Raw genomic sequence first — 68,671 nt, 5'->3', positions numbered from 1 at the left:
TTTAATGCTGCAGGCAGGCAACAAATAGCCAAACTTCAGGTTTTTCATTTCTATATGATAATTCTGCATCATTAAGTGATAAGAACAAGTAATCTGATGTGCCTGTGATCATATGACGACTTATAATTTGAGATAAATAAAAGAGAGTAAAAAATACGTTTTTGTTCAGAGTATCGTATCAGATCAGTATCGTCGATACCGCCCTGAGTTTTTCTTTGTATCGGATCAGAAGGAAAAGAAATTCAGTGTGAAAGCAAATCCTGCTTCTACCGGTGTCCAGTTCATTCACTCTGACCCTCCAGATAAGAGTTGCCAGTTCTCACTGTGCTGTAGATCACATTTTCTTGTGTTTGGGGTTATAACGGTTACTTTTGAGGTCCTGTGTTAATAAAGCAAGTTCATCCTGAATTTAACTGAGAAGACAAATTCCCACTGCGTGGTGTAGTGCACAGCCAGGCATTCTTTACATTAGTTCGTTTTGACAAAACCAAAAAGCCGAAAGTATTTACTTGGAGTTTGGTTTGATGGAATAAGTGCCAGAATCAGTGAATACAAATGATTCCAATGACATGAAAACTGGTGGAAGGACAAATCCCTCAAGAAAAGCACGACTAGCACATTAAGTTTGTTTGTAATCATCATCATCTCTAACACCATGCGCACAACAGTGATTTTGTTACAGAACACTAAGATAGTAAAATCTGGGAAATGATGATATTTCTTTCCAAAACTTCCTGTCTGGAAGACATTAAAGCTGCTGTGCCACCTGCAGCTTCTTTCAATCTATGTTATGTGAATATATCTTTTTTTTTTGGGTTTGAACATCCATTCAAACTCACTCTCTGCCTAGCAAGTCTCATTCCCTCATTTCCTTGGGGTCCAGCTTCACATACGTGGCACTGAGCCTTTTCCTTTGTCACCTCTTCCTGCTACATGCCTCGCCTCCCAGTTTCTTGGTCTATTTTCTTCATTTCGCTAACTACACTTCTTTTTCTTTGTAAATCTCTTCCTTCAAATACTTTCAAAATCACTTTTCTTTTTTCCCTTTCTTCTGTGCAGAGAAGACGTCAAACCCCTTCTTGGCAGTTTATCTCAATAAAGCTGTACTATCCCAGCATCTGGTAAGTCTTCCCTACTACCCAGAGCCTGTTTATACTCCTGCATGTCTCTGCCTTCACTCACTTCCTCTTCTTGATGTCCAAACTCATCCTTCAAACTACCATTTGATGCTGCATAGCTGCATTCTCCCTGACACCTCCTTGTCTCCTGTCTTTTTGATTTCACCTTCTGCATAATATTTAGTTGCCCTGTGTGCAGCTTCCTCCACTTTCATATATTTCTACAACTTCCTCCCTGTTCTTGAAGTATGTGTGCACCACGGCCATTTCCACTTGGAAAATCTGCCCCACATCTGTCTTTCTAGATTTCTCTCCTAAACACCACACCTACCCAACACCTCATAACCTCTGTTCCCTTCACCTAAATGTCCATTGAAGTCTGTGTCAATCACCACTGTAGTATGTGGTCTCTTACACAAAATGTGTCTACCCTCCACCTCCATAATATGAGTCCGCCAGCCCTCCCATTGCCAGTCAGAGTCCATAACAAGTCAAAAACATAAACAGCTCGAACGTATTATTTATTTAAAAGAAAGAGAGAGAGAGAGAGAGAGAGAGAGAGAGAGAGAGAGAGAGCTCAGTTGTCCTTGCTCTAGCATCAAGAGTCAGTGGCTGGCTGTTCACTGCAGGCTCAGCAGTCCAATGGCCGATCAGCAACAAAACAAATAAAAAAATAAGACACGTTCTTGATTATGACAACAAACCACATCCAAGAAAATATGACAGCAACACTTTTTTTCTTTTTTTTTTTGCCTGTCGCATTTGGCTCTTTTGCCATCAGAATTATTGTCTAAAGGCAAACAAAGATACCCAACGGATTTACTTTACCAAACTGACCATCCCAGCCTTGCCGTAATGGTCTATTTGATTCACCTTTTATTGTTTATTTTATTTTCACTTACTGAATACGGGACAGACTTGACTGGGGGAAAGAAGGGGAGAAAGAAAGAGGGAAAGAGAAACAGCTGAGAAGAGGGACAGGGGAGAAGGGCAAAAAAACAAAAACCAACAGAACGGGCAGAGAAAAAAAAGGCATATATCAATCACCTGGATCACCTGCTGAGAAAGAAAAAAGAAAACAAGCAGAAGAGAACAAGAGTAATAGAATAAACAACATCACAATGATATATGGGAATATGACAGTAAATACTAAATGTTAAACATTATTGTGCAGCACATAAGATCAACAGAACACAGTGTGCTTTGAGGTAGGAGCCAAAAAGGGTGTAGTTTGTGGGTGTGATCACCCATGTGTACACCTGTGAGCATGGACGCGCTTGTTTTTTGTTTTTTAAAAGGTTCCTTCATGTAATAATCTGCTAGAGGGTGTGGGGGGGCCACAGCCCCGTCCTCCAGGGTGTGAAGCAGGTGTGGAGGAGATCAAAGCTCCAGACATCCAGAGGCCCCCAGAACACAAGAGACCAAGGAAGACCAACAGAGGGGCAGCTGCGCCACTGTCCCAGAAAGAGCTGAGGAGAGTCCCAGATGAGGGCTCACTCAGCAGCCGCGGAGCAGAAGCCAGGGGGAGTTGCAGTGACGCGCCCGTGAGCTCCGCCGGCAGCCAGCTGTGCCTGAGTGACCGAGCCCCAGGCCGAGAGCCCGGGGGCACCCCACCTCCGAAGTGGCCCGAGCGAGCCCCAGGCTCCAGGCCCCGATAAGCGGCCGCCAAGGAGTGAGCCGGTGTGTACCTGGACGCCCATCCCCGGACACAAAGAACCACCAACGCACCGATGTCTGAGGGAGTCCGCCACTGGCAGGGGAAGTGGTGGTGGGTGGAGATAGGCCTCCAAACCTTGGAGGGCCTGAGATGTCCCCAGAGAGGTGGCGCCTGACACCCAACCTGACATATAGACACAGACATACAGGCACACACAGATACAAACATCCATTCCCACCCTCATGCTCTCATATGCACTTACTCCACACTCAACCAACGTGGAGACAGACATAAAGAGACGTTGTACACACGATCAGACTCCCCAAGCGTACTCTACAAACCGGGTCTAGGTGCCCCCGCCCCTGGAGGGGGGAACTGCACCCAGACCCAGGTGGTGTTTCCCTTTTCCCTGCGGTGGGGGGAGGCAGACCGCCCCGACTCCGCAGCAGCAGGAAGGCTCCACACTCCAGACCGCAGTCGGACGGCCAACTCCTCCTCCTAGTCCTAGCCCCCCTGCTCCAGCAGGTCGCAGAGAACGGGGGTGAGAGAAGACTCCAACACTTTAAGTTTTGTGTGCATTCATCATGTGCAACTCTGCAGAAAGTCTCATGTCAAGGATGTGTGGACGGGGGGGCTATTAAAAAGTTCCAGTATACAGAATAGAAAACCATCAAATGAATGAAATAAACTCTGTTGTCACAGTGGTTTTTGAAGGAACAATTACTTCACAGATGGACAGCCTCATTATATTTTAGTTAAACCTGATGATACACACTTCACGTCACCCTAGTTACATGTTTTTCTTTGCCATGTGTATGTTATCCAAGGGAGGAAAAAAAGAAAAAGAAAACTTTTGATGTGTCCAGACATTTCTTCACATCAGCTGCCAGCAACCAGTTTCAGCATGTACACCTGTTGCAGTAAGTGTGCTCATGCAGACCAACTATGCTGGTCCACTGTTCTTAATGGTGCATGTTGAGAAAGAAGTGAAACAAATGTTTTGTTTAACAAGTCCACTAGTGTTAGAATAACTTGGCATTTCCAATCTGTTTCTGCTGTAGTTCAATGAAAGGTTTCAGTTACTTAAGTTTGAGAAAAACCCAAAAAACGGTTGGTCAGCTTCCCTCAGGGTCACTCCACGCTTGATGACACGGTCCACTATTGTAGCTCTGATGTCATCAGCAATTCTATTTCTTACTCTTCTTACCCGTCCTCTCCCCCCTCCTCGTCCTCCTCTTGCTCCTCCTTGTCCTTGTCGTCCTCTTCATCCTACTTCTTCACCTCCACGTCCTCTTCCTCGGCCTCCTCTCACTCTTCCTGCTCCCTCCATTGTACTCCACACACAGAGCTTACCTGTATCATAGTGCTTAGGCTGATTGCAAAGTGAACTAATTATCTAAAAAAGCTTTCACATGTGGCAGTGTGCCAGACAGTTGACAAAATAGTGTAAATAATGGCCATAAATGTGTATAGTTTTGCTAGGAGTGCGTTGATCATTTGGAAATTGAGTGCAAAGCAGTGAGTTGTGTTTACAGTTCTGCAAAAAGAGTGCTGTGCAGTGGATTGTAGCTACAGGTTTGCAAAGTGTGTGTTACAAAATGGCAAACTGAGTGCAAAGCAGTGTTTGTGCTTTTAGTTTTGCACACTCAGTGAGTGGTTTTGCTATAAGTATCAATAGTTTTAGGAATTGTGCTGTAAGAATCACAGTTAGGGTTTAAGCATTCAGAAAAACCTGTAATAAACGCACACGCATGCGTCTTCAGCATTACTGGGTTTCTGCAGCTCCTGGTTTCCTGTTTAATACATTCACACAAGCAATCAAACGCTATGAATCGTTCCACAATGTTTGCAGTCACTTTTCTTATCCCTCCTGACTCAAGAGCATAAAGCGATCTACGTTAGCTCGGGGAATTCTGACGGTCGTTCAGTAAATCTTTGTTTAATCTCTTTATTTGCTTTTTGGAGAAGTGAAGGTACAAAAACCTCGTCAATCTAATTTGCTTCGGTGGACAGAAAACAGCCGTTGTAGACTGTTTGGGGTTACCTTTTATAAGTATTGAATTTTCAAAAGTGAAGTCAGTTCTTCTGACCAGGTTCAGACCAGGATGAACACAAGTATGATACTGGACCCACTAGAGAACTGGTCCCAGCTGTGGGTTCACCTCCTCCTGCTGAACTCATAGGACAGACTCTAATGTAGCATCACGTTCATCGGTCACTCCTGACCTCCTGTGAAGCATGACGGATGTGTAATTAATGACTTCATTATTTGGGGCATTATTGCTCTAAAAATCATATTAATAGTATTATTATTATTGTGCTTTAGGCTGCACTGATAACGCAGAGGTCTCTTCTTCCTCTGGGCTGTTTTAAAGGGCCAGTTTGTCCAAAGCTGTGTATATACCAGCTGCTGTCAGGCTTCAGATGTCTGCATTAGTCCACAGTCCACTGTTTGTAAGCCATTGCTTTACTGCAAAAGTTCCCATCTACTGTAAAGAAATGGAGATAAGCAGGCACATAATATGAAAAGGCATGCTGTAGCTGACTTTGTCTTTTCTGATCCATCGGTTTGTGTGGCTCTTTCCACAGGAGGGACCTAACCCACACTTTATTTACTTATATGATAAGTTTAGTGGAGTGTAGTGCAAAATACACAGTGTTTACTTTTAATTTAACAACATGAAGCTGCATCAAGTTTCCATGGTGACTGCTCAAGAAATTCTGCATTCATAAATAAACATCAGACTGTCAAAAGAGCTCATCTGTGCGAGACCACCGAGCTGAGAGCATTTTCAGGTCCAGATCCCCCGTACGCCATCGTTGGAGAGCAGTTGACGTTTTTCTTCCTGACTTTGATTTGAACACGTTTAAATGGAAAAGAGTCAAGGAATCTATAAGCCTATCAGGGTATGTGACGCTTTTGCTTTTACTGCATTTCAGTAATTTGAAGAATTTGATGTCGTTTTAAAAGTTGACAAACTGAGAATCATTTTAAGTAACAATGACTAAATTGCTATTTCTTTGACAGGTGTTGTTCAACACATCAATTTATGAAACAGCTCTAAAGATCTGCTGGCATCTTCCGGGCTACAGGACTCAGGTTAGACCCAGATTCATGCAAACCAAAGCTGACAGAAAATATCAGGTCATTTCTGAGGACCTGAGAGTGGTGGTGATTAAATGTCTCCTTTACTTTTAGGTTGCGATAATGACGGAGTTTCTCAGACTTCAGCAGGAAGAGCTAATTCCACCGAACCTCACTGCTGAAGATCTGAGAGATCTTTTGGTGGAGAAGAGCAGGGAGACGCTCAGAGAGCAGTGAGTTACTGTCACGCCTGAAAGTCTGTTTGTGATGACGTGTAAGTGCTGAGAGAAAACCTCTGCTTTGCTTTCTTTTGAAGGCTGTGGGAGTTTGAGTTAGAGGATTTTGACGAAGAGGAAGCCAAACCTCTTCTAAGGCTGGTAAGACGAGAAAACCCACAAGACTTTTTTTTCATTACGTGCACATAACCTTTACACATAAGCGCACTGTAAATGTGTTTTCTGTTTCAGGTGTGGGCGGTGAACGTCAGCAATAAAATGAGGGACGTTGAATTTGAAGCCAGGTTGCTTCTTCAGTTCCCAGAGGCCGTACCTCCTAAATTTCAGTGAGTCACATGTAACATACAGTTATTAACCCTGTAAGACCCAACCCATCAAAAAACAGCCAGAAAATTCAGATTCTTTGGAACTGAGATGTTTATTAACCCTTTAAACAAAAGCCACACATGAGTTCTTTGCTATGTCATGTTGTGTATGATTTACTTTTATTGTGTATTTATTTTTTGTATCACATTTGATACACTGGGTGTTTTTGGCAACTTTTTGTTAACGACAATGTTAACTTTAGACTAAAAAAGAGTTTTGTCCACAACATTTAGAAATTATAGCAAGTATTGATCATGTTGATGAGATGGAGGTCTCAGAAACTCATGTATGATACAAAGGTGGTTACAGGGTTAACAGTCCAGCTACAGTGTTTCAATATTTAAATGATGCTTTGAATATGTTAACAGATAACTCTTATCATGTTTTCTACAGAGCACCTAAACTCCTCAGCGCGGTGAAGGATTACGTTGAAATCCTGAAAAAGTAGCAGCAGGAACAGCCTAACAGCAAACTGCTCACCGCGCAGGAGGTAGTGGTCGAGGTAGTTCCCCGCGTTCTCCAGGGCTTCTGGGAGCTTCCTCCTCGTCCCCTCCTAAACATGGCCTCCCAGAGTCTAAGTATCCTCTCCACCAGTGTCACCAAGGCCACTTTAGATCGTGTCTCCAAGAGCCTCACGGCGATGGAAACACAGGCCGTCTTCACCCGCTCTATCCGAGACGTTCTGGTTGACAGCATCCTGACGGAGATTAGACAGAAATTTCCTGAAGAAATTCTGTCTATCCAAGTTGCAAACTTTGCACCCCTGTTGCTGAAGACCATTGCTGATGTAGCAAGGATCCGGATATGTGAAATCTTTGAGCCCCCTTCAAGTCCTGATGTGAAGAGCACAAATGGTGAGCGCTCCTCTGACGGCCTTTCAGTGGCAAATGTTCCACCAGCCGAAGAAGCTCTGTCAGAAAGTGTTGCAGAGCCCGACATTCCCTGTGAGAAACTTCTTTCTGAAAGGGCATCCAGTCTGAGTACTCGAGACCTTACGATCGAAGGAGCTCTGTCAGAAAGTGTTGCAGAGCCCGACGTTCCCTGTGAGGAACTTCTTTCTGAAAGGGCATCCAGTCTGAGTACTCGAGACCTTACGATCGAAGGAGCTCTGTCAGAAAGTGTTGCAGAGGTCAACGTTCCCTGTGAGGAACTTCTTTCTGAAAGGGCATCCAGTCTGAGTACTCGAGACCTTACGATCGAAGGAGCTCTGTCAGAAAGTGTTGCAGAGCCCGACGCTCCCTGTGAGGAACTTCTTTCTGAAAGGGCATCCAGTCTGAGTACTCGAGACCTTACGATCGAAGGAGCTCTGTCAGAAAGTGTTGCAGAGGTCAACGTTCCCTGTGAGGAACTTCTTTCTGAAAGGGCATCCAGTCTGAGTACTCGAGACCTTACGATCGAAGGAGCTCTGTCAGAAAGTGTTGCAGAGCCCGACGCTCCCTGTGAGGAACTTCTTTCTGAAAGGGCATCCAGTCTGAGTACTCGAGACCTTACGATCGAAGGAGCTCTGTCAGAAAGTGTTGCAGAGGTCGACGCTCCCTGTGAGGAACTTCTTTCTGAAAGGGCATCCAGTCTGAGTACTCGAGACCTTACGATCGAAGGAGCTCTTTCAGAAAGTGTTGCAGAGCCCGACGCTCCCTGTGAGGAACCCTATGGCGAGTCCAAATCCTGTGTTGAAGGTGAAGATCATATGATCAACGGATCCTGTTCTGAAATTGAGCCGGTTCCTGATGTTCCCTTTGAGGAACCTTTTCCAGAACCTGAAGCCAGCATGAAGTCCGAAGACCGTCAGATCAAGAAGAAGAAAAAGGGCTTCTTCAAAAGACTGAGAAGTCTGTTCTGCTGCTGTTGCAGACCAAAAGTCACCGACTGACACTGAAGCTGTGACCCAGTGTTGGTGTTGCAGTAACTCTAAATATGTAAATATGTTCCTTAATGATTGTTCTTCATGTTTTTGGGGGTTTCTTTAGTTTTCAGTGGGCTGGGTGTTTTTTCTCCTCTGTGTTCTTTACTTGATTCTTGTTCATAGTTCCTGATTTGTTTTCCTAGTTCTTGTTTCTTAGTTTGTAGTTTCTTGAGTCCACCTGAGTTTCCAGCAATAAAAGCTGCCGATTCAAGTTTCATTCCACGTAAGAGTCCTGTGTTTGGGTCCTACTACCTGCCTGTCACAGCACACCATGACAGAAACTTTATAAACTCATTCATATTTCTACACGAGTCTCCAGCTATGTTAAAGATTTTTTTTCTTTCAAACATTTGTAAGAATCTCTTATGGTTCTCAAAATACTTCCACAAGTCCAGTAAGTGTAGTGCAGTAACATATTGATGGTATTATTTTTAATAATTATTTATTATTTTTCATGCACTTTGAACTGAAACTGGTATATAAAATGTACTTCCTGTAGAAAATGCAGTGTGAATGCTAATAGCTGAATAGCTTGAGTTGAATTTTTATAATTGCTGAAATCTTTGGTGAAAAACATGTTACAGTTTTTGCCCGTTGCTTGAACACATTTTGCAAAACGTCGCTCATTGTGCCAAAACTCTAAACACAAGTAAACATGACACATCAAAATATACCATTCACATCTGTGCCAAACTGAAACTCTGCTGTCAAAACCTAACATTCCTCTGTCAAGATGTAACTCTGTTGACAAAATGACACATACTTGCATCACATGCAGATCAGATCAGGGGGACACACTAGTCTACTTCATATAAAACACTGCAGTCTTTCATTGTCATTGTTTATTCTGAAGGCACATTTTCAGGAGACACAAACAACCAAAAAAAGCAAATAGGCCTACTCAATATTGTCCACTGCAGCACCATCAATTCAGATAAAGCAAAACACAAACATAATACAGTAATAGAAAAACACTATACTGTACACACAAAAAATCATGACAATTGTGCATACGTGGGCTCATGGATCCCGCCGTCTGTTGGGGTCTGGCCACAGGACCTCATCGACATCGCAAGCAGTGTCTTCTCCCGCTGGGCACCGGGGAAAATATCCTCTTGCATGTCGAAACCATCCATGGATTGCTGTCACCTGGATGTAAATAGAAATATATGTGGTGGCCCCTAGAGACAAAACACGTACAAACTCCAAAGCACATTTCTAGCTTGAACTGAACTTCCAAAACAGAGCTACCTAGAACAGCGGTCCCCAACCCCCGGGCCTCGGACTGGTACCGGTCCGTGAGTCGTTTGGTACCGGGCCGCGAGAGTTGAGGCTCAGGTGTGAAATGTCTGGTTTTCAGGGTTTTTATCGCTTTTCAGCGTTATTTTGTTATCGTTTTTATCGTTAACTCGGTTTTCCTGGGTCTTTTCACGTGTGTTATGAATAAATCTTCTTTTTTCGGTACTAGTTTTATTTTGTTGTATTTATCCGCGACACCTTAAAGGCCGGTCCGTGAAAATATTGTCGGGCATAAACCGGTCGGTGGTGCAAAAAAGGTTGGAGACCGCTGACCTAGATCACGTAAATTACACAATTGAAAGCATGAAAGCATATGTGTATTGTTTGTGTATTTATGCACAAGCATTCATATATATTCAAATCATTAAAAAAAAAAGTTCATTTGCCTGTTACTACCACACACCAAATCTGGTCGTGGTACTTGCTGAACTGAGAGACACAACAGCAGAGGTCACTATTAATGCTATAAAAGAGGCCTTTGCAAGACATGCAGTTGCCGAGACTGTGGTATCGGACAACAAGCCGCAAGTTTCATCAGAACAGTTCAAGCACTTTGCTAAAGAGTACCAGTTCACACATGAAACGAGCAGCCCCAGGTACCCCCAAGCCAACGGGGAGGCAGAACGCGCTGATCGTACCATTAAAGACTTGAGAGGACTGTGACTACAGCAGAGCACTGCTAGCGTGCAGGGCCACCCCACTGGAACATGGGCTCTCACCGGCACAGTTGCTCATGGGGAGACACCTGCGTACCTCTCTGCCACAAGCTGCTGCGAAGCTGGTGCCAAAGTGGCCCGACCTACAGGCTTTTCGCGAGAAGGATGAGGAGGGGAGGCGTGAGCAGGCAAAACACTACAACCGCAGACATAGAGTCAGGACAGAAGGTGTGGATTACTACTGAAGGAACCACTGGAGCAGTAGTTGGACCTGCCAGTGCTCCCAGATCTTATGTGGTAGAGACAGACAGGTTTTCTAAGGAGAAATAGGAGCCACCTCACACCAACAGGGACTGTTACCAGATCTGGTCGAGCGGTGAGACCTCGTGTAAGATTGGATGTGTAATTCTCTGAAGTTATCCATTCAGGCCCTATTCAAAGCTGGCTTAGGCTGTTAGAGATGTTTACAATTATGTGTTTCGTTTAAATGTAAGTGAACAAGTGAGAGATGTGTATCATTTTAACGTTTGATAATGCTCTGCATTCCTGTTCTTGTGAGCTGAGTGAGTCATTGTGAAGTATGTCTTTAGCTAAAAGGAGGTGTAGCGGGAGACTACTGTACCCATAAGGCTGTGTGTGTGTGTGTGTGTGTGGTAAAATTTCCCCAAATCGAATCGAATCATGGATTGAATCGATTCGGGCAAGGGTGTCGATTTGGCATGGACGGAGGGGACATGTCCCCACCAATATCCAGCGATTATTGAATTGTCCTCACCAATAATTTGATCTCTTCGAGTAAAGAAAAGCAAACCTGATAGAAAGAAGAAAAAAAAATCTGTCAACGTCTCATTCACCCAGCGGTGCCGAAAGAGTTAAATTACGTCCTGTACTGGAGTCCTACCTCATGTGACAAATATGGCCAATGTGATTGGCTGAACCTTTCAGGGAGCTCTGTTGAGTTTTAGCAGCGGCAAGCCTGCGCTCCCAGGAGGAGAGGAGGACGGCAGCAAAGAGGAAGAACCTGGATATAAGAAAGTATTTTTCAGAGAAACCTGTAAGTCACTTAAAGCCAAGTTCACTCATAATGTCACGGTCTGGCTGGCAGACCGTGGGGGTGCAGGGAAGGAGGACACAGGCGCGGTGCTCTATGTACAAGCAGTGCGTTTATTTACAGCGATGGACAGACATGACAATAAATCCCGTGCTCTCCCGACTCCCGTGACGTGTCCTCTTCCCAGTGCTAGTGCTCCTGTCTCCGCTTCTCCGTGATGAGCACCCCGTGCTCGCCGTCCTCTCGTCTCCCCGTAACTCCTGGGGACATAAGAGAGAGGAAGCCGTCAGACACACAATAATGCAGCAGACTCAAACTAGGAACTGGTCGAGAGACTGACGTGAAGCCACGCAATGATCCAGCGTCGGAGAGAGCTCCACCACACTCTCAAATAGCTCCTCCGACAGGCCTGATCAGCTGCAGGTGTGGCCAATCACCTGCCAGGGCCACACACACACACACACACACACACACACGTCTACAAGCAGGGAGAACGAGGGACAGCAATACAAAATACATACATTATAATATTAGTCCATAACTGCTCAGGGTCCTGGGTCTGACACATAAAATGTGTCCGTCACAATAACGTTGCAGGCTATGCTAGGCTTTGGCCCACATCAGTCTAAAACTGTATGTAACCATGAATAACGTGTTTTGGAAACTAACAGCACAACATGCAGCACTGTTAGTTCTCTCAGTCTCAGAGCAGCGTTTCTAATTCTAATCTAAGTGAAGCTGTCAGAGAAAACAGCAGCCTCGAGCAGCCAGGATATTAGTTTACAGAGGCTGTTAGAATTATATGCCTAACGTTAAAATGTTGGTGACACAAGAATTTCATCTTAATGGCACTGACGTATTCATAGGTCATAGTTATGATTTTGCAAATATTCCACCTTGTAGTGCAGTTTGCACAACTTGTTTTAAAAATGCACTCAGCCTACAAACATTACTGATGAGTCAAGATCTGCACAAAGTGACAGGCACACTGAAGCAGCTCCACATTTTATTCTTATTGTCATGTATGTCCTATTTGTCAGGTGACAGAAGAAGCAACACAAAGCTCAGAGAGCAATGGTGACACAAGATCACAGGTGGAATTGGATGATGACGCAGAATGAGAAGAGCGAAAGTGGATCGCTAAATGAAACGGATGAACCAGAACTGGTTTGTAAAAATGCTGCAGCTTCAGTGGTGTGGAACTGGTTTAGCTTTCGTCCGTCAGATACACAACAAAGCACTATTTTTGGTAGAGCATGCTAGCGGGCCGTCATTATTACCGTGTTGTTTGGAAAATACGGCGCACTTAAAATCAATCCTTTGATTTTTCTGAAAGTCGACAGAGCCCCTTATAACCCAGTGTGCCTTATGTATGAACTCTGGTTGTGTTTACTGACTTCGAAACGATTTTATGTGCACGGCGCTCGAAAATCTGTCAGATGTTTCAGTACGACTTTGCTAAGCTACCACCGCTTGATGGATTGTCGGAGCGTTACGGCTGTCGTAGGCAGGAGCCTCGCGGAGGGAGCCATGTCTCCGTGACGACCAGGACACAGCAGTCACGGACGATTGGCTGTGCGGCGAGAAGTAGGTTCAGTTCGTCTATTTTGTTGACGACCGACCGTGCGCTGGTCAGAAAGATGCTCGGGAGCGGTGGTTTGAAAGGCTGCTTCTTTAGCCTGGCCAGCAGGCCCGACAGGCATCCCCGCTTTTGTTTGCGTTCCTTCCGCCGCCTGCGTTTCTTGGCAGAGCCGATAACAATCCACGGAGCACCCGACGTTCTCGCTATCTCCGGGGGGATGTTGTGCACCCTCTGATAATCACTGGTAATGGGGATCTGGCTGTTATATCCGATCTTGCATAATTCCAGATGGTTGTAGGAAAATTTGGCTTCACAATAAGGAAAACAAAAGAAGAAGAAAAAGTGGAGAAACAAAAAAGAAAGGCACCCAAGTGGAGAGCATAGAGCCGCTGCGTCTGTGCGCGCCGCCATCTAGTATACTTCTTCTAGTACACAGCCTGGAGGTGTGTTTGGGGTCATTGTCCTGTTGAAAACTGGTCCCTAAATGCAATTTCTCAACGAGAAGTTTGGGCTCGGGTGAGCCTGAGTGCTGAAGATATCTACCTATTTGGAACCATGGTAACAGGGTTCTGGCTGATCGGAGCTGGCTTGAGAAAGCGGAACCGGCTGTTCAAACCCCCACAAGGCTGCCCGCTGGGATTGGAACGATGGGAGAGGCGTGAGTTTCTCAAAATGGGCTCATTAAGTCAGCACGGATAAGATCTTGGAGAGGCTACGGCTGCTGTGAATACTCAGAATAAGATCTCTGACTGCAGACTGGATACATCTCGGAAAGGCTCGCTCGGAATAACATCTCTGGGCACAAATTGGATGACATCTCGTGGAGGCACACTGCCGTGAGTTCTCAGAATCGGCTCCTTGAGCACAAGAATGACAACATCACAGAACGCAAGTATGGCGAAGCTTGCGGCTCTCCAACGGGAGATTGAGAGACCAGTGTTGGACTGTAGAACTGCTTTGAAATTCATATGAGCTGTTCGCACTAAAGTAAAAAGCACCATCACTTATGCGGATACCCCTTCAGCCCCAGACGTGGGCTCAGAGCCGGAGCTGAACAACACCCTGATAACGACTGTGTTGAGTCTGTTCCTTCCCATTCCATGCAAGGCCACCTGGGTTGGCTGGAAGACTGTTTACTTAGCCTGGCAGGGCGAAGGACACTGTCTCAGCTGAACCCTGGACACGCACACACATACAGGGAGTGCAGAATTATTAGGCAAATGAGAAGGGGTGTGGTCTAATGACATCAACACCCTATATCAGGTGTGCATAATTATTAGGCAACGTCCTTTCCTTTGGCAAAATGGGTCAAAAGAAGGACTTGACAGGCTCAGAAAAGTCAAAAATAGTGAGATATCTTGCAGAGGGATGCAGCAGTCTCAAAATTGCAAAGCTTCTGAAGCGTGATCATAGAACAATCAAGCGTTTCATTCAAAATAGTCAACAGGGTCACAAGAAGCGTGTGGAAAAACCAAGGTGCCAAATAACTGCCCATGAACTGAGAAAAGTCAAGCGTGCAGCTGCCAAGATGCCACTTGCCACCAGTTTGGCCATATTTCAGAGCTGCAACATCACTGGAGTGCCCAAAAGCACAAGGTGTGCAATACTCAGAGACATGGCCAAGGTAAGAAAGGCTGAAAGACGACCACCACTGAACAAGACACACAAGCTGAAACGTCAAGACTGGGCCAAGAAATATCTCAAGACTGGTTTTTCTAAGGTTTTATGGACTGATGAAATGAGAGTGAGTCTTGATGGGCCAGATGGATGGGCCCGTGGCTGGATTGGTAAAGGGCAGAGAGCTCCAGTCCCACTCAGACGCCAGCAAGGTGGAGGTGGAGTACTGGTTTGGGCTGGTATCATCAAAGATGAGCTTGTGGGGCCTTTTCGGGTTGAGGATGGAGTCAAGCTCAACTCCCAGTCCTACTGCCAGTTTCTGGAAGACACCTTCTTCAAGCAGTGGTACAGGAAGAAGTCTGCATCCTTCAAGAAAAACATGATTTTCATGCAGGACAATGCTCCATCACACGCGTCCAAGTACTCCACAGCGTGGCTGCAAGAAAGGGTATAAAAGAAGAAAAACTAATGACATGGCCTCCTTGTTCACCTGATCTGAACCCCATTGAGAACCTGTGGTCCATCATCAAATGTGAGATTTACAAGGAGGGAAAACAGTACACCTCTCTGAACAGTGTCTGGGAGGCTGTGGTTGCTGCTGCACGCAATGTTGATGGTGAACAGATCAAAACACTGACAGAATCCATGGATGGCAGGCTTTTGAGTGTCCTTGCAAAGAAAGGTGGCTATATTGGTCGCTGATTTGTTTTTGAATGTCAGAAATGTATATTTGTGAATGTGGAGATGTTATATTGGTTTCACTGGTAAAAATCAATAATTGAAATGGGTATATATTTGTTTTTTGTTAAGTTGCCTAATAATTCTGCACAGTAATAGTCACCTGCACACACAGATATCCCCCTAAAATAGCTAAAACTAAAAACAAACTAGAAACTACTTCCAAAAACATTCAGCTTTGATATTAACGAGTTTTTTGGGTTCATTGAGAACATGGTTGTTGTTCAATAATAACATTATTCCTCAAAAATACAACTTGCCTAATAATTCTGCACTCCCTGTATTTGCTTTCGTAGCTGGTGGAGACGGATGGCATTGTCTGCCCTCACTACGTCCACAACGGCAAGTTCCTGCTGTTGTGTGAACAGGCGTTGGCGTCCTGCCCCAGAAGGTCTTCGAGTCATTCTAGAGAATTCTCATAGTCAGGCCGTGGTTGATGACATGGTCCACCAAAGTTGCTCTTATATCATCAGAAATATGGGTCTGTGCGTGGCCTCTTCGACGACCTCCTCCTCTTGCTCTCCCTCCATCCATGCTTGCAAAGTTCTTTAATTGGCTAAACTGAGGGCTTTTTGTAGTTGGCTAATTGGTGTTCAGTTTTTCAAGTACGTGCCTTCAGGTGTGTATTGAGTGGTTGCAATTACCCGATGTGTTTTGTATTTTGGATGTTTTCCAGGGTGGCACCCTGAAATTTCATTTTGTGAACGAAGTGTCTTATGTGTGAAATAGAGTGTAGTATGCAGGACCATGTGTGTTGCATAATTGCAACTAGGGTGCAAAGCAGTGCTTTTGTTTAAGGTATGGGTACATGTGTTTGAGGTATGGTAACAAAAGCTTCAAGTTCAAGAGCAGACTGCAGCGGACTGTACGGGCAGCAGATAGGATCATCGGCACCCCCCTGCCCTCCATGGAGGGCAGGGGGGTGCTCAAGAACCAGGAAACGGGCAGGGAAAATCATCACAGACCCCTCACACCCTGCACACAGACTTTTTGATCTGCTGCCCTCTGGCAGACGGTACAGAAGCCTGCAGACCAGGACCACCCGACACAGGAACAGTTTCTTTGCCCTCGCCATCTCCCTTCTTAACAGTTGACCTGTCACACTGCTCCCACTGCCAGACTGCAGCTGCACCTTATGTACATTTGTAGTATTCATTCCACCTCATTCATTTCTGTATTTTATGTATATACGTTTAGATTCGTTATTTATAGTTGCTGTTGTGGATAAGGCGTAGCTTTGGGTCACGTGGTGTCGGTAATAGTGATTGCTATATCATCTGTTCACGTCCTGAGGGAATTTTTGTGAATGAGTGGGTGATGGGGGAAGTCGACTTTTGCTGACCGCTCAAGCTTGGAACGTTTTGATCACTGTTTTTCTACGGATTTTAAGGATTTGATAACAAATAAAGGAGTTTTAACCTGGAACTTTGACTTACGTTTTAAACAGCGGGCGCGTCAACATTATTCGCCTATTCAGCTGCTCGGCGAATCAAAGGCTTGACAGTCGCCAATAGTTGCTTTACACAGCTTTGTGTATGTATGTGTAATGTGTGTATATAGACACGTGTGTGTGTGTGTGTGTGTGTGTGTGTGTGTGTGTGTGTGTGTGTGTGTGTGTGTGTGTGTGTGTGTGTGGTGTGCCCTCACAGAAGGAAGGTCACAGCAGGAGCTTTTCATACAACGGTATAAATGTATTCTTTGTGATACTTTATAAATATGAAACTCTAAAGATTTTGAGTTCGTGCACATTGTGAAACAAGAATCTAAATATTTGTGTCACAATGATTTCTATAAAAGCATTTTGTTTATGGGGATAATGTGACAAATCTTTTGTGACCCTATTAATGATCAATGGTAATTGAAGAGGAACCCTGGCTCGGGACATTTTCATGACAAGTGTCAGCGCAGACATCTACTAACGAGAGAACATGTTTTATCATCATAAACACGGTGATGTGAAGCATCGTTAAAGTGTCACTTCAGTAATGTTGACTCATGTTTTTAATAATGACTTTAAAACTCTAATTTCTGTGGTTTATTTTAAGTTTACAGAATATAACATGTGGTAAGACGACGAGTTTTACTTCTCACTGTCCGTGTCATGTGTATCTATTTATCATGTGTGCTACTTTGCCGAAAATGTTTCATTGTGTTCATGAAATAAACCAGACTTTCACCGTCTGCATCTTTTACTGTTTTCTGCTTTTGTTCACTCCAAGTTCGACAAACCTACAGATATCCAGAGTTAACTCACTAACAATGTGGAGCAGTCTCAGTGTATTTAGCTGCTTTTTCCCTGAACACAACCAACTGAGAGAAACGCCTGTAGGCCTCACTTTGGTCATTTTGAACGCTGAAGGAGATTTGTTCCATAGACACCTTATACTAGTGATTCCTGCACTACTATGTTCTATTTAAATCCAGATTCCTTTTATAGTTTGCAGTGAAATTTGTTAAACCGTTGCTTAATGGGACAGAAGTACAAGTCACTCTTTACTAACACATTTATAGATGAGTTTATTGCTGAACGACACAGCTAGCAGTCTCACACACTCTTTAGGTTTTTCAAGTTTTGTGTGTAATCGTTTAGTCTATCAAACCTCACCCTTTTCTCCCCAGTATCACAACAGTATGACTCCCAAAGTACAGATCAGTAAACAACCGATGATTCTAAAGCCAGAACAGAAAGATACAGTTGGAAGATGAATGACTGCGTTTTTATGATGTGTAGTAAAACTACCCCCTCTTCTTGTCAAATCCACAACACCCAACAGATGGTTTGTTACACGCGGGTGTGTCATTTTACGGCTTTAATGTTTCCAGCTGATGAGGAGAATGAGTGCATTTCAAATGTGCGTCCAAAGGCTTTAAACATCCGCTTTGTCTGTAACGACAGTATCAAACTACAGAGAATTGTTTTTACTAAAATGAAACATTTTCAGATGAAAACGTTTCATTTTATTTCACTGTAACACCCCCTCAATGCCATTTTTAGGATATTCTTGGTGATCCCATGTTTTCATATTTATGCTTTTGGCACTGAGGGTATCTGATACGCACGTTGTCGCTGTGTTTTGTGCTACCAGCTGTGAGCTCTGCTTTTGCTTTGAGCAGTCTGTTTTTATTTTGTCTCGCGAGTGTGTGTTTTTCAAACCAGATCCTCCTCAGTTTGATTTTGTTACCACAAACTTTGTGTGAAGTTCACAACAGAGGTAAAGAGATTTAAACACACCAGTTTAAGGACGCAGCGATTGGACCAGCTGCACAGGGCTGGTGAAGCAGAGAGTGTCGGGGAGATGTGCAACGAGAAGGGTCTGGCTGCAGCCACTGTGGAGCTCCACAGTAGCCGGATACACGCATGGATACCGTGGAAGTCTTGCAAGTTGATCGCAAAGGTTGGTTAAGTCTTTCTTATATAAATTTGCCGTTAGTGATTTCATAATTCTAGGAATCGTCTAGTTTTCTTACAATGATCATGTTGCCACTTTTTTGCGTTACAACAACATTCCTCCTTATTTTAATGTTTTTTCATCGTGCTCCATGGCAGAGAAACACACAGATATGCTTTTTCCTGGGCCTGGTTTCAGTAAGAGAGCTGGATTAACGGCTTCTGTGGGCGAGAAGAAGCAAAATCCACATTTTGCATTAGAGTATGATTTATTGTTGGCGTCAGAGATGCAAAATAACGAATACTTCAATACTGTACTTAAGTAGAATTTTCTGGTATCTTTACTTTACTGCTGTACTTTTTTGTGCCTACTGTATACTTCTTTATACTTCTCACATTTTAGCACGCGTATCTGTACTTTGTAATCCGTACATTTGTAAATCAGCACGCGTGCTTTGGACGCAAGATTACTTCAAAATTTTGTACATAAATTATATTTTAGACCCTGTACTTCTTACTTCGACTTGACTAAAAAGTCGAGTCAGTGCTTTTTAAACAGAGGTATCTAAACTGTAGTAAGGAACGTGTTTACTTGTGACACCTTTGGTTAGCGTCAACACTGTAAATTTCGTCACAAACAGATTTATATATTTATCAATACTTCTATTCGTCATTCTTTTCTGTACAGCTTTTTTATTGCCCAGATTTTAGTTAGCCTCTGTTCAATTGACTGTTATATGTCAATAGAAACATGTCTCACAAATTAAAGTGTCTTTTAAAATATTTGTGGGGTTTTTTTCAAGGATTTTCTTCCCAAATCTATTACATGCCAACTGTAAATTGTTATTTCTGCTAAAACCTTAACTTAAATGTGTATATGGTGTTTATCTGTTTCTCTCTCTGTTTTAGATGCACACATCAATCTGGAATTCGGGCTTAAAGCCAGAACTGCAGGAATGCAACACGTGTTGCAGAGGACTCTTTCACTGCCCTCTGTGCCCCACTTTCAGCCCTGCTGTCAGGGCAAAGATTGAGGAGCATCTAAGTGTGCATATAAAAAATGCTTTGCCTTTCAAAGGTATGTTTGTATTAAATATACTTTATAGTTATAAATATGCACTTTTTTAAGCACTTCTGCAGTATCTTTGTTGACTTAAAAGTTGCTGTTGATATTGTACAGTTCAGTGCATTCATCTGCAACAAAAATAGTGTTTTTATAAAATATATTTTTATTTACTTTTCACCACTTTTCTTGACATAACTTTTGTGATCCATACCATTTAACTTTCATTATTGAGGTTGGCTTGGATGTTTTTGTTAACATGTACAATCTGATTGTTAGACAAATTGATTGCATTCTATACAACTACATTTAAATTACGTTTGTTTGTTTGTTTGTTTGTTTGCTTGTTTGTTTGTTTGTTTGTTTGTTTGTTTGTTTGTTTGTTTGTTTGTTTGTTTTTTTCTCTTACAGATAAAATGAGTGCCGGTGCAGGCTGCCTTGTAGGACAACAGGACACTTTCACTGCCCTGTCTGTAAGATTACAATCATACGGCGTGGGGATATGGCAAGGCATTTATTGTCTTGTCAGCATTCTTCAATGCCAAGTCAGCCACCATTATCAGGACTGCTCCCCGCTGAACTCTTCGAGGAGACCCGTCTCCCCCCCCCAAGGTTTTGTCTTCGGTATCTGAACCATTTTCTGAGTCTTTGTTAGAACATTCATAAGCTCTACCCTCTGTGTTCAATAAAACTGCAGCTGATGGAAAGTCCATGAAAATGACATGCCCTCACTGTGGCCTTACTCTTCGTAGCTCTGGCAAGCTATTTGCACACTGGAGAGAGGAAGCCAAAGCTGTGCTTGAAGGACAACACGTGCCCATTTTCAGACTGAAAAAGCGCAAGTTCCAGGAAGTCAGTCAGGTCAGTATTCACTTTAAACAGTAGTGTAATTACATGGTTAGTGACATTTGAATAACTGTTAAAAAACTGTTCTGCAACAGAGAAATAACTATGTTTTCATCCCCATTTGCCTGACACAGGAGCCAGCAGTTGTTGAAGATCTGCGTCCTGCTGTGCAGTGGGCTGTCCAAAATAAGGCACATGTAACAATGCCCAAATATCTGTCCTTAAATCAAGTGGACCAGCAGAGGGTCTTAAGAGACATGTCAGAGGAAGAAGACACTGGAGCAAGGGACTTGTTCCTCTTTGTTTTTCAGTTTGCAAAGGACATGGAGCTCTTTTTGAAAGCATGTGCTGATGAGCAGGGGCTAAGGGTCAGTGCTATGACATGTAATGGACAAATGAAGGCACTGGCTGTGTTTGTTTGTTTGTTTGTTTAATATGTTGTTGTTGTTGTTGTTGTTGTTGTTGTTTTTGTATAGTACAAAATTCCAATTAAACTTATTTCAAAATGTTGTTCACTTGATTCTGTGTCCATACTTATAATAAAGGATTACAGTGAAACAGCATTAAATGTAAATGTAACAGCATTTTTTTAAACTTGTAATTTCAAAATAAAAAGCTTATTGTTGATATTAACAGTAAAGAATTGTAATCAATAATATTTTTATACATTTTAAACATTAACACTCTGGGCTCTATCCTGGCCATCTGTGGACACTTCACTTATTCTTTTTTTTGACTACTGCACTGCAGTGGACCAAAACAATGACACGGGTTTGATCTTAAGGATCTAATAGTTGTGTGTGTTGTGCATGACATTGCCACACAAATATGTATTTGCAAGATAGAGTAGAATAAATTATGACGCATGAAATATTACATAGGCTGCAGTGAATTTCTGTTGATACAGACTATTGAGCTTTGAGTTTCCCAGTCAAACTTAGCTTTGAAGCACATGCTAAAAACACTTTTACTCTTTTACATTTCATAACAAGACACCATAGCCAAAATATTAACAAAATATATATTATTAAAAAATTCAAAGCTCCAGCACATACAGCAACAAACACCGTTAGTAAATGTGTCCTGGAGTTTATGCAGGTGCAGAAAGTGCTGCTGCTGTAAGTCAGCCTAACAGCTTCCAGATCACTTATTTTTCTGGAAAGATGGTAGGAAAGGCATCACTGCTCATTTCTACAGTCTCCCAGATCTTGGAATACAATCCCTTTGTACCATGAAACCACTTCGCAGTACTAGGAGTCCACTAAAACCTATAAAGAGAGTGATCCTGGAAGAAATGGGGCACACACTAGTGACCTCAACAATTGCAAGACAGCCTTTTCTCAGATGCTCAGATGGGGGGGAAAAGGAAGTTTCATGAAAACATTAGGACTTTATCACCGTTTTACCAGAAAAGTTAATGGTAATATATAACCTAACTGGCTATAAAGAGTAAAACATTTAGATACAATTTTGATGAAAAGGACTGGGGCTATTTTAAAGAGTCACGTCGGTAAAAGTAGAAAAATGTTTTAAGAAATATACATTTTATAGCATTTTGTGAACATACACAAAAAGTGGCCATTTTTGGCAACAAACAAGCTGAAAGAGTTGTATATTTTTGGCTCTCCTTGAACAAAAATAATAGAGCATAATAATCAATGTTGATGTTAATCAATTAGATGTCCCAGACTCTACTATTAATAATACAGCGGTGCCTCGTTTATCGCTGGTGTTACGTTCAAAAAATAACCCGCGGTAGGTGAAATCCATAGCCAACTTTATTTTTTACAATTATTACAGATGTTAAGACTGTAAACCCCTCACTACATGCTTTATACACTTTTCTCAGACAGGCATGAACATTTTCACACTTTTCTCTTTGTTTAAACACTCTTAGAGTTCAAACCTTAGAAACACAAGTCCAGTGCAAAACGTTTTGTCGGCATTGTTGTGTTTGTTTGGGAGAAAACTTACAAACATACAGTACAGCACTTCAGAGTTACACTGCTAGCGATCGAAGATTTATGTCAATTCGACAAGCTAAACGCATTCTGTACTGTACAGCAGGAGTCCCCAAGCTTTTTGCACCACAGACCACTTTAATGTCAGACAATATTTTCAGGGAACGACCTTTAAGGTGTCGCGGATAAATACAACAAAAGAATAAAAAAAAGAAACTGTGGTATTTTGTAAATATAATAATAAACGTGACTTGAGCTGTGCGCCAACAACAATGACAGTGACATCCTCTGCTTCTTAACGCTCTCTGGTCGCTATGGTAACGCGTAAATAGTTCTTTCAAAATAAGACACACAACTACAACCATACATTTCACACCGGAGGATCAACCCTCGCGGAACGGTACCAAAGGACCGCTCCTGTACAGGAGACACTGGACTAGATTGATTGACAATGGTCTACAGCAATCAGAACGCACAACACGATGTACTGTAAAAATAATAATAAATCAGCGAAACAGCAAGTGTCACTTTTGGCCACGAACAATTTAAGATGTTGCATCTTCAAAAAATAAAAATACAATAACTGAGCCTTACACCGGAGTATCGTTGCACTGGTTTACTGAACCTTACTTTCAGGGCATGTACAGAACATGAGCATCCATTTTCTACTGCCTCCTGCAGGACACACTCTTCTTCCACTTCCTTACACATTAATGTAACACAGAACTAATACTGCCTCTCCTGGCATTACCATTGTAACAACACATTCATTCTGTTTCTTTCAGAAGAATAACAGGAACTTAGGATGTAGGTATCTATGAATAATAACTATTATGTATACTCATATATTTATATAACCACTTATTTCTTGCGATACCACATCTCCTCCCCCCTTAAGTCAACAACTCCCTTGACTTACAAAATAACTGTTTATCTAAAGAATGCTTAACAAACAATCAACATGTAATTAAGGTAACCATACAACCATACAACTGTACATAGGTTTCCATGTTTCTCTTTTTTTTTTCTAACTAGGAAGGTACGTCCTTCCTGTGAGATCAGAGCGCATTGTTGCTCTATTTCTGGAAGATCTCACACTACCTAACAAAGTCCTTTAAAGTCTCTGGTGGACGTCTCTCTCTCTGGGAACGTCGCAACACGGGTGTCCCTGAGGAGTCTCCGGGAGCTGGAGTCTCCGGAGCATAAGGCAACTCCATTGCCGGAGGTTGTGGCGATGTGTCCAACTCTGATGGCAAGCAGCACTCAGGCACTGATTCTTTGTCAAGCAATGGCTCCACCTCCCTGTCTGGCGTACTGGGAACAGTGTCAGCCACTCTTGCTCTCACCTGATCCACGTGCCGCTTCACAGTTTGACCTGATCCAATGGTAACAATGTAAGACACTGGACCCGATGCTCTCACAATGACTGCGGGAATCCACTTCGGGCCATAGGAGTAGTTTCTGATGAAGACCTTGTCTCCTGGTGTGAAACTTCTCAGTCTTTTCTTGGTGACATGATTTTCTTTCTGTTTCAATTGTTTGTGCTGCACTTTTGTTTTCACATCAGGCATGAGCAAGTCCAAAACTGATCTGAGTCTCCGTGACATCATCAACTCTGCAGGTGATAAACCAGTAGTGGCATGCGGTGTGATGCGATAACTGAACAGAAATCGGGACAGTCTGGTTTGCAAGGTATCACCTTTTACTTTCTTCATCCCCTCCTTAAAGGTCTGGACCGCCCTCTCAGCCAGCCCATTTGAAGAAGGGTGGAAAGGTGCTGATCTTACATGGTCAATTCCATTCTGCTTCATGAATGACTCAATTCAGCACTTGTGAAACATGTTCCGTTGTCTGAAACTAACATTTTAGGTAGTCCAAACACACTGAAACTCTGGCGCAGTTTCTCTATAGTTACCTGTGATGTAGAGGATTTCACAGGGTAAATGTCCATCCACTTGGAATGAGCATCCACAATGATTAGAAACATCTCCCCGAGGAAAGGCCCTGCATAGTCCACATGGATTCTGGACCATGGTGACTCCGGCCACTCCCAAGGGTGTAATGGTGCAGTAGGTGGTGACTTGGAGTGTTTCTGACACTCCTCACATGCCTGCACTTCTCTTTCAATGTTCTCATCCATCCCTGGCCACCATACATACGACCTTGCAAGCCTTTCATCTTCGACATGCCTGTATGAGTCTGGTGCAGGAGTTTCAATATTTTGTCTCGGCCTTTGGTGGGAATAATTACTCGGGCTCCCCAGAGCACGCAACCATCCCTCACACTCAGTTCCAGCTTTCTCTGTCGATACGGCTTTAAACAGGTGTCGGTCTCAGTTGGCCAGCCTTTTAAGGTGTACTCGTGGACTTGCGACAACAAGACATCCTTAGCTGTCCATCGTTTGATCTGTGCAGTGTCCACTAATGTGTCATCCAGTACATCATCATCAAAACCTGCTCAGCCATCTCTTGCTCAGGTGCAGAGTCTGGTACCGGCAACCGGCTGAGCGCATCCGCGTTTTCATGATGTTTTCCTGGCTTGTACCTGATGTTGTACTCGTAAGCACTCAATGTCACGGCCCATCTTTGTACTCTTGGTGAGCCCATCTGAGGTATAGGCTTCTTTTCATTGAACAGTGAGATTAGGGGTTTATGATCTGTGTAAATCGTGAAAACTCGGCCATACAAGTGTTTGTGAAATTTCTTGATGCCAAATATCACAGCTAGACCTTCTTTGTCAAGCTGAGAATACTTTTCTCAGCAGGAGAGAGTGTGCGTGACATGAACCCCAAAGGTCTCTCGCTTCCATCCTCCATCTTATGTGACAATACGGCGCCTACGCCGTATGGGGATGCATCACATGAGAGAACCAACTCACGGTCAGCAGAATAATGAACTAACACCTCTGCTGAGTTCAACAGTTCTTAGATTTCTGGAATACTTCCTCTTGTCTCTTTGCCATGTCCACCGTACCTCGTGTCTCAAAAGTTCATGCAAGGGTGCCAACAGGGTTGCCAGGTTTGGAAGGAATTTGTTGTGGTAATTTAGCAAACCTAAGTATGCTTTCAGTTCAGTGACATTTGTGGGGTAGGTGCGTCCATGATTGCTTTAACTTTCTTTTCCACTGGGTGGAGCCCCTGGGCGTCCACTATGTGCCCGAAGTACTCCACTTTCTCTTGCATGAAGGCACACTTGCACCTCTTTAACCTCAACCCAGCTTCCTCCAACCGGGTCAACACCTCATCCAGGTTCTGTAGATGTCTTACTTCATCCCTCCAGTCACTAAGATGTCATCTAAATACACTGCTACATGAAGGTATCCCCTTCAAAAGACTTTCCATGGTCCTCTGGAATATTGCTGGAGCAGAGGCCACTCCAAAAGGCAATCTGTTATAACGTGAACAGCCCCCGAGATGTGTTTACTGTCACGTACTTTTTCGATTCGTCATCCAAGAGGATTTGCTGGTAAGCGTGGCTCATGTCTAATTTTGAGAACTGCTTACCCCCGGACAGTGTGGCAAACAAGTCCTCCATTCTGGGTATGGGGTACTGCTCCAGTGAAGCCACGGTAATTTACAGTAAGCTTGTAATCCCCACACAGTCTTATTGTCCCTGGGGCTTTAGGAGTGGCACTACTGGTGCCGCCCATTCAGCATATTTCACTGGCGAGATGATGCCTTCTTTCAACAGTCGGTCTATTTCCTCGTCGACTTTTGCTCGCATAGCAAAGGGGACAGAACGCGGACGGAAGAAGCGTGGGTGGCATCACTTTTCACATGAATAGCAGCTTTCATTCCTTTCAGGGTGCCCACTCCTCTTTGAACACATTTTCATGTTTACTTAACACTTGCTGAAGTGTTTTCTCTGTTGTTTTGACTTGGTGCAGCTTTCTGTTGTTAGGACTGTTTTTTCACTTCACCCCAGTCCAATTTAATTTCTCGAGCCAAGCTCGACCTAGCAAGCTGGGCCGTCGCCTTCGACCACCACCAGGGGCAGATGTTTTTTCTGCTGCTTGTATTTGACGCTGACTCGTGTTGCACCAATCACCTTAACAGGATCCCCTGTATAAGTTTCGAGCTTGATTTGGATGGGCTGCAGGCTGGGGGGCTTGCTGTCTTTCCCTGTTTCTCTGATTGTTGCTTCGTTCATGACTGTTAGGCAACATCCAGTGTCTATTTCAAAGTTCACCTTTTTCCCTTCAATTTGCAATATCCACAGTGTAGGGGTCTACTCTTCTTAAGTGTACCGCACTGCCACGCCCTAACTTGAACAGTTTTCTGTTGTGCCCTTGACTGCACTTGAACAACAGTTCAACATAAAAAGAGTCATCTTCAGAGCTATCAGTTTTTGTTGTTATCTGCTTTCTCGCCCACATTGTGAGTACTGTAGTGTGAACTCTGCTTTTTTTCTTTCTTTACATATTGTCGATCCATACTTTTTTCTGGTTCAGTTTAGTCTTGCTCTTTACAAGCTCTAGCTATTTGTCCCACTTTACCACAAGCATGACATTTTTCTTGTTTGTACTTACGTCTGCTGCTGTGTGCTTGGTTCCTTTGCAACGATAACACTCTTTATTTTCTGCTTTAAAGGTACGACTCTCCTGTTGTCCTCTATTGAGACTGAAACATTTTGCTGACGCCCCTGAGGTCTGCAGATCCTGTGCATTTTTATTTGCAGTCTCCATGGCTACTGCAATTGACAGAGCTTTGTCAAAAGTGAGATCTATTTCTGACAAGAGACGTCTCTGAATTCGGTCATCCTTAATTCCGCAGACGATCCTATCTCTCAACATCTGTTGTAACGTGTTGCCATAGTTACAATCCTGTGCCAGGCGACGCAGCTCCGCTACATATTCCATGACGGTTTCATTCGGCTTGCGGGAGCGAGAGTCGAACTTACCTTTGCACAATTTCACTGGGCTTCGGATCGAAGTGATTTTTCATCAGAAGCACCAGCTCTTGGAAGGTTTTGTCTTTGGGCTTGGCCGGGCTGAGAAGGTTTCGTCAAGCTGTACGTCGCTGCTCCGACGACACTTATTAATATCGCTCTTTGTTTCTCTGCATCGTCGATCCCGTTAGCTGCGAAAAACTGCTCGAGTATTTCCGTATACTCATCCCAAGTCTGATTCTTTGGATCGAACGCTACTAGCGTGCCAATTGTAGCCATTTCCGCTTCGAGGTCACTGCCTTCTATTTCCAGCCGAAAACTTTTGCATTCTTTGAAAAGCTAGCCAAACCTGTAGCCGACTCCTCACTTTATTTTCTTCTCTTTTCTTTCAGTCCGATCGCCCAAACTCCTCCCCCTAAACGTCCTCGTCGCCAAAAAGATGTTGCATCTTCAAAAAATAAAAATACAATAACTGAGCCTTACACCGGAGTATCGTTGCACTGGTTTACTGAACTTTACTTTCAGGGCATGTACAGAACATGAGCATCCATTTCTACTGCCTCCTGCAGGACCACTCTTCTTCCACTTCCTTACACATTAATGTAACACAGAACTAATACTGCCTCTCCTGGCATTACCATTGTAACAACACATTCATTCTGTTTCTTTCAGAAGAATAACAGGAACTTAGGATGTAGGTATCTATGAATAATAACTATTATGTATACTCATATATTATATAACCACTTATTTCTTGCGATACCACAGTGAATTTTTTTTGAACAAACCCAGAGTGTTAAAAAAAAACATCCCACTTAAAACCATTTTATAGTAACAAAAACGCAATTTAGTTTTCGCTGTCAAAGTCGATTTAACCGAAGTTACGTGTTTACGGCTAGTGTGGAGGTCACATGTTTCCGGTTACTGTGGAGGTCACGTGTTTCCGGTTACTGTGGCGCTCCACAGTGGCTGCAGCCAGGTGCTCTTGTGTGCAACAGAAGCAGAGGGAACATTTTACAAGATGATAAATGGCACATTTAGGTGATTAAGGATTTGTTGACAAGATTAAAAGACACGTCCGTCAGAGTTCAACAACATTACAGTTTGATTAAATAAAAAGTTTTTAAACTACACAAGGGTCATTTTCTCCTCTGATAGTAATCATATTAAACATGTCAAGAAAGAAAGAGTATAAAGAAAAATAGTAAGTGTGTCTAATTAAACTCTTCCTGTGAACCTTATATCATCCTTTAATATGTTCGGTGTTACAAACTTGAAGAAGCACAGAAAAGATCATCAGACATTAATCTAATCAGTTTTCAGCCTTCATTCATATTGAAAAGTTGAAATCTCCCCTGCTAGACCCAAGTGCAGCGTTTAACATTTTATTACAGCTATTATTAAATGGAGAGTCCTCTTCACACCCTGAGGTTAATTATGAAGCTCCACAGGCTTCTGTGCAAAGACCAGTTCTGTTTACATTATACGAGCTTTAGAAGACATAGCATACATTTTCACTGCTATGCATATGATACCCACTTTTATTGGTTAAACTGCCGGGATGTCTTAGACACATAATGAGCTTTAATTTTCTGCTTCTAAGTTCAGATAAACTGAGGTTATTGTAACGGGGCGTAAAAATCTTAGAAACACTGTGGCTAACACGATCCTTACTCTGGATGGCATCGCCTTAAGCCGCCTGTTGCAGTCATTTGGCACATTATAAGTAAAATTGAAGCACACGATCCCAAAGCACAACATCAACATTTATTTATATACAAAAATAAAAATGCTTTTTACAGAAAAGAATTGTAACTTCACAATATTGCATTAAGATGAGCAGACAGATTTTAATCTCAGCATCGTGCACACAGATTTTTCAGGACACTGGAAGAGTTCCTGCCGTGGATTTAGATGTTAGTGTTGTGTGGATGATCCCATTCTGTGATCTTTGTGTTACTAACACTGATGCTTTTACACTTTAGGACCCTCGAGACCTCTGCTGCTCAGCCGTCCTGATCGCTGCCTCCACTTTAACCAGAGGCTGTAACCTCTGATCATTTCACCTGCACCGGCAGTAAAACTCTTCTCCAGAACCAAACGTGCCATAAACCCATCACAGCTTCATCATCAGCTCAGTCTCAGCAACATGCAGACAACCGAGCAGCAGAAACTCTGCAGGGAACGTCTGAAGTCTGTTCTTCAGTTTTCCCAGCTCACTGTTTATTGAACATGAGACAGAAAAATAACTTCACCTTTAATGTGAAACTTTTATCGCCTGTGACATATTTGCAGGAAGTCTTCATGCTGTGATTTAGTGTCACAGCCATAAATATCACACAAGGTAAAAACTACAAGTCCCAGCATCCTCTGTGTTTAGGGCGGAGCAGTGAAAGTGAAAGTGTTGATCCTCCGAGCAGCAGGAGGAGGAAGGTGGAGCTGAGGCAGGTGAGTGTTAACATGAATATGTTTCTTCTTATGACATAAAATAATTCCACGCTGTTCGTGTCTGTGGGTGAAACGTGAGGCCGGTCGGCTCCTCTGAGCGCTGGTTTCCTGTAAGTAGAGAGGAAGTGAGTTTAGCTGAGAGAGCAGGAGGAGAGTGAGAGCTGTGCTGAGGCAGGTGAGTGTTAACACCGCTCTGACATTACTGTGTCTCTGTGGCGGGAACAACAGGCTCCGTCAGTGGAGGCAAAAATAATCAGACTTTGGTTTTTCAAAGGAAACTACTTTATGTTGGGAGAAGCCGCGCGCTGATTGGATAACGACTTGTCAATCTCAAGTTATTAGCCAATGAGCGCGCAGGTTCACAGTAAGACCCGCCCTTATCACGACGTCTTTTAAAACTAAAATGGCGACAGAAACTCTGTGAGTGGAGTTCAGGCTGACTTTAAACTGTTTGAGCCACTTCCTGTTCTCAGTCCCGGCGTCCTGATCACCGAGGTTTCTGTTGCTCTGATATCTGATATTGATTATATCGGTAAACAGGCTGTAGGCAGAAACATCAGGTCTGATCTGAAAATCCCTTCAGAAACAAACTTTGAGAGTTTTATGTCCGTGTGAGGCCGCACGCTGATTGGATAACCACCTGTCAGTCTCAGGGTATTAGCCAATGAGCGCGCAGATTCACAGTAAGACCTTCGTCATTTTTTAAACTAAAACATCGACAGTAAAACTGTAACGTGTCCTGTGATCTATAAACACTCTGTGATGAATAATCTGAAGTCACTTTGAGCCTGACAGTAGTTTCCTGTCACAGAGCAGAAGCTGCAGGCAGTTTTTGGCACCTTTATATTTAATTTATTCCAAAATAAATCAATAAAGGTAGAAAAGAACTCTCAGTGACATTAAAAATCTATTTTAAAGACAGATGTGACCAAGTGCAACAAATATAAGATGAGATGTTTACAGATATTTGAAGTATTGATCATATGTAGAACACAGAGCAGGTCCAATAACAGAGTCATCCTGCTCACAAACAGCAGTTTGGTTTCATGAGCTCACTTCCTGCAGTGATCCTCAGCTTCTCTCCAAAGGAGCCGTAACATGTGGGCTCCTCACCATGATGATGATCCCAAACACACTGAGTTCCTTCATCCACCTGATCATGTACTTATTAAATAATGTGATGGTTTTGGTGTTTTTTAAAGACTTTGAGCCTCTAAAATAACTGGTTTGGACTTTAGGGCCAAAGCTCCAACATTAGAAAGCCGTCAGTGTGATGCTTCCAGTACAACAGCTCCTCTGAGTGTGTGTGTTTACCTCTCAGACTAACTCCACCCTGACATCAAGAAGATGGAGGAAGAGGACGGAGCAGCATCTGCAGCATCCAGCTGTGTGTCTGTGAGGAGTGACGGGGTTACACAAACACCTCCACCTTACAGTCATGGACCTGCAGCAATAATGTAAGAACACTACTAACTTTATTAGTCATTTCAACATAACCATGACAGAATCATTGATCTGTGATTGGTTCAAACTGTTTGATCTGAGTTTGATTTTTATTGACTTGTTTTCTTGCTAAGATCTGAACTCTGTAAGTTTAAGTGAAGTCAGTGCAGCAGAATCAGAGAGAAGAGCTGAGAACAAACTGAGTTCATTCAGAGACAGAAAAAACTGGCTGATGATTGGCTGACCTGTCAGCGTTATGAGGCAGACACAATATCACAGAGGGATCAGCTGATCATATGGCTGTCAGAGAGAACTGATCAGTTATTGATGTTTGTGTTTGCAGAGGTCAGAGGTCACAGTCTCCAGCATCCAGCTGTGTGTCTGTGAGGAGTGACTCGTCCAGAAACAAACCTCCAGTCTTCAGTGATGAACCTGCAGCAACAATGTTCTTCAATCATGGAGCTCAGCTGACCATGTAAGAGAGCTGCTGACTCAGAGTTCAAAGGTTGTTTCTATAAATGTTCTGCCAGTGACATCATAACTTAACCTAACACTGGTCTGTGTATGAAGTATCATTTAGTGGCCGTTGTTAAAGTTGTATAATGATGATGCTAGTTTGGGGTGTATTTTCCTGCTGATGCAAATGCATCTACTTTGCCCTTTGTCTGGTGCTTTGGACAAAGACGTCCAATGAAACTCAGAACGATTAGTTATGTCTATAACTTCTGTTCCCTGAAGGAGAGGAACGAGGTACAACACATAAGTATGGGATATCACGCCCTCGCGTGTCCTGGCTGAAGAAACCTTTATTCACGCCTTTACGGCAGATGACGTGTGATGACACGCGCACGGCCCCGCCCGCACATATAGCCGCTGTCATCACAGTCATCCCTCAGTTCGATAGCCGCTCTTCACCGAGCCAACTGCTCAGTGGGGCCACCCTGTGTTGTACCTCGTTCCTCTCCTTCAGGGAACAGAAGTTATAGACATAACTAATCGTTCCCCTTCAGTCGATTCACTCGGTACAACACATAAGTATGGGACATATATACACGCCCCGCCGAGCAGCCACCGAACCGGAACGGGACCACCACATCCTTAGTGAGTGGTAGACCCAGCAGAAAGGACAGCCTGAGCCACCGAAGGGGCCGTAACGTCCAGCCGATAAAACCGCACAAAAGTGTGCGGCGACGCCCAACTAGCCGCTGCACAAATATCAGCCACAGGCACCCCTCTAAAAAGAGCCCACGAGGTCGCCATCCCCCTGGTGGAATGAGCTCCCACCCCGTGGGGCAACGCAAAACCTCTGGTGCCGTATGCCAGCGAGATAGCTTCTACAATCCAGTGGGACAGCCTCTGTTTGGACAGAGCTCTACCTCTATTCGGATTAGCGAAGCAGACAAACAGCTGGTCACATAAACGCACATCCCGAGTGCGCTCAATGTAGGTGCGTAGCGCACGCACCGGACAAAGAGAATGAGGCCAAAGCCTCATTCTGAGGCCAAAGCGAGAAGTAATGCGGTCTTATACGAAAGAAATTTCATATCCACAGACTCAACGGGTTCAAACGGTGGGCCACAAAGGGCCTCCAACACCAAAGACAAGTCCCAAGCAGGGACACTGGACTTAAGCACGGGCCTCAGCCGGCGAACCCCTTTCAGAAAACGCACGGCGAGGGGATGTGCACCTGGTGTCACCCCGTCAAAACCGATATGACAAGCAGATATAGCCGCTAAATAAACCTTGATTGTCGAAAACGAAAGGCCTTTATCCAGCAGCTCCTGCAGGAATGTCAAAACATCCACAATAGAGCACTGAAATGGGAGAGTGTGGCGGTCCTGGCACCATCGCTCGAAGGCTCGCCATTTGTAAGCGTACAAGCCTCTAGTAGACGAGGCTCTGGCGCTCTGAATTGTCGCTATCACACTAAGTGGCAAACCCTTAGCAACCAAGTTTAACCTCTCAGCAGGTAAGCATGAAGGCGCCACAGATCCGGGCGCGGATGAAACACTTCCCCTCCCGCCTGAGAGAGGAGATCCCTGCGGAGAGGAAGCTGCCAAGGACTTGCTGCAAGCAGGCTGATTATTTCCGCATACCACGACCTCGCGGGCCACCAAGGGGCCACCAGGATCAGAGAGAGGGAATGCCGACGCACCCTCTCCAGAACCGGAGATATCATTTCCACTGGGGGAAATGCATACAAGAGCACGTCTGGCCATTGGTGCGCTAGCGCGTCCAAGCCCAAGGGTGCATCGTGGTCGATTATGGAGAAGTACAGGGGGCAGTGAGTATTTACCCTGGAAGCAAAAAGATCTATTTGCGCCTCGCCAAATAGATCCCAAATCCGAGCCACTATCGAAGGGTGTAACCTCCATTCTCTCACCAGAGGACCCCCCCTGGAGAGAAGGTCCGGCCCCAGGTTCAGGTGGCCCGGGACATGGGTGGCTCTTAGAGTCAGAAAATGAACACTGCACCATAACAGCAGAGAGCGAGACAGCTGCAACAGGGGAAGAGAGCGTGTTCCTCCCTGCCTGTTTATGTAAGACACCACTGTTGAATTGTCCGTCCTGACTAAGACATGCTGGCCCTGCAGGACTGGACGGAAATGCTTTAGAGCTAAGAACACTGCTAACAGCTCTAAGTGGTTGATGTGCAGCTGGCGCTGAGCCGCGGACCAGATCCCTCTCACTGACGCACCCTCGCACAGCGCTCCCCACCCACTTAGGGAAGCATCCGTGGACACCACCTTGCGAAACAACACCCTTCCAATCCGAGAGCCCTGATGCAGTAGCCCGGGCTCCCTCCAAGGACGGAGAGCTAGCATGCAAGACGCGGTTACCGGCAGCCTCCTCTGGAGGTGACGCGAAGCACACAAGCGGTGAGAGAGAGTCCAGCGTTGAAACGCCCTCATTTTCAACAGCCCAAGTGGCACTACGGCGATCATAGATGCCATCATGCCCAACAAGCGCAATATCGTCTGGAAACGCAGTCTGCGTCCCAGCTGAAATTGAGCGAGGCAGCGATGAAACGCGGCCACTCTGTGCTCCGACAAACGTGCGCGGCTGGAAAGAGAGCATATTTCCAGACCGAGAAAAGTGATCTGTTGACCCGGGATTAGCGAGCTCTTTTGAAAGTTCACAGAGAACCCCAGTGTCTGAATGTGTGACAGAACCAGCGACAGCTGTGTCTCCGCCTGTTCTCCGGAGCGAGCTACGAGAGCCCAGTCGTCTAGGTAGGCCAAGATGCGGATGCCCCTCTCCCTGAGGGGCGCTAGCGCTGCCTCGGCACATTTCGTAAAGGTGCGGGGAGCGAGCGACAGCCCGAACGGCAGCACTAGGTATTCGTAGGCTACGCCCTCGAATGCAAACCTCAGAAACTGCCTGTGTTTCGGGTGTATAGCGACATGGAAATAAGCATCTGTCAGATCGATTGTCGCAAACCAATCTCCCGGGCCGACTGCACTCAAGAGCTGTCTGAGTGTTAGCATCTTGAACCTGTACGTTCGCAGATACGTGTTCAAGACTCGCAGGTCGAGGATGGGACGAAGCCCTCCCCCTTTTTTCGGAACGACAAAATAACGGCTGTACCAACCTTTGTCCGTCTCCGAAGCGGGGACCACTCGTATTGCTCTTTTCTGCAATAGCGCCCGTATTTCCTCTCTGAGTATCATGGCTGCCTCGGAGTTGACAATCGTGTTTACAACTCTTTGGAAACGAGGCGGCTTGACCCGGAACTGCAACCGGTAACCCATGGCAACGGTTTGCAGCACCCACGGAGAGGGGGCGCAAGCGCGCCACTGAGGGAAGTGAGCAGCCAGCCGGCTGACCTGCAGCACCGACGGCGGGGCGCCGTCGCCCCCCAGTGTGTCGGCAGGGGACGCAGTCCCCTGCATGACCTGGCTCATTTCGCCTGCAGGTTGAGCATTTGTGATTGTTTGAGAATAAACAACACTCTTTATTGATTGTAACATGGAAACATGTACATTCATACATTTTGTTGGATGCACCTTTTCTGGGGCACAACAACGAAAAACAGCGGGAACACTCGATGTGGTCGCTTGAACATTTAACACACCTGAACCGGGAGTTACCTGAGGCAATGTGTGTGCAGGGGTTTTGTGCTTGGGAGACAGCGATAGGAAAGTGCAGCGCCTTCTGGGGCTGACAACCTGAACAGAACTTAAGCGGCACCTCTTGTGCGGCAACAGAGGGGTAAAAACAGCGTCTCCCTGCTGCTGGACCCCTTCTCCACTCGAAGCCACGGCTAGGAGGGCTGAGGCTTCTTCCTCCTGGGCGTCGGGTCCCGTCGGGGGCCCGAGGGTGGGCCTTTGCCCCAGGCCGACTGGCGTGGAGCTCGGGCCGGAGGACGTGCTCTCGCCGGCGGCACACCCACTCCAGCAGTGGGCGCCGGTCTCTTGCCAGCCGTCAGAGGAGCGGCGGGCCTGTGAGAGCTAGCTGTGGGCTTGGGCTGGGGCTGGCGTCTGGGGATGATGTCGCGCAGAGCTTCCGTCTGCTTCTTCCTCAGATCGAATCTAGCCTGAATGGCTTCAAGTGAATGTCCGAATAACCCAGCCGCAGACACTGGTGCGTCCAGATACACAGCTCTGTCCCTATCCGGGACGTCGGAGAGGGTCAGCCACAGGTGCCTCTGAGCCACTACTGTCGAAGCCATCCCTCTGCCCAGGGAGAGCGCTGCACAGCGAGACGCACGGAGGATGTAATCCGTGGTGACTCTGACCTCGTTAAGAAGAGGTGACAGCGGGCTGTCATCAGGAACCAGCGATCCAAGCTCCGCCAGGCACATTGCCTGGTACGTCTGGAGCATGGTGACGGAGCTCATGGCGCGAGCAGTGCCGGCCTGAGCCCGATAAATCTTCTCCAGCTGCGAGGCCGAGAATCTGCAGTGCTTGGACGGCAGAGTTGCGGGGCCACCGACACCATGGTTATGGGACGGGGCCAGATAAGCAGCCAGAGACGGCTCCATAGGGGGTGGGTTAGCTAAGCCAGCTCCCTCGGCGCCGTCCAATTCCATGTACTGTCCATAGCCGGGCACAGTGACGCGGGTAGACAGAGGTTTGTCCCATGACGCTGTTAGCTCGCAGAGAAAGTCTGGGAACATGGGAAGGCAGTTTTTGGCCGTTGCGGGCTCCGGTGGGAGGAAAAACCCCGCGAACCGCGACGGCTTCCGAGCTGGTGGAGGAGAGGGCCAGTCCACCTGCAGCTTCTCAGCAGCACGGCGAAACAGGGAGAAAAGAGAGGTGTCATCGTGGCCGACCGGCGCAGCAGCGGCGGCACATTGGGCCGACAATGAGCTCTCCTGCTCATCCTCCGACAAACCATGGATGTCCAGGCCGATGTCCAGCACGTCATCGTCTTCCTGGGGAGCGCTGGCGGGCTTCAACCCAGGCTGAAGCCCGTCAGCGCCCCTGCATGGTTCCGGCCCGTCATCGGCTAACCCGTCAACGTATTCCATGTGGTCAGCCCAGCTAATCGCGGGGACATCGACCGGAAAATCCTCGTCTTCGGACTCGGACGAAGCCGGGGCTCCAGACTCGGAAAGAAGAGGGTCATGCCGTGCGACAGCCGAGCGTCCCAGCACTCTTTCCACAAACGTCACCCGTCTTTCCAGGGTCGAGCGCCGGAGCTGGCGACAAAACGCACAAGCTTCGGGCTCCGTCAACGCTCTCCTAGCGTGGACGATCCCCAGGCAGACAGGGCAGGCATCGTGCTGGTCGCTGTCGTGCAAAGAGAAACCGCATCCCTGAGGACAGGGGCGAACAGAAGATTTCTGCTTTGCTCGCTTCGGTTTGGAGTCCATTCCAAAACGCAAAGCGAAACGCTGCACAAGAAAAACTTGAAAATAGCGCTCCGCGGGCAGCCTACGCACCAGCTGGGCGGTGGAGGCTAACACCAACAGGGGCAGTTAAGCTAAGTTCAAGTTGGCAGACAACGGAGCTAACTAGCAGCAGCTAGCTAGCCCAACTCAGCAGAGGTGTTCTCAGCGAGGTGAAGAGCGTAAGAACTGAGGGATGACTGTGATGACAGCGGCTATATGTGCGGGCGGGGCCGTGCGCGTGTCATCACACGTCATCTGCCGTAAAGGCGTGAATAAAGGTTTCTTCAGCCAGGACACGCGAGGGCGTGATATCCCATACTTATGTGTTGTACCGAGTGAATCGACTGAAGGGGAACAACACCGTTTGCACCACCAGCAGGCAGAGGAAGTGGCTGACATCCAGAAATCCTACCAGTGGCTGAACAAAGCTGGACTGAAAGACAGCACAGAGGCACTAATCATGGCAGCACAGGAACAAGCTCCGAGCACAAGACCCATAGAGCCCGGGGTCTACATGGCTCTTTTTGGGGGGGTTGTGTTGTATTAATAGTGACTTTGTTTCTTTGGACCAAAATATTTAGTTTTTCAGTTCAGTTGCAACATTGACTAACACTAATGCAGGGGTCGGCAACCTGCGGCTCTTTAGTCCTTACAGTGCGGCTCCTCGTGGTTTGGGAAAATAAATTAGAAGTATTTAGCTGAAGTGTATTTTATTTATGTTCTTTTTTAACTTGTAGTTCTAAATTGGAAGATTATTGTGATATTGAAATATAAAAATAAAATTATATTTTTTATTTTTTCATCGTTCAAATAAGCGTCACACTCGTGGAAGCCGGTGTACCCGCCGAAACGCCGTGCATTTATCGAGACTTTCAGCCCCAGGTAGGCCAATTATGGATCTTTGGATCCACATTATGTCAGCAGCTGTTCTCCACCGTGAACTATGTTAAAAACAAACACCGCTCACGCCTCACAGACGACAGCTTACAGTCCTGTAAAGATGAAAGTGACTTCGTACAGCCCCGACCTGCAGACGCTGTGCGCAGAGGTTCAGGAGCAGAAGTCCCGTTGTAAACATATCACGGCAGACCCGACGATGTTTGCATGAACACGCTTTTCAGCTTCTCTTTATTGACCACTTTTCACACACGGTTGCTGTACACACACAGCCGGCTGTAGCTTTGCAGCTCACAGCCCGACACACACCAACACAACAGCACAGACGTTAGGCGCGAGGCGTGATTGCGGGTGCCCCTCAGGTGCGTCCGCCTCCCCTGCAGCGGCGCTGCAGACCACGCCCCGCCACACACATTAACCAGGTAAAATACATATTTAGGCAGAATTTTGCAAATATCTATTTTTCATCTTTCAGCAGCATAGAGCTTTTTTTCCAATTATTTTTTAAAAGTCAGGTCAAGGCTCCAAAAGCCCAAAGGAGATATAAGGGTGGCGGCTCACAGCAGTTTTTGTTTGCTACATCATTTTAGTTCAGCTGGGTGTCTTTCCTTTGGTTATATTTCTTTAAGAGTTCAAATGTGTTCATTACATAAATAACATGTAATTTTCTCTGTAGCACTTCATGGATTTCATAAGCAACACACCTTAGTTGTTCACACAAAGCATAAAGGTAAAAATCAGTATTACAGTGTTATCTTCATTCTAGATGTCAAAAAGTATTTGCGGCTCCCAGTGTTTTCTTTTGCGTGGAAACTGGCTCCAAATGGCTCTTTGGGTCCTGAAGGTTGCTGACCTCTGACCTAATGGTATATTTGTTTTAGCTGGATCGTTCTATAAAAACATGAATCAAATCTGAGAAAAGTTTCCACCTGACCTGTTGAATGTTATTGAAGCCAGAAGTTTGCCTTCATACTGTGTTTCTTGCATGCCTTTTGTGGTGTACTAATTGATGTGAAATGAATGCAATGTGGTTGTATTTGCAGAGGTCAGAGGTCACAGTCTCCAGTATCCAGCTGTGTGTCTGTGAGGAGTGACAGGTCCAAAGAAATAGATCCTCCATATTTCAGTCATGAACCTGCAGCAACAATGAACTTCATTCATGGAGCTCAGCTGACCATGTAAGAGAGCTGCTGACTCGTTTACGGGTGTTTGAAATTCTGTGACCACTTTGTAATTTTAGTTTATATTTTTAAAGTGTTTTTATTTGTAGTTGCCTGTATTTTTATTACACTGTGTGTAACGTGGTGGTTTATGCTGTTTGGGATTGTTTTGGTGTATTTGTGTCAGAACATCAGATAAATGATTTCATCACATTTTAAAAGAAAGTATCAGGATAATAATCTGAACTGAGTCATCAGAAACAGAAAGATGGTCTCAACAGGCCACTGAGCTGATCTCCAAAGAAATGCAGAAGATTGAAGAGTCCGAGGCTGTTTATTTGTCACAGGCATCGTCATACACGTACAACACAGTGAAATGTGCTGAGCTGCTCCTGTGACTGGACAAAACATTATAAACAATCATTAAATGAAATAATGAAACATTGTGCAGATGTAATGTTAAAGTGCTTTGTGCCACATTAGCACAGCATGTACTGACAGAGCAGTGCAAGCAGAACAAAGCAAATGAGCAAAGTGATGTAAACAGAGTAACTGAACAGAGTGAGCAGAGTAATATCAGCAGTAATGAAGCAGCAGGATCAGTGTAGCAGCGTGTGACGTCATAATGAATCAGACATGATCTGAAATATGACAGGTGAGACAAGAACATGATGTAAGGTCCTGTTTAAACCCTGATGGTGATGCTATGAGGGGAGCATGTTCTGATTTAGGACTTGGATGGTCTGAGGATAGAAGCTCCTCTCTGTTTGTGTCCTGATGGTGCAGAAGCTTCTGCCTGATTGTAGAAGGAGCTGAAGCCAGCATCATCCCAGAGGTGAAGCTCCTCTGTGTGCAGACCTGAGGTCAGATTCCTCCAGGCTGATGTTCAGGATCTACAGAAACGTGTGGTTGTAGTTATTGCTGCACTGTGTGCTGACAGCAGATACTCAGAACAAAGCGCTGCACACGTGTTCTTTACAAACATCTGTACATATCAAATATGGATCATGGCAGTGAATGAACACGTTTCTGTCATTTGTTTCATTGGCTTCTTTTTTCTGCCTGTGTTCATGTGATTAATGTCTAACACATAAACAGGTTTGTAATCAAACATCACATCATCAGGGAGGCATCATGAAACAAAGTTACTGCTGGAGGCTGAACTCAATTTGGTGGCAATGTTCAAAAATATCACTCAGATCATTTCAAAGCTTTTAGTTCTTCTTCTTCACTTCTGTAAAATAATAGAAAGGAAATCAGAACCCAGAAGTTCACTTCCTGATGACTGAACTCTTTCAAAATAAAGCTGAAAGCTCTGAATGTGACACCGCTGCTCCACCACAGTTTTTAGAGGAGGTCAAAGGTCAGTTGAAAGTGATGGATCCCAAACTTCCAGTACATCCAGTGAAGGACATAATCAGCTCTGTGATGAAGGCTTTTACTGTGGAGTTTGTAGGCTGATCACTCTGTGTTTAATAAGACAGGCAGGAACAGCAAAGGAAACTTGGATTCTGAACTCAAACACAAGTTTCTCCACTTTGACTTTTCTCTGTGACCATCAGAGCTTCTGCACAGTGTCATCAAATCTGGATGTTTGTCACTGACAGTCAATGATTTTAGTGATAAAGAAATGTGTTCACAGAGGGAGGAAGAGGAAGAGGAGTGGTGTCTGTGAGGAGGAGCAGCCGTCCTGCTGTGCTTTGTGTCAGGACGTCCTGAAGGATCCAGTCTCTACCAGCTGTGGACACTGGTTCTGCAGACAGTGCATCTCCTCATACTGGGACCAGTCTGCTTCATCAGGAGACTGGTCCTGTCCCCAGTGTGGAGAAAGATCCAGAAGCAGAGCTGGACTGCAGACAGCCAGTCAGAGCAGCTGTGTACAAAGTAAGACTGAACATCTGTCTGCTGATGGACTCATTTCTGAAAACTGGACTTCTTGTTGTTGTTCAGACATTGAAGAGTTTTCTTTCTGTTTTTCTTTCTTTCAGCAGATGTTGGTCTGCAGGAGGTTTTAGATGAACATAAGATCAGTCTGAGGAGGAGATGTGAACGTGTGACTGAAGGAAGTGATGAAACAGGAAGTAGAACCCTCCTCAACAGGATCTACACTGAGCTCTACATCACAGAGGGACAGAGTGAAGAGGTTCATAGCCAACATGAGGTGAGGCAGCTGGAGACAGCTTCCAAGATGGACGCCCTCCATGACACTCCAATCAGGTGCCAGGACATCTTTAAAGCCTTACCTGACCAACAGAGACCCATCAGAGTGGTTCTGACCAACGGCGTGGCTGGTGTTGGAAAAACCTTCTCAGTGCAGAAGTTCACTCTGGACTGGGCAGAGGGCTTGGAGAACCAACATGTCAGTGTGGTGGTTCTGCTTTCATTCAGGGAGCTGAACCTGATCAGAGATGAGCAGTACAGTCTTCTGGAGCTGCTCCATGTTTTCCATCCAACACTACAGAAGGTCACAGCAGAGAAGCTGGCTGTCTCTCAGCTTTTGTTCATCTTTGACGGCCTGGATGAAAGCAGACTTTCATTGGATTTCACCAACAGGAAGCTGCTGTCTGATGTCACACAGAAGTCATCAGTCAGCCAGCTGCTGACAAACCTCATCCAGGGGAATCTGCTTCCCTCGGCTCTCGTCTGGATAACTTCCCGACCTGCAGCGGCCAATCAGATCCCTCCTACATGTGTTGACAGGCTAACAGAAGTACGAGGCTTCACTGACGCCCAGAAGGAGGAGTACTTCAGGAGGAGATTCAGTGATGAAGAGCTGTCCAGCAGAATTATCTCCCACATGAAGACATCCAGGAGCCTCCACATCATGTGTAGAATCCCAGTCTTCTGCTGGATCACTGCTACAGTTCTGGAGCACATGTTGACTACAGAGCAGAGAGGAGAGCTGCCCAAGACCCTGACTGACATGTACTCACACTTCCTGCTGGTTCAGACAAAGAGGAAGAAGAACAAGTACCACGAGGGACATGAGACGAGTCCACAGGAGCTGACGGAGGCTGACAGGGAAGTTCTTCTGAAGCTGGGGAGGCTGGCGTTTGAACATCTGGAGAAAGGAAACATCATGTTCTACCAAGAAGACCTGGAGCAGTGTGGTCTGGATGTGACAGAGGCCTCGGTGTACTCAGGAGTTTGTACAGAGATCTTCAAAAGAGAGTGTGTGATCTTCCAGAAACCAGTCTACTGCTTTGTTCATCTGAGCATCCAGGAGTTTCTGGCTGCAGTCTACATGTTCCACTGTTTCACCAACAGGAAGACAGAGGTGCTGAAGAACTTCCTGGGAAAAAAATACAACGAGTCCTCTCTGGATGATTTCCTTAAACGAGCCATGGAGAAATCCCTCCAGAGTAAAAATGGCCACCTGGACCTGTTTGTTCGCTTCCTTCATGGCCTCTGTCTGGAGTCCAACCAGAGACTCTTAGGAGGTCTGCTGGGTCAGACAGAGAACAGTCCAGAAACCATCCAGAGAGTCATCAAGAACCTGAAGAATAACAAGAAGTTTAATTCCTGTCCTGACAGAAACATCAACATCTTCCACTGTCTGATGGAGATGAACGACCTTTCAGTACATCAGGAGATCCAAGAGTTCCTGAAGTCAAAGAAAAGGTCAAAGGACCTCTCTATGATCCACTGCTCAGCTCTGGCCTTCATGCTGCAGATGTCAGAGGAGGTTCTGGATGAGTTGGACCTGCAGAAGTACAAAGCTTCAAATGAGGGACGACTGAGACTGATTCCAGCTGTGAGGAACTGCAGAAAGGCTCGGTGAGTCCAGATGTGATCATTAACATCACTGATCAGTGTCGGTTAATAGTTTAATCTTTAAATTAAAAACACAGTCCTTGGTTATAAAGTGCTTTACAAACACCAACGTCACGGCTAACAGCTGGATTCTCCTGTTTCAGTGCAGCTAGCCAAACAACAAAGAGCCACTTGCTGCTAAAGACAGAGTGAAAGTGGACGGTATATCCTCCATTCTTCATGTAAAACACATGCAATGAATTGTAATGCACCATCTGTGTTTACCTTCATGCAGTTTCCTCTTTATGGTAGACTTGGATATTTAAATGTTTACCTCCTGGAGAGTCTTGTTCACTTGATTAGTTTTTGTGAAGGGGATTCTCCTCACCCCGTCTCCAAGGGAGACACCAGCTACCCTTCAGAGAAAATGTATTTGCCCCACTTGTAACCACGATCTGGTTCTTCCAGTCACTGCCCACAGCTCGTGACCATAGGTGAGGGCAGGGACGTAGATCGACCGGTAAATTTAGAGCTTCGCTGTCACGCTCAGCTCTCTCTCTCTTCACCACGACAGACCGGTACAGCGTCCACCTCACTGTTACCGCAGCAACAGTCTGTCTGTTGATTCCTGCTCCCCTCCCCCTTCTTTACACGACCCTGAGATACTCAGACTCCTCCACCTGGGGCAGGAACTTGTCTGTGACCCAGAGTGGGCACTCCACCCTTTCCCAGCTGAGGACCATGATGCTGATCCTCATTTACATGGCTTCACACTCTGCTGAGAACAGCTCCACTGTGAGCTGGAGGCCATCACCTGATGAAGCCAACAGAGCCACATCCTCTGTAAAAACAGAGACGAGACTCTGACACCACACAAGTGGAATATAAGGTCAGAGGTCAGCTAATACCTAATATGGTAATCCTGAGCTAACAGGAAAGGGAAATGCAGTGAAGAAATGGATTTTCAAATGAGGAGTGGAATCACCATTTTAAATGTACAAAGTAAATCTTTGATTTTATTTTTTAAAAGATTTTTAAAATCTTTTTAAAAATTGGAATTCAAAAATGTTTTTTAAAATGAAATAAATTTACTCGTGTTTTATTGCACAATTTATTAATGAAGCATGAAATGTATTTTGATGTGTTTTGACTCTTCTGATCCTCCATAATATTGAGATTGTATAGAAGTTTTCAACATTTGCCAGATTTAGGATTATACTGTACACTATTATTAGTATAGTATGTAACACATGGGGACACTAAAGCAGTCGCACCAGAATGTCCTACTAAAAAGAAAGATTCTTTAAAATACAAGCGAGTCAGACACCCAGGGCACAGAGATGAAGCAGGTCTGATCAGGAACAGTTTATTACTGGGCCAGGGAGCACAAATAAAAACACCCTTAAAATGTACGTAATACAATGTTGTCAATTTAGTAAAACTAAATAAAACAATCCTAGAACCCGTAAAACTACCATTTTCTACATTCACTAACAAACCCCTGCTATAATTATGCCACATGTTCATTATGGGTCCATCAGCAGGCTTTAGAGCAGAGTCCACGCCAGCCCCGTCTTCGGCAGACAAGGAAGAGCCTCCCATCTTGTCCTTCCACTGGCCCATCATATCCCAGCCCAGCTTGCGTTCTGCACCCGAATCCATCATGTGACCACCGCCACAGCTCCCCTTGCATCGGTGTCCTGTAAAATAACAGATAGTAAACCTCTGCCCTGCTGCCAATCACACGCGTTGTCTCCTACTGTTGCCGTTCCATGAGGTCAGGACTGGGTCGCCGTGTCACGCTGGCCATCTAGCATTAGCCTTCCAGTCTTGGGCTTCTCTCCTTCAGTGCTCAGCTAGCCTGCTTTTAAAAGGTCTTTACACAGCTGATAGGCCACCTCTGGACACACCCATGCCTCAGCAGGTGGTCCCCATCAGCTAATTTGTCCCATGTGTAGCCAGTCCACAGTGGATTAAAAACTGTGTCACATAAAACACTAAAGCCCATGCAATAGAAACAGAATAAAACAATGCAAATAAAATGTCACTCATAAATAAACACTAAAAATCAGAATAAAAACAATATACAAGATAAATACAAATTTCCACTGTGTGACATCCCCCCATATTTTAACTGTGACAGTCCCTGTCACAACATTCAGGTGTTCTGTCCAGGAGGGTGGCTGAACAACACTTGGCCTTGCTGGCTACTGTGTCTCTGGTAGTCCCTTCTTTACACATAACACATGAAACATCAGCAATAATCTGCTACCAACGAGTTCCTTTGAATGCATCCTAGAAAAGTTACAGCATAGGTGAGTTATACAGTCCAATTGCCACATCCAGGTAACCTGCTGTTCTTCCATTTCGTGACCACATAGCATAGCTAATGTATGGGATTATCAGAACACTGACTCCTCTCAGCTCAGCTCCTCTGATATCCCTTGTGGATGAACACTACTCATGAATACTCACGTGGCAATAAAACGTCTTTTCTGTACACCCCTTGCTCACAACCCTCAACAAGGGTAGCTGATTTAAACACTTAGCATTCTATCATCGATATCTGTACCCCAGGTACTGAACACTGCTCCCAAACTTGTATCCTGTCGACAAACGCCAAAATTATGTAGCCGCTAAGACTGGTGGACCTAAATCTTCACCTCCAAGTCCGTTCACATACAAGAGGAAGGGGAGCAAGCGGGTCAGCGCTCAGGGCACAGAAACTAAGCTGGCTTTGAACACACACCATTTATTTCCATAAAAAACACAGCCAGAATCACAAATACAAGTTAAAATCTCCCGTATACAATAAAAAGAGTGTTCTCAATGCGCTAAAAACCCTGCCGGCAGAAATAACTATACACTATTAAAACATGGCTAAAAAAATGTTTTCCATATGCTAACATTACCCTCCCACAGTCCCATAATCCCACAGTACAGCCACACGCGGGCGAATGTGCCTTATCTGAAACAGGAGAGGAATTTCTCTTCCGGGATGGAAACCACGCCGGCCAGAAGAACAAGGAGGGGGCTCCTGTCGCAGACCTGTCTCCTCCTGACAGCGCGTCGCCGCACAGTCTCGCCCCACTCCACACCTGCACACGGCCTCCCTCGTCTCACCGTCAGATGCAGGCAGAGGGGCATCCCTGCCCTGTCGTGAATTGCGGCCATCGCCACCCACTGTTGCTGTTCCTGCCGTTGGGACTGGATCGCCGAACGACTCGCGGCGCCCCACAGTCAGGCAGCAGTTCCTTCAACACACGTGCGGGCTTACACGCGTTCCTTTTTCTCCTGCTCACCTTTCGTGCGTCGCTCCTCTCGTCTCTGCGCTCACCATCCCCTTTAACAGGTCAATCTGGCAGCTGATAGGCCACCTTGGGGAACGCCCCCATCTGTTTAGTCCTCAGTGGATTAAAGGAATATGGTACAACATTAACACACATAATATAAGTATGAGGATAAAACCATGCAATATAAATATCAATAAACAAACATGCAATATAAATATCACAATAAAATCATGCAAATAAAATCAACACTATGTACCAATACACAGATTGATAAAACATAAAAACACAAATTTCCACTGTGTGACAAGTATACTACTATACTAATAACAGTGTATAGTATACTATTGTACTATACACTATTATTAGTATAGTATACTATTGTACTATACACTATTATTAGTATAGTATACTATTGTACTATACACTATTATTAGTATAGTATATTTTAACAGGGAATCTTGATCCTGTTACATTTGAGCTCTGTTGAGCTTCTTGAATTGTCACCTTCAGTTCCTTTCATTTACTCTTCCAGTGTCTTTGGTTTAAATGTGTTTACCCTGATAACTGCATATGAAACAGTTCACCTCTTGTCACTCACTATTATCTGTTTGCCATAAAAGTGTTGGTGATGTGTTGGGAGAATCATTATCTTCAGTCTCTTCGTATAAACATAGTGAGGCAAAGATGTGGGTCGTGGTCCCTGATAATCAGACGTGTCTGTGTTCTGTTACATGTGACGTTAGAGAGGTTTTAGTGGAGATAAAAACAGGACCAACATCACTCGTGACTGCTTTCCTGTCTTCACAGTGTGTTTACTGTTGGAGCTCGTCCTCCTGTTGCATCTGTCACAGCTGTTACGCTCCTCTGTGACTCCTCCTCTACCTGCTGTGACACTGCAGGAGTTTTTGGTCATGGCGTGTGAATAACTGCCGAGGTCGGCTAGGACGACGACACCACTCGTTGTCAGACCCTGTCACGCTGTCTGGAGTCCAGTGTACAGTCCTTGGCGTTGCACATTTGAATATGTTTTAGCTGAGACTGTAGTGGGCACTCTTTAAATGTCGGGTCAGTTTGTCACGTTAGAGCCTATTTGTGCCTGTTAGTGCTGCGATGACTTCAGACCGAGCTGACTGAGGGGTCTAAGCTCATGATGCCACCAGCAACACCCGGGTCATGCTGCAGAGTTTTCAAACCCGACATAATTTACTCAGGTTATATCAGGTGATCTAAGAAAGGCCGCTTAGAAAGAAAAGCGAGTGCACTGCTTTAAGTTTCTTGAAGATGTTTAATCTGAACATTCAGCTTCTTCACTTCTAAAAGCAAAAAGTGGAGAGTCCCAGATTTTAATCCTAGTGGGAGTGTCCCTTAAGAGGGTCGCTGACCAACTATTGATCATGTGGCTCATCACATGAGCCAAGCTGTGAAAAAGGGTGTGGGTGATTATCAGCAGAGGTTTCGAGAGATGAAACGTCTTCAAGAAACTTAAAGAAGTCACTTTTCTTTCCAGGCTCCTTAGATTACCATGACTGTATGATGAGAACCTGCACAGACATATCAGGTGAAGGTTTCAGTGTTTTGGTTCAGTTTAATGTAAAAATGGAGATGAAACACATATAAAGGCTGGTTTACACCACTGAGCCCTGCTCTAAAACACTGACACAGATCTGTCTGTGAAGCTGGCTTTAACAAATAAGAGCTTCAAGTTTTAAAAACATATTTAGCGCCAAACTGTCCACTTTACTGTCTGTAGCAGGAAGTGGCTGTTTGGCACTGAAACGGGAGAATCCAGCTGTTAGCCGTGATGTTGTGTTTGTAAAGCTCTTCATAAACGAGGACTGTGGAGGAGGAGCGCCTGTGTGAGTCAGGTGGTTCACCGGCCGAGTGTGTCAGCGGCAGAAACAGCTGATCAGCGCCGTTTTATGCAGTAAAATAATCTTTCTGTTCCCAAACACATCCACACAGTTTACAGCATAACAGCCCACTACATGCACATCTCACCACAAACATGCATAAACTTAAACATGAAATATGTCCTGTACCTGTGTGACCTCTTTAAGTAACTCACAGAATATCAACACTAACGCCACAAGTTTGTTGGTATTTTAACATTTTAACCATTGATTTTGAATTAAAACCAACAGTTAAAATATTTTTGCACCAGAGGAAAGAGCAGCAGAAATATTAAGACGGATAAATCGTTCTGTCTTCAGTCTCCATGAACAGCATCAACATCCTCTGGTGAAATTTCTCTTTCCTCCTTAAAATATATTAAATGTCAGTTTAATTCCAGATTAATGGTTAAAACATGTATTTCACATATGAACATGAGGAAATAAAGAAAAGTGACTGATTCAGTTCCATATATGCTCCAGGGAGGCGTTAAGGTTCATGAAAATTGTTCAGTTATTAAACTTTAATCTGAGCGAGCTGACTTCCTCAGGAACAAATAAACACCGAGATAAACTTCACCTTACAGATATAATCTAAATGAATCATATCCAATCTCAGAGAGTTGACAGTCAGCTGTGTGCTGGGAGACATGTCTGTCTGCAGTGTACGAGCTCTGACCGCTCCCCAAAAATGTCGGAGTGAATATATGAATATTAAAAGTGTAGCTGGTGACACAGAAACAGAGGATTTAAGAAGTTTAAGTGTAGGTCGGGTCCACACATGTCCAAACACCTGTGCGTAGGCCTGCTTGTTACTCAGAAACGCACACTAATAAAATGGCCATAAGGCCAAAGCAATGGTTTTGACTGGTGTTGACCCCGCCCCCACCCTGAGTGTGGATGCTGAGAGAAGGGCCAGCTGTGAATATGAGGCTGTGGGAGCAGATGGAGAGAGAGTATGTCGGGGTATCCCAGTACAAGCTTTACTGGGGTCAGAAATTAGACAGACTCCAGTTCCTTTGTTTGATTTATCTAGTTTGATGTTAGGAAAGAGATTCATGAGATGGAAAAACCTCCCAGTCTACTGAGATTCAGAAATGATTTCTACACATGGAAACTCCCTGAGTGGGAACAAAGCGTGTCCTGTCAGGAAGAGCATTTGGAATATGGATGTTGAGGATGTGACAGTGCCTGAAATCCTGCTGCTGTTCTGAACCATAGTTTCTGATCTGAAGGTCAAACAGAGTCATGATGGTTGTTTCTATTTGTTCCTTTTTAGTTTAGTTCCCCTGAAATCAGATGTGATATCAGCAGCTCTGAGTTCATTCATCATTATTGTCCAGTGATGAGATTTCTGCTCCGTTTGGTGACAGTCAGCAGATTTTTCCTGCGTGTGGACGTGAACAGTCGTACCTGACAGCAGGTAGCAAACAGAGATCATCTTTCCAGCTGGAACTCTTCACTGAGCTGAGCTCATTCAAAATGTTCTGGATTCAAGACAGGAAACAGTCCACATGTGTGTCTTCACTCTGACTCTGGATCAGATCTCAGTGACAGACTGTGGACATTATGGAAGCCTAAATGTGACGCCATCTTCCTCCTTCATCTGCAGATTAAAGCCAAACAAAGATTCTCATTAAAAGTCTGCAGGTCCGAGAGAGACTCAATCGTTGTGTCATGTCAAACACAGTAAGAGGAGCTGAAGCACAGATGTGAAGAGCAGATGTTCATCAGATTATGACCTCACTCTGTTTTGTCTTCATATACATTCAGTCTGTGTTTATAATGCAGATTTCTGCTTTTATAATAACACATTTTATATTTTCTGTAATCTCAGACTGGCTGACTGTGGACTCTCAGGGACTCACTGTGAAGTTGTGGCCTCGGCCCTGAAGTCCATCCCCTCCCATCTGACAGAGCTGGACATTAGTAACAACAAGCTGCAGGATTCAGCAGTGAAGCTTCTGTGTGCTGGACTGGAGAGTCCAAACTGTCGACTGGAGACTCTGAGGTGAGTTCACTGACTGCAGCTGTTGTTGTTTTTCTATATTTCAGGCTGCAGAGACTTTGAGCTTGTGTGGAAACAGAAAGAGAGAAAAGAAAGACATGAATGTCAAAGCTAATAAAGGTGAAGTTAGGAGCTGTGACGATGTTCATGTATCAGAAGCTGATCTGGCTGCTACAGAGACGACCCACACAGCTGCTGTGGTGAGGTTTGTGTTAAAGCAGAGGAACACAGAGCAGCCGAACACAGGCCCAAACATGACAGCAAAGCAGGATTCAGGCTCTGTGAGAGGATTTCAAACAGAAGCTGGAGAAGAGAAAGGACTCTGTTGGAATGACTACAGAAAGAAGGCAGCTGAGACCAGTCCAAGTGTTTCCATGGAGCCCAGTCTAACATTCATTTATACACTAAGGTACAGAAGTGAACGGGAAAATGAATCCATAGTTTCAAATGTAGAAATAGTTCTCAGTTCATTTACAGAGTTTAATACAGTTCATGAGGAAATGTTCAAAACAGCAGCTGAGAAGAAATCTGCTTCACAAAGTTGGATCCAATTCCAATAGTTTGTGATGCACTTGAACACAGCGTGAGCAGTTCACTGCCTAACCCCACAGAGACTGTCAGTCTGGACTTTTCTTTATTTCTATTGGCTGTCAGTGAGATTTCAGAGCAACCAGAGACTGTGGGTCTGTGTATGAAGTATGATTCATGTGCAGTTGTTGAAGTTGTAGAATGAGAAATGGCAGTTTGGGGTATTTCCTGCTTTCATTGTCCTGCTTGTGCTGATGAAAACGTTTATTGACGTGTGAATTCATTCTTCAACGCTCGATTCTGCCTGAACAGCGTGAAAACTTTGCTTTTCTTTGTGTAACACAATTCAAAGTAGGGCTGGGTATCGTCACTGATTTCTAGAATCGATTCGATTCAATTCGATTGGAATCTGGGAAATTTTGCCTCAGACAGAAATATTATAATTCAGTACATTTACATATTTTTGTGTCTATAAAAGGGAAGCTGACACTTTCAAGACTTTATCAAAGGTGTGAGCATCACAGCAGAGGCCTTTGTGTCAAAGTAGCTGAAGATAAAACACTGAAAAACATGAAGGTGGTTTTTCTGGGATTTTATAAAAATATTCTGCAGTAGATGAAAAACAAAAGAAAACCATGAATCAACACATGAACATTACCTGATGCTGCTGAAGTGAAGCAGAGCAAAGTTACAGCGGTTTTATTAGAGACACAGCGTTTTGCAATTTTGCATAATTTTAAAAAGTTTAAATTTGTTCAGTATTGAACGGCAGAAATGAGGCTTTCTTTTCGGAAGCAAGTAAAAGGAAAAAAACAGCGGCCGACAGCGCTGTGAACAACGGTAGACTTGTGCGTAACAAGCAAGCGAATAATGCAGAAAACAGATTTTTAGACAGGAAACTGTTCTTGAAGTACAGAGAGAGAGAGAGAGAGAGAGAGAGAGCTGTGCATGACGTGTGATTTTATCCTGGTGGAAGCAAAACAGCAAAAGTCAGAGTGAGTTCATGACGATGTTTATGTGAAGCGTAGTTTGGATCTTCTTTTGCTGCTGGTTCAGTCAACATTGTTTGGAGAGAGATAAAACTAACAGCTTCAGAATCAGCGTAAAAAGGACGTAAACACAAAGCGTGGAGCCGCCGAAACATCAGAATCAGCGAGCTGTCGGCTTTCAGCTCCGACCGTGTCCGTGCCGTCAGTGAGAAAGGCGACATCTCACTGATTCTGATGCGTCGGCGGGTCCGAGCTTTGTGTTTACGTCTCTGTGCAGAATCCGTGTTCCTGCTCTCATTTACTGTTTCAGCTGTTTGGTGGTTGTTGAAAATTTGTGAGGTTTAACCTGAGATTCTGGCGTTTCAGGCAAAATAAATTAATATTAAAAAATTGATTCAGGATTTTAATGAATCAATATCACGTTATCCAAGCCAGAATCGATTTTAATCAATGAATCGATTATTAAAACCCACCCCTAATTCAAAGCACTGAAGCATCGACTTGTTCCATTATCCAACAATGCAAACAGGAAGCAGAGACAGCTGGCCTTCAAAGTAAAAGCTGGTCCTTTTGAAACAAGTTGGTGGTAAAATGTAAGAAGAGCTGAAGCACATAAATGATCTACGTGCCAAAATATTAAACACAGTTGATATATTTGTGTGAGTGTTGTGATTCAGGTGTAGATGTCATAATGTACATATAGCAGAGTTTCCTCTTCTAGATCAGCTGATCAGAGTCAGGCCAATCAGCTCTGAGCATGCTCAGTCTGAGTTATGGAGCCACATACTACGATTCACCGTGGCAACGGCATGAGCAGAGGCTCCGTGTGAATCCAGAGGAGCAGGAACATGAATGATGACAGTAGATGTTTGTGTGAAAGTGCTGGAAGCAAATGAGTGTGTGATGTTCTTTCAGTGTTGCACTTTGTAGACGCTCCCTGAGCACTGGTCTCACAGCCAGCTGCACATAGAGACCAGTGTTGTTAGTCCAGGTCAGAAGATGACTTGTTGGAATGAAAATGAGCTTGTAGTTTGTCTGCTTTAATAATGTGACTGGAAAAAGGTGTTGGACTTCAAATATGTCCATTTCTGTCACACTTCACCTTTAAAAGTGAAGCCATGTGGTTCCTGGAAGGAAAAACACGACTTTTTCAAGTCTTTGTCCTGTTTTTATGAGAAATGTACGACTTTAATGTGAAACATTCAGAGTTTTTTCTCTTGTTGTGTTTGTTTGAAGCTGCTTCCTGTTGGCTTCAGCTGTTTGGAGTTTCCATTTTCTAAACTTCTACATTCTGAACCTTCTTCAGCTCTGAACAGATGATGAAACACTGAATGATTTCAAGCACTTTGTCTAATAAACTTACATCTTTCATTCTTTATACAGATTGAGGGGCTGTGGTTTGTCAGAGATCAGCTGTGATTATCTGGCAGCAGCACTGAAGTCCAACCCCTCGTATCCCACAGAGGTGGACCTGAGTGGAACCTACAGCAACCTGAAGGGTTCAGGAGTGAAGCATCTGTGTGATTTTCGGGAGAATCCACGATGTCGATTTGAAACTCTGAGGTCAGTCAGCATGTTTTAGTTGTGCTGAGATGAATATGATGTGAAAGTTGTGCTGACACTAAACTGCAGACATCAGGCTGATATTATACTGATCCACACTGAGGATCTTCATGGTAAAGTCTGTTTTCTTCTTCTCTGGTTTAGTCCATTGACTGCAGCAGAACAATGTTCACATTTCAAACAGTGATACTCAACGTATGGCCCGCGGCCCACACGCGGCTGGCCCACCTTTCCTGATTCAGAGAGAGGGGACCCTGATTAACTGTGTAGCTTCTTCCTCACAGTTCTAAGTATCAGACACAACAATGAATAATCCACAGCTGACTGTCTTTAGCAGGTCAAAGGTCACGGCACACAGCAATCTGTGAAACAGTTTGGAGCAGGAATTCTTGCACATTTACAAACTGACACTGCTGCACGGCATGCTGGGTAATGCTAGCTGCTCAGGTATGGGCGTGCTAACGGCTGTGAGGCTCCGTGGCTGCAGAACACTGAAGAAGAGAAAAGAGAGGTGGAGGATGAAGAAAAGAGGCGGAGATGAAGCAGAAGTTTAGCTCCAGAGAGGAGCTGTGTCTGTGTGGGCGGGGCTCAGGCAGCTCCGCCCACACAGTGACAGTGAAGCGGGTGAAGAGTAATAAATGAAGACAGCAGACAGGATTTGATAAGCTGATGTACAAACATGTAGGTCGTGTCCAAATTCATGGGCTGCATCCTCCTGAGGCCGCATTTGTAGACCGATTACGTCACAGCGACGCGTTGAAGGCTGTCCAAATTCGTAGACTCCTCCGAATGCAGCCGACAAATGCGCCCTCCTTTTCCCCGAATTTGAAGGATCGGTCGGGTGTGTCCTTCGTGGCCTACCATATCCCAGAATTCATAGCACGGCCCAGCCAAACTCCATTTTCCAACAATGGCGGCTGCTACTAAGTTTTAAAATCACTCATACTAATCTTTCTGGGTCACAAAATAAACTTTTAACATATTTTCAGGCGAGAAAGTAGCTGTGTAAACATCAAATATCTGCTCGGTTTATCAAGATATCGCATATTTGCAAAAGTGCTTCGACGTTTTCGGAGACGTCTGCTACCCACCAGCTCGATATTTCACCGGGAGCTCGATGGTCACTGAAGCCGCTGAGAACCGCACAACTCCCGGCACATCATTTTCAGATCACCGCGGACTTTCGCTACTCGGGTTAAACGTGATATATAAGTCACTTAGACAACCTAAAAATGTTGTTGTTGGGCTTTTTTCAGTGTTTTGTTTGTTCGTGAGTAAATAGGTTTGGCTGAGATTCGAGCTGGGCGATATAAGATTTTTTCATATCACGATATGTTTTTTTCATTTCAGGCGATAACGATATCTATCACGATATAAGCCAAATAACTATATTTGTAAGATTTAAATGTGCCGTTGCTCACAAGCAAAATGTGAAATAATCAGCAGCTTGTTTTGATTTAAATATTTATTTCCCATAATAAGTTCAACAGGGTAGATGTACTTAAGGAACATGAGACTTTTTCAGATAAATAAAGGCAAATATTGCAAACTACACAAAAGGCAGCCGCTAAAGCGTTTAAGTTTCAAAATAGAACAAACGAAACAGACTAAATTGTCAATTCCACTTAGAAACAAAATATTAATTCTAAAAATAAATCTTAGTTTGTTTTACAGAAGAACAGACAAAACTGACTAACTTTTGTCAATATCAAATAAACTGAGAACTAAAAGGAAATTCTCAATCTCTCCTTGTTGTATAGCTTAGCTTTTCAAACAGTTTTAACAGTTACTTTAGTCTGACAAAAGCCGAATGACGAATTAGCGCTTCCAGTCAGAGACTGAGGCTACGTCCACACGTACACGGGTATTTTTGAAAACGGAGATTTTCCGTTTTCGTTTTAAAAAATAATCCCGTCCACACATAAAGGCAGAAATGAAGGAAAACGCTGCTATGAACATGGCAAAGCAGCAGGTGGAGCTAGATTCCTAACCGTGCAGAAATGTTGGCCAATCAGAAGTCTAGAAGCCTCGGTGGGAAAAAGTAAACAAAGCTGGGGCATAGAAGCAGAACCGAGTCGTATGTGTGGAGGGACAGTAACTGTGTGTATATGTGAGCATTTAAACCCTGCAGAGAGTAGAATTAACAGTATTGTAGAAATTCATTTCACCGAAACAATAACGTGGCGCACAGTGTGACGTCAAAAAATGCGCACACCTTTGACGCTGCGTTTTCTCCGTTTTTCTAGTCCACACGTAAATGCCAAAACGGAGTTTTCAAAAATCTTCGTTTTCAGTGACCAAAAACGCCGTTTACGTGTGGACGAAAGGTGCAAACGCATAGAAAAATCTGCGTTTTCAAAAATACCCGGGTACGTGTGGACGTAGCGCATGCACCAGTTTATTGTATTTCCAGACTTGCTTTCGGCACAATTTACAGTGCACGCTACTCTGTTTTTTGTCAGACTTGAAATAGCCGAAATACCTTCACACTACGGAACTTCTATGGCTCTTCCGTTCGACAATCTCTCCGGCATTGGAACCATCATCTGTTTTCTCTTCGGTCACGCTCGGTTGATTTTTCTAGTCGGCACACTCATTTCCTCCATTACCCGGGCGGTACGGTGGCTGGCTGCTTCCCAAACAAATACACATGTGCGGCTTGGCACTTGTGCTGTACGTAACAAGTCACGTGACGTGGCGCTGTGGCTGTGATTGGTTCAGCTCTGCGCTACGTAATTTGGATTGGCTGTTCTTTTTTTTTTTAAGAGGACAAGAGCGGCGAGGTCTATCGCGATAGTTTAATTTTTCTATCGAGAAAAAGTTATATCGCGATACATATCGTTATCGTTCTATCGCCCAGCTCTAGCTGAGATTAAAGTTATTAGATTAGATAAAATAAAACTTTTTCTTTTTTTTTGCCTGTCCCGTTTGGCTCTTTTGCCATCAGAATTGTTGTCTAAAGGCAAAGAAAGATGCCCAATGGATTTACTTTACCAAATTGACCATCCCAGCCTTGCCGTAATGGTCCATTTGATTCACCTTTTATTGTTTATTTTATTTTCACTTACTGAATATGGGACAGACTTGACTGGAGGAAAGAAGAGGAGAAAGAAAGAGGGAAAGAGAAACAGCTGAGAAGAGGGACGGGGGAGAAGGGCAAAAGACAAAAACCAACAGAATGAGCAGAAAAAAAAAAAAAAAAAATGCATATATCAATCACCTGGATCACCTGCTGAGAAAGAAAAAAGAAAACAAGCAGAAGAGAACAAGAGTAATAGAATAAACAACATCACAATGATATATGTGAATATGACAGTAAATACTAAATATTAAACATTATTGTGCAGCACATAAGATCAACAGAACACAGTGTGCTTTGAGGTAGGAGCCAAAAAGGGTGTAGTTTGTGGGTGTGATCACCCGTGTGTACACCTGTGAGCATGGACGCTTGTTTTTTTTAAAAGGTTCCTTCATGTAATGATCTGCTAGAGGGTGTGGGGGGGCCACAGCCCCATCCTCCAGGGTATGAAGCAGGTATGGAGGAGATCAAAACTCCAGACATCCAGAGGCCCCCAGAACACAAGAGACCAAGGAAGACCAACAGAGGGGCAGCCGCGCCACTGTCCCAGTAAGAGCTGAGGAGAGTCCCAGATGAGGGCTCACTCAGCAGAAGCCAGGGGGGGTTGTAGTGACGCGCCCGTGAGCTCCGCCAGCAGCCAGCTGTACCTGAGTGACCCAGCCCCAGGCCAAGAGGCCGGGGGCACCCCACCTCCGAAGTGGCCCGAGCGAGCCCCAGGCTCCAGGCCCTGATAAGTGGCCACCAAGGAGTGAGCCGGTGTGTACCTGGACGCCCATCCCCGGACACAAAGAACCACCAACGCACCGACACCTGAGGGAGTCCGCCACTGGCAGGGGAAGTGGCTTTTTTCAGTGTTTTGTTTGTTCGTGAGTAAATTGGTTTGGCTGAGATTAAAGTTATTAGATTAGATTAGATAAAATAAAACTTTATTAATCCCCCGGGTGGGTTCCTCCTTGGTCTTTACAGAGCTGACTAAACGTCAAACAGAAAACTGATTAAACAGAAGTATGAGACGGTCGAGAATTTACGCCAGTGTCCTGTTATATTTTAGATAGCAAGGAGCAGACGGCCGAGTTTATTAAACTCCACCGAGACAGCGGTGACGCAAATCAGAAGGCTAGACTGTCCAATTTCCCCAGCCGTTTATTTCCGGCCTACCCGACCTTCTGAGGACCTAGCCCACGTAGACCGCGAAGGCCGGGTCATCAGGAGGATGCAGCCCATGAATTTGGACACGACCGTAGAATGATGGTGGCAGCTACAGAAACAGGTCCATACAGGCTGAAGCGTGTCTCAGTCTGAATGTACACTGCTGTTATAAGAGCTGTGGAAACTCAGGTCAAAAGGACGTAACCACACTGCTGACAGTTCCAGGACAGTCACAGAGTTACAGCATCATTTGTGACCATAAAGACAGAAAGCTCATCCAAATCCTGGGATTAAAAGTCTGTCCTGGTGGTGTCCAGTCAAACACGTCTCTGTGAAAGCTTCAGTCCAACAGGCTCCAAAGTCCTTCTGCTCATTTCCTCGCCGGGTTCTTGATGCTCCTGTACCATCTCTCTGTCATCCTCCTCGCTCCCTCTTTGCACTCACAGTCTTTGTGCATCATTAACACTCACATGTGGAAAACCAAAGTTTTACTGGGCAGAAGATGATCATCAGTGACGCTGTCTTTAAAATACTCTTGTTAGAAATGTACGACTTTAATGTGAAACATTCAGAGTTTTTTCTCTTGTTGTGTTTGTTTGAAGCTGCTTCCTGTTGGCTTCAGCTGTTTGGAGTTTCCATTTTCTAAACTTCTACATTCTGAACCTTCTTCAGCTCTGAACAGATGATGAAACACTGAATGATTTCAAGCACTTTGTCTAATAAACTTACATCTTTCATTCTCTATACAGATTGGAGCGCTGTGATTTGTCAGAGATCAGCTGTGATTATCTGGAAGCAGTGCTGAAGCTCAACCCTTCGTATCCCAGAGAGGTGGACCTGAGTAACCACAAGCTTCAGGATTCAGGAGTGAAGCAGCTGTGTGTTCTTCTGGAGAATCCACAACATCAAATTGAAACTCTGAGGTCAGTCTCCACGTTTTAGTTGTGCTGACACTGTCGATCTGTGGAACTAAAACCTTTATACAGGAAGTCTGGTTCAGGTCTTTGTAGACCTTCTAATCTCTGATCCTCTGAGTCTTACTCAGTAGATGATGCAGAGTTGTGAAGCCGATGTGGGTGAGGACACTCGCCCAGCTCTAACTACTTTGACGTCCAGGTGTCTTCCCTGCTTGTCCTGATACAAACAAACCTGAGTAACCTTGCAGGTCAGATCTCATCAGTCACACCTGTTCTGGCAGCTCTCCTCTAGATTGTAGTTCTTGTTAACCTGGGATGGTTTTAGAAGCCTGGACCACAGACTCCAAGGGAAGATATTACTGGGAAAGGCCAAAGCAACCTATCAGACCCATTAAACACTAACATAGATGAATACTCAGATTTAAACCTTTATTGTTTCACAAAGGGTTAAAAAGGGAACGTCCACAGTTTAGACTGCAGCAGATTTTATTAAAGCAGTTTGACAGGAGCAAAGCAAAAACACAAAGAATAAGTGTTTCACATATTAATACATATAACATAATAATAAAAGAAAAGCAAAAGAATGATAAAAAGAATGAAAAAGTTGTCCAGAGCAGCAGGATGTCTGAGGTCTGCAGAAACACAAAAACACAGCAGCTAAAAATAGTTGTTGAAAGAAAACGAGGTGGGAGCTGCTGATTCCTGAGCTTTGATACTGGATTAGCTTCAGTAGTTATTCCCATCACTGCTGTAGGAGCTACATTTAGTCACAGCTGATTGTCTTTGACCAATCAGAAGACTACTGTTGTAAAAACAAGCAGACAAAGAACCAATGAGAGTGAAGAACAGGATAAAGAGCTCGTGTGATGGAGGCAAAGCAATAATCAGCAGACTGTAGCAGTTTCTATCTGGATGAAAGTAGAAGGAGCTCAGCGGAGCTCAGTCCCATATCTTTGGTTAGAAACAACATCAGTGATTTCCTGCTGCTCGAGATGATTCCAGCAGCTCTCATTACAGCAGCTGATGAGAGAAACAGCTGATGGCTCACAGCTCGTGCACTGTTGGATCTCCAGATGTTCACGTGGCTGAAGTCTGTGAAGAAACTGTGGTCCACGTAGTTCACACGGCCTCAGATTGGACCGAGCTCCCTGGATCACTGCAGCATCCTCAGCTGGTACATGGACGTCTCTGCTCCTCAGTCTTGCAGTCCCTGCAGGTCCGTCCACACCACCGGGGTCTTCTCACTCACCTTTCCTTTGTCCTCGTCCTTCATCAGCCGTGCTGTGTCTTTGTTCCTGCGGTGTTGTTCCCACGATGCAGCGCTGATGTTCCCTCCTTGAATGCACAACAAGTACGGTGCTGATCTTTCTCGGGTGGAGCAGAGACAGATTGAAGTCTTTCAGGCTTTAGTGCCGACTTCCCTGACAGAGGCTGGACTCCATGGTCTGCACAGGAGGCTTCTACACTGTGTGGAGGTGACTCCTGGACTTGAAGACAGGCTGCAGGTACATGTGTGATGAAGAGGAGCTACAGCAGTGTGATGGAGCTGCAGGTCTGAAGGAAGTCCTGCTGTCCTGTCCCACCCTCATCTTTGCTTCCTCTGTCTTCTCTGGACTTGTCCTCCTGTTTCAGAAACAGCACTGCTTCATGCCGAGGGTGGACGGGAGCGTTGGCTCTGATTCTTTTACCGTCCACCACAAGGAGACACTGATGCTGACCTCCTGATTCTGCATGTGTTCTGCTTCACACTGCTCACCTCCACCAAAGACTTCACAAACATCTTCTTTCTTTGAGTCCAGTTTGTCCCACAAACACTTCCAAATCTCCTCCTCTGAGATTCTGCAGCTTCTTGCAGTGTGACTCAGCTGACTTCTGACAGACCACAGACTGGCACAGCATCCACATGTGTCTCCTTTCAAACAGGCTCTTGATGTTTCCTCCCACATCATTCTGGCCTCTCAGTGTCCTTTGTTCTCCAGCTCTGTAGCTCCAGCTGGTGAAGCTTCAGTTTTCCATGTTGGTAACAGTAAACTACAGCCTCTGCTGTCAGCTGGGTAACTAAACAGAGCTGCAGCACGTCTCTGCGGTGGTGCTACATCCAGCCTGCAGACGGCCGTCTACATGTTGTAGTGGTTTACAGTCACCAGGGGGCGCTGTCCCAGCCATGCAGGCAGTGGGCTGCTCTGCTTGTGCTGTTGTTGGTGAAGCTGAAGTGAAAGCGAGAGTTAAAACACTGAACAGTGTCCACTGAGCTTCTCATGCTATTCTCATGCTCAAAGAAGTTTCACAGGAAGGACGACTCGTCCATCAGGCATCCAGCTGTCCGTGACCGTGTCCACAGCAGAGTGTGACCGAGGCTTCATGCTAACACGCACACATGAAGCTAATACCACCACGAGCAGCTGCTCAGTGGATTTGGAGGACAAATGTCTGCAGCTTCTCACAGGCAGTATGCAGAATGTGGATCTCCACAAAGACTGTGGAGAGCTCGTCCCACACTCTAAATCCACACTTGTCTGCACAAAACTTCTCACACGTTCCCGTCACAAGTGTCTTCTAAGTGAAGCTACCAGGTTCAGGTCCAGCTTGTTTATCTGGAGCTGCAGTAGATGATCCATCCTCACAAAGCAACACAGACAGCAGATATGCAAACACACAACACAACCAAAGGATTCTCTCTGCATGTCTGTGGCTGATGCTGCTGGAACGAAGCTGTTTGAAACCTTGTTGTTCTGCACTTTGGGACCAGAAGAGGAAACTGAAGCTCTGTGCAGAGGGTTCAATGGAAGCAGCCAAGTGCTGTAAGTGTCTGCTGTGCAGGGATGCTGGTTCAGCTGTGGCTCAGTTTCACAGTGTGACTCAATAAAAGCAGCAGGAAATCAAAGCTTGATGCTTTCATCAGTGTGGAAATAAGAAAGTTTCCTGTGACAGACGCTGGAGCTCTTTCACTCTCAGCTTCACAGTTTCAGCTTCAAACTTCTTGCAACATGTTTCTAACACGGCCACATTCCACCTTAATGGAGCTGATATCTTGTGCATCAGCACATTTTCTTTTTTTTTTTATCTTTATTTATAAAGTTTTGCACATGTAATTTAACATATCAGGCCCAATACAGCAAGTATCAACCGATATAAAGACGTATATCAAAACAGGTTGGGCCATTGAGATTCGGATGATAACAATAAAACAGAAAAAAAAAAAAAAAAAAAAAAAAAAAAAAAAAAAAAAAAAAAAAAAAAAAAAAGGAAGAAAAACAAAAACAACAACCCACGCACAGAAAAAAAAAAAAAAAAAAAAAAAAATCAACTCCCTCCCAAAACCATAACAGAAGGGAACCTAGTGGTACAAAAGTTTAGTCTGTTGTAAGTGTTTTCAATGAGTTAAAGTAAGTGATAAAAGGCTGCCACATCTGTGAAAACTTATTAACATTCCCTCTGAGTCTAAATTTTATTTTCTCCATTTTTAAAAAGAGCATAACATCTTCCAGCCAACGTGATCGGGCTGGAGGGTGAGAAGCTTTCCAAGACAGCAAAATTCGACGCCGTGCCAGCAGTGAAGTGAAAGCGATAATATCCAGTTGTTTACGACTAAGGTTCAGGGTGGCGTCCTCAGAAACACCAAAAATGGCAACTAGTGGACATGGTTTGAGAGTGACATTCAAAACATGAGAGAGCACTTCAGAGTAAAAAGTCCAGTATAATTGAAGTGACGGGCAGGCAAAAAACATATGAGTTAAATCACAGGGGGAGGTGTTGCATCTGTTGCACAGGTCCGGAATGCTGGGGTGTATTTTAGATAATCTAGATGTTGAGAAGTGTAATCTGTATACCGTCTTAAACTGAATAAGGGAGAGTCTTGCACATGAGGCTGAAGAATGAATTCTGTCAATGACTTTATCCCAGTAACCTTCAACAAACTGAAGACCCAGTTCCTGTTCCCAACTCGAGGCAATTTTCTTGGTTGAGTAATTGCCCGATGACATAATTAAAGTATAGATTTGTGATATTAGAGCTTTACTGTGAGGCTTCAACTGGAATAAGTCTTCCCACCAAGGCTTGAAAGGCTGACTTGGAAACTCTGACCAGATAGAAGATGCACAGTGTCTTGTTTGAAAGTAGCGGAACAAATGATACGAGGGCAAATCGTACAAAGAGCAAAGTTCACTAAAGCTGAGAAAAATGTTATCTTTGAAGAAGTCATGAAAACATTTGATACCTTTTCTTGCCCATATACTGAAGGAGGAGTCCACCAGGGATGGGGGGAAGAGGTGGTTGTTGCAGACTGGGGTCAGGGCAGAAGCAGAGATAGAATTGAAGTGACGCCGGAATTGATACCATATTTTCAGAGAGCCAATTAGAACAGGGTTGTCTGTGAATCGTAACAGGGAAACCGGAAGGGATGAAAATAATAGTGCTGGGAGTGAGGAAGAGAAACATGATTGAGCCTCAAGGCAACACCAAGTAGCTTGAGGATCATTCAGCCAATAGGTATACTTCTGAATGTTGGCTGCCCAATAATAAAACATCAAGTTGGGCAAAGCAAGACCCCCACTGAGCTTACCCTGTTGTAGTGAGGTCATACTAATCCTGGGGGTCTTATTTGCCCATATAAATGATGAAATCATTCGATTCACAGATTTGAAAAAGGACTTAGGTAGAAACAATGGGATACACTGAAAAAGGTAGAGGAATTTAGGTAGAATATTCATTTTTATAATATTAATCCTGCCCAGAAGTGACACAGGAAGATTTGCCCACCTTTGAAAAGCCAACCTGACATAGGTCAGCAAAGGGTTAAGATTAGCTGTTCGCAAAGCTTTAAATGAACTGGTAATATGCACTCCTAGATATCTAAAACCTGAGAAAGCTAAATGGAAATTAAAATCTGTCTGTCTAAGCTCCTTTGCAGCTGGGTTTATAGGAAAACATTCACTTTTTTGTATATTAATCTTGTATCCAGAGAAAGAGCCAAAACTCAGAAGTATTTCCATTATAGAGGGTAAATAAATTGTTGGATTTGTAACATATAGTAATAAGTCATCTGCATACAGAGCAACCCTATATTCTGTACCACCACGAATAACCCCTTGAAACAGAGGCGAAGTTCTGAGAGTCACAGAAAGAGGCTCTATTGCTAAAGTGAAAAGTAAAGGTGAGAGTGGGCAGCCTTGACGTGTACCACGTGATAGAGTAAAATACTCAGAATTCACATTATTAGTACAAACAGATGCCAATGGCGTAGTATATAAAAGATGAATCCAAGATATAAAACTGTCACCAAAACCAAATTTCCTCAAGACTGCAAAAAGATACTCCCATTCCACTCGATCAAATGCTTTTTCAGCATCCAATGAAATCACCACCTCAGGGACGGTGCTATGATTTCTGGAATATATTATATTAAGAAGGGACCGTATATTAAAAAAGGAATGTCTTCCTTTAATAAAGCCTGTCTGTTCGTCTGATATAATAGAAGGGAGAACTCTTTCCAAACGGGTTGCTAGCAGTTTGGATAAGATTTTAAAGTCTACATTAAGAAGGCTTATTGGTCGATAAGAGCCACAACAGGTAGGATCCTTTCCTTCTTTATGCAGTAATGAGACAGAAGCCTGTCTTAGTGTCTGAGGGAGAGAGCCGCATTTCAGAGACTCCTCAAAAACCGACAGCAGCAGAGGGGCCAGTTTTAAGTGGAATTTTTTATAAAATTCGGCTGGGAACCCATCAGGACCAGGGGACTTTCCAGACTGTAAGGACGTGATTGATGACATAACCTCATCCAAAGTGAGTGGTGCATCAATTTCTGCTGCTGTTGAGGTTGTAATTGTAGGGGTATCCAATTTGTTAAGAAACTGGTTCATATCTATAGAATTAGAGGGGAACTCTGATGTATACAGAGAACTATAAAATGACTTAAAAATTGAGTTGATTTCCGTTGGATCAGAAGTCAAAGTTCCCGATTCATTTCTAATTTGCAATATTTGGCGAGATGCCGATTGGTGATGTAGCTGGTGGGCTAACAGACGAGAGGCTTTATCACCATGTTCATAATAGTTGCCACGGGACCGTAATAACAATTGCTCTGCATCATGGGTCGACAGGAGACTGAACTCCGATTGCAGGTTAAGACGCTGCTTATATATTTCAGGTGAGGGAGTTTGAGCGTGTTGCCGATCTAGAGCTTGAATTTTGGCAGAAAGTTCATTTTGCTTAGCTTTCTTAGATTTAGATAGGTGAGATAAATAGGAAATTATTTGGCCCCTGAGGTATGCTTTAAGAGTTTCCCATAGTAGAGAGTTTGAGATGTCGTCAGACTCATTCGTAGTTAAGAAGTTATCAATTGCAGATAAGATATAGTCACAGAAAGCTGAATCAGACAAAAGAAGAGAGTTCAACCTCCATGGGTGCTGAGGTCTATAGCCAGGAGACAAAGCCATATCCAGGATTAATGGAGCATGATCAGATATAACAATCGGAAGATATTCAGAGTTACAAACTTTAGAAGCCATGGAGCCATTTATAAAAAAATAATCGATCCGAGAATATGTGTGATGAACATTTGAAAAAAAGGAATATTCTCTGGCTTGGGGATTAAAAAACCTCCAAGGATCAATGTATCCATTTTGGGTCATAAAGTGTGAGAAAGCCCTGGACATAGCAGATGATGCTTTAGAGCCAGTGGCAGATTTGTCTAAAGCTGGGTCAATAACGCAGTTTAAATCACCTCCAAATATCAGGAGGTGTGTATTTAAGTCAGGAATCATCCTCAGAAGATTATTAGCAAACAGAGTGTTGTCAAAGTTTGGGGCATAGACGTTCACTAAAACAACTGGGTTATTCATGAGGGTCCCTACAACAATTAGATATCGCCCATTTTTGTCAGCAATCAATTTAGTGAGAAAAATGTATTTCATTCCTAATTAGAATTGCCACTCTTCTGGCTCGAATATCAAAGTTTGAGTGAAACATATGACCTATCCATGGAGGTTTAAGTCTTTTATGATCTGTGGCTCGCAAATGAGTCTCCTGGAGAAAAGCTACATCTGCACTGAGATGTTTTACGTGGCTGAGAACCCGAGATCTCTTTACCGGACCGTTCAAGCCTTTCACATTCCAAGACAAGAATCTAATAGTACTATTGTTAGTGCTATAACTAGCCATATATATGTTTTACTGAAATCTGGTGACAATAACAAGTTGACCGTACATGGGAGGGGACAAGAGAAAAAACAACAACAACAAAAAAACAAACAAACAAACAAAAAAAAAAAACAACAACACACAACACAAACCCACATACAACCAAAGCAAACAAAAACAGGAACAATAACTCGGGGCCATAGTTCCCCCCCACCCCGCCCCAACCACCCACTAGGTCCCCTTTCTGAACTAAGGTGACCGCAGTATATTCCCAGCAGCTTCAACCTCCTAGCCCAAACTCCTGCTACATAGAAACTCCATATAACCTTAACTTTGAAGTACTAAGTGTATATCCCAATATAAGTCAAACCTTCTAGGGATCAGTGAACATTAATTCAAAATATTACAAAAGAAACATAAGAACCAAGTGTTAGAATGGTGACAACTAGTATACCCTGAAGTAACAGAAACATGTAGTGCTTGCCTGCCTTCTCTGCAATCGTCCGATTGCCTGCAAGTCAACAAGGATTCAAGTCACTTTACTCGCAGTTGTCAGTCACTGTGGCCTTTGAGCTTCAGCCTCGTTCCTCAAGCCCTGCACGAACTTATCGGCTTCTGAAGCAGACGTAAACCACTGTTTCTCCCCTGCGGGCAGAACGATGCGCAGTTTAGCCGGGAAGAGGAGCGCAGGTTTAAATCCCCGCTTATAAAGTTCAGACATCGCGTCTTTATACTCAGCTCGGTTCTTCACCACCTCCGAGCACATCAGCACATTTTCTAAAGGCAGCGATCACATCTTTAGTTTTGGATGTTTAACTGCAGATTGTTTATGTGTTTATAGCACATTAATTACAGCAGCAGCGTTGACCACAGTGCTGTACAAGAATCCAAAATAACCATTAAAATAACTCCTAATATTAATATCACACATCAAATATCAAATAACTCTCATGCTTTATTAAAAGCCAGTGAATACAAATGTGTTTTCAGAGCAGATTTACAGAGACTGACAGCAGGAGCTGGGGCTGTTCGATAGAACGATGTATATATGATGACCATATGAAAACGTCTATCGTTTCATATCACGCTCTTTGTTTCCTGCTTATGTGTTTGTGTGTTTTCCAGATAAACCTTTCAAAATAAATCTGAAGATCCTGTTGAGAGTTTTCAAAATAAACACAATACATTACTGCGGTCGCTCGTTTATCGAGTTACGTTCTAAAAATAAGTCTCAGAATGAAGTAGCAGCTTTATGTTTTACAATTATTAGAGAAGTTTTAAGGCAGTTAAACCCTCACTGCACACTTTCTACACTTTTCTCAGACAGGCATGAACATTTTCACACTTTTCTCTCTTGTTTAAACAAAGTTCAAACCTTCATAGAAAAATAAGTTCATTATTAAAGAATGAAAGCAAAGTGTTTCTGAAATGTGTCAAATCAGCCTTTGCTGGCATTAAATGAGCTTCTGTGTGAGGAGCACTCGTCCATGGCCTGGGCTCCTCGCTGTCAGGTAAAGTTTCATAAAGCTTTTGAGTTTTTATGCAGATAATGTTGGTGTCCAGCACGATGTTCTTTTTCCTGCGGTCACTGATCCACAAAGCCAAAGCTGACTCCATCCTTACGATGTTCTTGTTGTGGACAGTTACAACCTTTTTGCCTCCTTGTTGAAACTATGATGGTCAGCATCTTCCTCTGCCTTTGGCTGCTACCACAGGTGCAAAACGTCTCGTCATCATTGTTGTTTGTTGGGGACAAAACGTACAAACATACAGTGCAGCACTGCAGAGTCACACTGCTGTAAATTTGAACACATTCTGTACTGTACAGGAGACACGGCACGAGATTGGCTGTAGACCATTGTCAGCCAATCAGGACGCAGAACACAACGCGCTGTACAACTGAGCTCAGCTGTTTTTCAAAGGTCACATTGCGTCAAATATAAGCCCCAAATGTAATAATGCGATTTAATAAAAGAGCTGAACCAGTCTAATAGAGCGCCCTTGATGCCGCCATGCTCCAATGGTGAGGTCAAGATGCTGTGGTCAACAGTGTCAAAGGCAGCGGTCAGATCCAAAAGCACAGCTGAGTCTCCTGATCAGTGGCTGATAAAAGATCATTAAGAACTTTTCAAAGTGCAGTTTCAGTGCTGTGAAGAGCTTTAAGACCAGACTGAAACCTTTACAACAGATTGCAGCTGAACAAATATAATCTTTTACAAAATCTTCGACAGGAAGGGAAGCTTTGAAATAGGCCTGAAGTTTGAGCGGACAGAGGATCCAGATCAGGTTTTTAGTACAGGCTGTACAACAGCATGTTTAAAACAGGCTGTACAACACCTGAACTAAGACTGCTGTTAAAAATCGCTAAGATGTCGGAACCAACAACCTTTAACATCTTTTTCAACACGTGTTGGAACAACTTCATTTGGACAAGATGATGTCTTTATAGCATCACATCGTTCCTCAACCTGATCAAACCACACAGGCTCAAACTGATCAAAAACAGCTGAGCAGGTGAATATTTTAGCCCCGGTGCGATCTCGGGCGAGAGTATCGATGATGGCCAAAGGGCAGCGTCCAGCTCTACGGCCGCTGAAGAGCAGACTCAACAGACGCGCGTGATGTGGATCCTACTGCTCTAAAACTGGAGCTTCTTCAATCCATTAAAGAGACACAAAACCACAAAGACTTGTATAAAACTATCTTCCTTTATTGTCGAAGCTTAAAGAGGATTTTGGAAAATGTGAGTTTTGCCTCTTTATATTTATGGTGGGGATGCAGAACAAGGAGCAAAGATGAATGTGATGCTGAATCAGCAGAAGACTTGGACTCATTTGATTCCAGCTTTGATATCGTTGATTTCAATATGTCCATTTCTGTCACACTTCACCTTTAAAAGTGAAGCCATGTGGTTCCTGGAAGGAAAAACACGACTTTTTCAAGTCTTTGTCCTGTTTTATGAGAAATGTACGACTTTAATGTGAAACATTCAGAGTTTTTTCTCTTGTTGTGTTTGTTTGAAGCTGCTTCCTGTTGGCTTCAGCTGTTTGGAGTTCCATTTTCTAAACTTCTCACATTCTGAACCTTCTTCAGCTCTGAACAGAGAGAAAAAAAAAAAGAAAAAAAAAAGG

General features: G+C 44.3%; 1 protein-coding gene, 1 long non-coding RNA gene and 1 pseudogene across 2 annotated transcripts; 2 read left to right on the top strand and 1 right to left on the bottom strand.

The window, feature by feature from the left end:
• Nucleotides 1-23,583: 23,583 nt before the first annotated feature.
• On the bottom strand, nucleotides 23,584-27,808 carry LOC120733260 (annotated as a pseudogene).
• An 8,722-nt stretch (nucleotides 27,809-36,530) lies between these two features.
• Nucleotides 36,531-64,782, top strand: LOC120733230 (ribonuclease inhibitor-like). The gene is made up of 5 exons (XM_040031262.1): nucleotides 36,531-36,535; nucleotides 42,503-43,012; nucleotides 50,008-50,181; nucleotides 53,079-53,258; nucleotides 58,236-64,782. Exons 2-5 carry the CDS (start codon nucleotides 42,579-42,581, stop codon nucleotides 58,426-58,428), a joined length of 981 nt encoding a protein of 326 aa, XP_039887196.1. The 5' UTR covers nucleotides 36,531-36,535; nucleotides 42,503-42,578; the 3' UTR covers nucleotides 58,429-64,782.
• LOC120733231 lies at nucleotides 50,264-51,268 on the top strand. The gene is made up of 2 exons (XR_005695763.1): nucleotides 50,264-50,327; nucleotides 50,588-51,268. It is a non-coding gene; the product is annotated as an uncharacterized LOC120733231 (long non-coding RNA).
• Nucleotides 64,783-68,671: the final 3,889 nt, after the last annotated feature.

Source organism: Simochromis diagramma, unplaced genomic scaffold, assembly GCF_900408965.1.
Source record: "Simochromis diagramma unplaced genomic scaffold, fSimDia1.1 OVJJ01000235.1, whole genome shotgun sequence".
Lineage (NCBI taxonomy): Eukaryota > Metazoa > Chordata > Actinopteri > Cichliformes > Cichlidae > Simochromis > Simochromis diagramma.
Note: the sequence above shows the minus strand (reverse complement) of the source record. Positions and strands in the feature narration are given on the sequence as shown.

What these genes read in the sequence shown, in the direction of transcription:
- LOC120733230 (XM_040031262.1), top strand. Translation starts at nt 42,579, where the DNA reads ATGGAGAAATCCCTCCAGAGTAAAAATGGCCACCTGGACCTGTTTGTT. An exon ending in AGGAACTGCAGAAAGGCTCG is followed by an intron (nt 43,013 to 50,007) that starts GTGAGTCCAGAT and finishes CTGTAATCTCAG; the next exon opens with ACTGGCTGACTGTGGACTCT. An exon ending in TGTCGACTGGAGACTCTGAG is followed by an intron (nt 50,182 to 53,078) that starts GTGAGTTCACTG and finishes TTCTTTATACAG; the next exon opens with ATTGAGGGGCTGTGGTTTGT.